The sequence below is a fragment of the Manis javanica genome, chromosome 13 (genome assembly GCF_040802235.1).
Source record: "Manis javanica isolate MJ-LG chromosome 13, MJ_LKY, whole genome shotgun sequence".
NCBI lineage: Eukaryota > Metazoa > Chordata > Mammalia > Pholidota > Manidae > Manis > Manis javanica.
The window spans coordinates 2898271-2968315 of record NC_133168.1 but is presented as its reverse complement, the minus strand read 5'-3'; the positions used below and the strand labels follow the sequence as shown (position 1 = coordinate 2968315).

The window sequence follows — 70045 nt, the reverse complement described above, 5'->3', positions numbered from 1 at the left end:
ACTTACCAGTCTGGGAGCTCCACTTCGTATCTCCCACCCTACTCTGCTGTCTACTTAGCAAGAAACTCAAGAACATTGCCTGAACCTTTTCTCGGGGTTATTTTTGTTTGTGATTCCTTCTCCTGTTCATTCTCCTCTTTTCCTGGTTTGCTATAGTTATTTGCTTTTCCCCTAGCCAATAATAGCTCGTGCTTCTAGACCAGATTGAGAATCGCACCAATTACCCTAGAATTTTTCCTAGGACATGTAGCCAATTTCCATGTTTATAGGAAAGTTATTTCATAGGATGATCTTGAAACTGACTGAATCCATAAATTGATGTACGTGTGAAAAGTCATAGCTTTTAAGTTTCAGTATTTTTTTCACAAGACAGCAAGCATATGACCCACCTTTTTTTAAGCTACTTCTCTTAATCAGTAAAATTAAGGGAGCAATACCCCCAGTTTCTAAAGACAGAACTGTGAGGAGTTACAGACCAGACTGACACACATTGGAGTGGACTCTGGATCGACCTGGACTTGAAGCCCGTCTATCGCTTTCTAACAGTGTGACTTTGGGCAAGCTTCCTAAGCTCCCCACACCTTGATATGCACCCCCTGGGAAATGCACTAACAGTGCCTCCCTCTCCAGGGTATGATCTTAACCAAGGTAATGTATGTTTTGCTGAGTGCCTGGCACATGGTAAGGACTCACTAAGCTACCATTTCTATTGCTGCAAGACATATTCATTACAGCGTGGCTTTTAACAATATTTTTTCCAAGCATCTCTCTGCATGTGGCATTTTATGTGTGGCCCTCTGAGATCAGTAAGGCAGAGAGAGGGCATTAGATTCGTTTTCATTTCGGAGACACAGAGAAGTTAAAGGACTTGCTCATGGCCACATAGCCGTTACGGTGTCTCACCTAAAGCTAGAATCGAGGTGTCCTACCCCCCGTCTCAGGTGTTCTGTGCTTGGCCAACAAGAGCCGAGGCCATGTCTTCTCCACCCCACAAGTCTGCACCTAGGGCTCAATCAGTATTTGCTGGTTGAATGGACCAATATTAAAGGGGCAGGTTAACTTGCTTTCTAAAGTAATATAATAAATCCTATTTCTAGGGGAATAGGAGATACTGTTTGACATTTTTAGCTCTTCTCAGCAAAATGGGTATAAAATATAATATTGATCCAATAAAGGTTATTCATCCTATGCTTTATAGCAAAACTGGTGACTGGAGTAATCAATTATTTCACTTAAATTTCTATTCTGCAATACGGTGCTGTTCTTATTTATGTCCACAATAGTTTTTCTCCTCATTCCATGCCTCCCTGAATTTGGCTGGCATTTAATACTTTAATTTATCTTGGTTTTCTAGCTAAGCTTTTTCTACCCTCAGGAACAACTCCAGCCAAGCACCAGGGACCCGTGAAGGCAACCCAGGGAATTAGCGTTTGTGACTGAATAGGTTGTTCCAGGCTGGGGTCTGTTCGTCTGCTGGTGGAGTCTCACCTGAGTCTCTGTGGGGACATGCTGCCCCCTGCCGGCCACAGGCCCCCTCCCCCCCCCCCCAGCGGTCATTGTCAAAAAACAAAATTAAAATTCTCCTTTGTGGTCACCGTGCCCGCCCTGAATTTTTGAAACCACAATGAGGGGCTTGGACTTTTCGTTTCTTTTTTCCCCTCTGGAGTCTCTCAAAGGAATTCTCTGAGACCTTCAGCTTCATCAGATGAGAAAACAAATGTAAAGTGAAGGAATTGTGACTATTTTCAGATGCAAATTGAGCCGCAGGAGGCCTACCTCTAAGCATCCTGGGGATTTTTTCCTTAAAGGAAATGAAAAATAAAAGGAGCAACTCTTAATCTCTTTGGCCAAAATTTAAATTCAGTGTGCCTCTATTATGTAGTCAAGGATGTGAGAACACAGGCCCTCTCCTCGGTACTGATGGGATTAGGGAAAGAAATTTCACTTCTGGCAGTATTTTAGAAATATGCCCCCCTGCACCTAGGATTTCTCATTTTAGAAATTTAGCCCACAGATATACTTGCAGAAATGCAAAAAATATATATATGTTCAAAAGCTTGTTGCTATGCTATGGCAGTAAAGAATCAGAAACACACTGGTTATCCACAGATAGACGGCCAGCTAAAGAAACGATTGCATGTCCAGATTATGAAATATACAAGTCATTAAAAAGAGCAAGAATATAATATTTTCTATAAAGAAAAATCTCCAAGATAAATTCTTAAGTGAAAAGTAAGGTACAAAACAGTTATACAGTGTGGCACTGTGTTTCAAAAAATAAAAAACTAGACAAAAAGAATATTTCCGAAGGAACCCAGAAGATTGATAGTTGTGCTTCCTGCTGAGGATGGGAAGAGGCTGGCCAGGGCACAGAAGAGAGACCCGTTTTTCACTACATCCTGGTGTATACTCTGAATTTTGTACATTATTCATTCACAAACATCAAATCATTGAAATAAATTCATGTCAATACATGCTGTGGCCTTCCCTCCTGGACTGGCACAAAGCCAGGGTGTGGAAAGCCGATTCCTCCAACCCCTGGGGCCTCGGGGCCGCTGTTCATCTCCTCGGGAGCCCTGCGTCCATCACTCCCCGGCTCTGGAACAGAAATCCCGGCTCGGTCTCAGTTCACCCGCCTCTGACAGCTGAGGCCAGTTTTCTCTGTCCGGAGGGCATACAAAAAAGCCTTGGGGAGAAACGAGGAAAATGATGAACCGAGCTAGAGGAAAAATAGTGAGAATGACCAGGCAAAGCCCCAGTTTTCCTCATTTTGTTCACCCTGCGGCATCTCGCGTCCCCGAGGCCGAGGAGGAAAGAAGAGCTCAGGGGGCACAGACGTGGCCCTGGCGGAGGGCCTGCACTGGGCGGCCTCCATCCCTTTGAGGAATCATCCCAGGATTCCCCCTCTGCTCCTGGCAGAAGGTGGCAGAGTCAAGGCCTAAAGAGGTCCTCAAATTCTGGTGTCAATGAATTCCCACTTCCACCTCACAGAAAAGTCTCCAGGCCCCAAGAATGCTACATCACTTGCCATTTGCATGTGGACCTTAAATGATCCTTTGCTTGGAAATTAGGAAATTGGAGGAGTGTGAAAATACATGTATTTTTTATATTTGTATACTTTTGAGTCTTATTTCCATGTCCCTTTCTTTTCCCAGGCCTTCCACTTTATATAAGGATTCAAGCCGAAGGTTCCTTATGCTACAAGAGATCAGTAAAATTTTGAGTGGCCAGGAAAATTGGCTTAAATATTTTTATAAAGCAATAGGATGTCATAACATGTAACAAGATGTATGTGTAATAAAATGTTACTCTGAGCCTGAGAGGAATCGCATTATCAGACTGTGAAATCCTTCCTAAATTCTATTAACACGGTTGTTTCAAGATTCCACAATATCTAAAGCAGATGCTGCTAACATCTTATCCAGGATAGTTTTAAGACGTCACTCTAAAGAAGATGCGTTCTGTGACACTCACCATTAACATGAGACCACGCGAATTCAGTTAGATAGGTTGAAGAGGGATTGCTCTATGGAGAGCCACAGATTTGTGTACAGACCTCTTAGGTTTTTATAAAAAGTTCTCCTCAATATTCTTTCACATCCTTTTCAGATTTTAAGAGTAATACATGTCCAATATAGGAAGATTTTGAAAATATAGAATAGTGAAGATTAAAATTACCCATAGCCCACAAACCAGAATTTATAACTGCTTAAATATTTTTTTGTTTACATACATCTATTTAGAGTTTGCTTGTTTATTGATTTTGCTGAATCAGGAGGAAATGTGCATAAAGTTTTCTGTCTTGCTTTTTTCATTCAATAGAAAAGGGTCAAAACATTTTATCAGAAATGGGAGGTCGCATTATTATAAAGGCCGTGGAGTAACTGGGATGACCTGGGATGCAGCCAGCCAGGATTTCTGCTAGGTCCAAACCCAGCCAGGGCCTGGCTTCAGTTTGGTGCACCTGGGGGCTTCTACCTGCTCCAGGTGTTGATGGGGATGATTCTGGGGTCATGCGCTGGCAGCAGCGGCAATTTCTGGAATGGAGCTAGAAGAGCACTAGGCAGACCTGCCACTTCCCTGCTTTCCAATAAGGGATGCGTGTTGCCCCCCTGCTCAGCCTCGTCCTCCCTCAAACTCTCCATCTCCTGGAAGATAAGGGCTGCCGTACACCCATGTTAGAGAAGAGGGGCTGCCGAGCATGAGGCCCCATCGTGCTGGATCTGAACTGGTGTTATCTCAGAAGAGTTCCGGTAGGTTTTGTTGTATTTTTCTTTTTGATTGCAGTCTTCCAGAACATTACTCATAATGATTGTACAATACTCTTTCTCCTTGGATATTTGTTCCTATTACAGATGACCTCATGAACACACGCAGATTCTGTTTTTTTTCATTCTGGTTATTTTCTTAACAATACATTCCTTAAAGTGGAAGTTCGGCTCTTGAAATAAACTGCCAGATTGTGCCTAGAAATGTGCACTCTCAACAGCCGTGTGTGAGACAGCCTGACTCACAGACCTTTGCTAAATGGGAGATCACAGTCTAAAATATTTTTTGATCTCACAGGAGAAAAAAGAAGACCTCATGTTTATTTGTATTTTCGCTCTCAGTGAGATTAAACTTTTTTTTCAGCTATTTAACACTAGCCATTGGGAATGGCCCTCTTATGGACTGTTCTTCGTAAAGACCGCCTTTCCGCACACATTAAGGGTTGTGCTCTGGGCGGGAAGAATCTGGACTCAGATATCACTTGGCTAGACAAACAGAGCCCACTCACTGAAAGCGTGCAGAAGTAAGGCGGGCGGTCAGGATGCAAAGCCCGGGTACAGTAGTTTCCAAGACAGAACACATTTCCAGGTCCTGAAATCCCTCTTGGGGGCACACGATGCAGATGACAAAATCTGGGTGATGCGGGTGAGATCAGACCTGGAAGCTTAATGGCTTTTCTCTCAAAACCCAGTCTTACATGCACAAGGCTAAAACAGTTCTGCACAAAAATTCCTCTGAACATACGCTAGAGGCCACCTTCTCTGGGCCTAGAGCACATTTCAATCCTGGAGTTACACTGTGCATATTATGATTACAGGATCTGGTAACCTGAGGCTGGGACTTGGTCCCCGTAACTACCTTCAGCCTCAGCAGAGCAACACATCCCGGTCCAAGTACACTTTTGAAGTTAGAATTTTTATGATAGGTGTTAGTTTTCCATATATCTTTGGACATTAAGCCAACAAGTTCTTTAACCAGCTAGAAGACTTCTCCTGTTTCATTTTGATTTATTATAAGAACTCTTTATATATTTAAAAAACATGCTATAGAGATCATTTCAGAGAGGCTCTTGTTTATGACCAACCAGAATGGAATTAAGGACAGCCAGTGCTGAGGGCACTAATCTACAAGGGACCCTTCAGCATCACTAAACGTACAATGAGGAAGCAAATATTTTCTCTAAAACCCTCTTCTGTGGAGAATCCTGTTTACAGTTTGAAGAGAGATTTGTTGCATGCTTAGGGAAGCACTTGAATGTAGGAATATCAAACCTGTTAACCTGTTTGGTTGCTGTTTTGTTTTGTTGGCTAATTTCTTCGAGATAAAAGAGACCATGTTGCATGTACTGCCACTGAGAGTCCCTCCATCTTCCTTAACTTCCTCAAACTCTCCTCTAAAGAAAGGTGTAAGCAGTTTAAAAATATTAATTTAAAGGCACAACAGCTAGTCACCCAAATGCCCTGCTTACCTTTTGGTCATTGACAGCACTTCTTTCTGCCGGGACACACTGGCAGATCGCAACAACCTGCATTAGCATGGACAGCTCTGGACAGCAGACGTTCCCTGGGAAGTTGTGGGACCACCTGTCCTGGGAAAATCAGATGCCTCACAGGGAAGTGGTTTGAAATAATTACCTAGAGTTCAGGGTCACTGCTGGTCCTGTCATTATAGCTTTATTAATTAGCAATAAAAGATGCAGCATACGTTGTGAAGCATTAATCAGTAAAAGGCACGCATAGGACACCACAAGTAAACAAATAATTCAAAATAATTAGCATTTATTCCCTGAATGTGTAGCTGCAGTTGCAAATAAGTTCAAAACAACAAGCTTAATTTGTGATTGTCTTTTCCCTGTAATTGCGTCTGCCACCTGCTGTTAATTTGAAACAAATTAAACCCTGAAGGCAGCATCTAAAAGAAGACTAAGGAGATACCACCTTTGGGCAAAAATTATACAACAGCTTCCCCCATCTTCAAAAAGGGTGGATCATTCTTGTCCAGAAGTGACAGACCATTTTCTGTTTCAGCAGCGTGTCCCGATCAGTGCCAGGGTGGTACTGACAATGTAACAGCCACCTCCCTCCAGCGTGCCGCACTGCATAAGCTACCCGACGTTCTTGACTCCTTGGAAGTTCTATGCCAGTGCTGTCCCATAGAAATATAATACCAGCCACATATTTTACGTTTTTGATCTCCAAGTAGCCACATTAAAAAGAGTAATAAAAGAAACAGGTCAAATTAATTTTGGTAAAATGTTCTATTGAACCCAGTGTATCCAAAATGTTATAATTTCAACATGTAACAATAGTAAACAATCATCAATGAGATAGTTCATCTTTTTTTTTGGCTCTGTAGCAGTTATCTATTGCAGTGTAATGAAGGTGACAAATTTGGTGGCTTACAAGAACACAGTTATTATCTCACAGTTTCTGTGGGTCAGGAACATGGGCACGACTCAGTTGGACCCCTAATTCAAGGTCTCCCACAAAGCTGCAGTCATGGTGTGAGCCAGGGCTGGGTCTCATCTGAGGCTCGACTAGGGAAGGATCTACTTCTGAGCTCACGTGGCTGTGGATGGGATCTTTGTAGGCCCAGACCAAAGGGCTCCCCTTGCTGCCAGCTGACGGCTGGGGGCTCCCCATAGTCCTTCCATATAATGGGTTACTTCATCAAAGCCAGCAAGGGAAACACAGTCAATAGAAAGAGTCTGCCAGCAAGATAGAAGTTAGGACCTAGTAATGTCATTGTGGACGTGACCTCCATCACCGACACCATATTCTATGGCTTGGAAGCAAGTCACAGGTCCCACCCACATCCAAACGGGAGGAAATGGTTCAAGGATGGGAGCCATCGTAGAATCCGTCCACACCTACTAAGCCTTTGAGATCCACTGTGTATTTTGTACTTGTACCTGAAGGATTAGGCCAGCCACATTTCAAGTGCTCCACAGCCACTGACTAGTGGCCACCCCATTAGTGCCCTTCTACAACAACCAAACCCAGAGATCTGGGTATTACAGGGAACCCAACTGCAGTGTAAGCAATCATGCATGTGTGTAGAGAATTCAAACTCAAAAGAATGGAAGCATAAAGATACAGAAGGTCAAAAACAGTGTGTTTTTTTTTATAGGTAGAGAATTTGCTACTGTCATTTAAAATCTGGACCCTCGGAGCAAGTGGAGGCTGGAAAATAGGTTTTGCGTTTGTTTTTTACAATTTTATCCTTTATACTTCCCCTGCCTTATCGGGCAAGTTCTGTAGACTGAGAGGATCCTGGGAGAATGAGCTAAACGAAGGCAATTTAGAGAAGGGTTAGGTGACCACACGATCAGAGGGCTCCCAGGAAGACAGCTTGATAAGAAATCTTCCGCTTTTCTACTAGGTTCCTGGCAGGACTACCCTAGCCAGTCGACGTAAAGTATGATATTTCACCAGAAACAGGGCTCAGAGAAAGGATGAAGATGGGGGTATTTTCCAAGCAGTTTGTGAAAAGGATCTGATCTGACCCCTGCCTGTTGAGCAGGAGGCTGTTGGACGGAGGTGGCCCTAGCGCCGCGGCAGCCTGCATAAGCACACCAAAGCCCGTAAACGTCTTAAGGTTATGAGTTGAAACATAAGGGCAACGAATCAGACACAGCCAAGTAGGCTTTCCCAGGTACAGCAACTACGGAGGCTCCGGCCAAACCATTTCCTTGCGTTGCGTCTGCATCGGCTCTTGAAGTCTTGCCCCCCCACCTCGGGCCAGTGGAGCTCTAACCACCTCCCACTTAGCATTGCCCAGTCGGGATGGATGTTGGCTCGAAGGAACTCTTCACAGTCTTAATGTGTCTTGGCTTATCCTGTAGGACCCCCGAGCCTGCGCAGGCGGTCTGCGACGGAGTCTGCAGGGTGACTGCTCTTTCACTAATGCCCGAGCATCCCGCCTCCAGCTCCTACCAGCTCTTGCTGTCCCACACAGCCCTCAATTCAAACATTAATGATCTATGCAAATGTGCATTTCCTTCCGTTATTCACACCTTCCCCCTTCACCTCTCCAAAGACAGTCCCAAACCCACCCCGACTTCTTGCTGGAATTCCCAGTCCCTCTTCCCCACCCGCCTCGCGGATGTTTCTGAATACTCCATCTTCGGGTCAGCACACCTAACTAAGAACACCATTAAATGCTGAATGCCCTGCCATGGGCAGTGAGCCTCGCAGGGGCTGGAGGTGCCCTGCAGCGCAGAAGCCGATGGCCTCGCAATCAGCGCAGGGCACTGCCAGGCCAGGGCCATTGCTGCAAAATAAGTGACCCCGTGAACCTGATCCTCTCAATGTACATAATCATATATGTAGGCATGAGTTACTCAGAGTTCTTTTCCTCTTCTGTTTCCCGAAACCCGCTTGACGGGAAGTACTCCCGCTCAGTGCTTCAGGGGCCCTGGGCAAGCCCTCCAGGGCCACCAGGGCTGTAGGGACACCCCAGTCTTGCAGAAGTGGAATAAGGAAACTCCCAAGGCATAGCTCCCCCACTAACCGTAACTAGAAGTATGAAAATCATCTCCTAAATCTTAAAAACCTAAAACCTGGGTCTTTAAAATTCATAAAATGTATAGTGGAGCCGGGGTAGAGAAATGATGGTGCGTAATCTGATTTTATGTGACAAGTAAGTCATGGGAAGGACATGTACTGACAAAAATGTCTTTGCTTGTTAAATTCTTGTCGTAGAAAGAGTAACCCCATTTTTAAAATAGCGTAACACAGACTATCATGATGGTATTGAGGCACAGAGCAGGGACAGGGGACAAGCATTGTGATCATTTTTTCCTGCCATGACAAAAAATGCTAAGATATAGACAGTGTAGTAAGAGCCGGAGGGACTGCGCCCTAAGGCCAAGGTTCCATTCTAAACCCAGGATGTTAGAAGCTAAGATTCCTAACATATTTTAGGTGATTAACCAACAACCGTCATTATCCTAAGGCAGGAACAGCAGGGGTAGAGATCTTCTCCACCGATAAGAGTCCCTGGTGATCTAGAGTCAACCTTCTCCTCCTGGGACAGAGAGGGAGGCACCCTTACAGAGGGAAATTTCTTTGTAAGTGTAAATTTCCCTTATAAAAGGCTAGCTTCTCTGTTTTCAGAGCTTCTGTGTCTGCTGATTCTCAAAATAATCCTGATGCCAAAGAGGCACAGTTTGGGGGGGCCCTTCTGCTCTCCTTCCGAATGTAGACACCAGGTCTCCACGGGATGGTATCTGGAGGTGGGCCTTCGAGGGGGGGGGGCGATGAGGTGACTGGGGATTAGTTTGCTTGGAAAAGAGCTTCCACAGAGTTCCCTCCCCGCCTCTGCCTTGTGAGGACACAGGGAGAGGACAGCCCTGGGGACCAAGGGCAGGCCACCCCAAGAGGTGCCCCTGGGACATGCAGAGTAGTTGGGAGCTGAGAACAAGCGAGGCCCCAAAGACTCAGGAACTTTGACCTCCCAGCCCCCAACTGCATAAAAAGAGTTTAGTTAGAGGATCTGCTCCTCAGGAGAGCTGTCGCCGTGGACAGCTGCAAGGCAAGGTAGGTATGGTAGACACGGAGGGACTGTGGCCAAGTCTGTTAGAATTCCTCTGTGTGCCTCCCACATTGTTTATCGTGGCCCCACAAACATTTGTCTATCAAATATTTACTTTTTTCATATTCCTGTGAATTGCTTCCCCTTTCTTTGAAGTCTCAGACCCCCACCGCCCCACTCCTGGGTTCAGGATGGCGTATATTCCTCATTGTCCTTGACCATCTTGGGAACGCTTGTCTACGGCTTCCCCTTACATATGTCATTAAACTTTTTTTCTCCTGCTTATCTGTCTCATGTCAATTTGATTCTTAAGACCAGCTTGAAGGGCCTCTAAGAGTGGAGGAAATTTCCTCCCCAGCACACCATGGATGGACCAGGAAGCAGTTATCAGATAACGAATCTGCTGTCGCCTAGATCTTGGCCTTCCAGCCACCAGAACCATGAGAAATAAATTCATTGTTTGTAAGCTACCCAGAATATTGCATTCTGTTTGTAGCAGCCCCAGTGGACTAAGGCCCAGGGTGCAGCACATCTAGGCCTGCCCTCAGATCCTGGTCGGGGGGCCCCTGGCCTGTGCCAGATCACCTGCACCACTGGCCTGCGTCCACCTGCCACGGCTCCTCTCCTTGTCCTCAAAAAACAAAAGAAAGGCGCTTGAATCCAAACGCACTGACAGCTGGTGGTTTGTGCCATTTTGCTTTGGGCTCTAGGAAGGATGTGAGTGGCTCAGATCCTTAGGTAAGAGGAAAACTGAGTGGATTAACTGCCTCCTTCCTCTGAGATAACGTGAACAAGTGGGTTCCTGCAGGACAGGCTCAATTTCCCAGGGAGCTGGAAGTCCGTTTTCTTGCTTCTCTTCATTCTACTTTGTAGCTCTGGAGGTTCTCGTGACTTTGGGGGGTATTCCACCCAATCCCCATGACTGCTGAGGAATCTCTTACAAAATGAAATGTGAACTTGCATACTCATGAATTTGCCATAACAGGCACGATTCAGATACCAGTTCTTTACACTGGAAACAAGATGAACAGCGAACATAAGAATTTAAAGTGCTTTATTTTTACTTAACTACTCAATAGCACTTAATTAAATTTTCAAGAAATAAATCTAAAATGTCATCTTCATTTAAAGAATTTGTATTAAAATGTTGATATTCATTAATAATTTGCTCTTTACTTTTTAATTTTAGTAGATAATTTTGAATGTTTTAGAAGAAAAATTTAATGTTTTTCAAAATGTTAATTTTTTAATTTTTATTTCAATGTACATTTTAGTGAAAACATATTCAAGCAACATTTGAATGCTATTATATTTTCTTTTTTAACCCTTTAGATTATTGCCAAAAATCTTGATAAAATAATTCGTGATTTTGCTGTAGTGAAAGTAAGAAAAATAAGTTTATGGGAACATTTATGGATTATGCATGTTTTTATGTCTCGCCCCAAAATCAGTAGCCCATCAACAGAACACTCAGACATGTGTAATGATAATTAGATTTAGTCATGTTAACCAACTTTAAACATAAGAACCATCTCTTTAAACGTTTTATTTTTGTCATTATGCAGCTTCCATAGGAGGATGAAGCAAATTTTACTTAACAGTTGTCAGCTTGATTTATGGCTTTTAAATACTTAACATGTGGAATGTGCCTCCGTTTGTATGCTTGCCCGGCATGATAGTGACCTGGGATGAATTGGGTGCCCATTATCAATCCATCGGAATTAAAAGCAACATCTGCCTGGCACCTTTATTCACAACTGAAGTCCCTGTGGTCATTCAGAAATAAGAAATGTCCTTTTAAGAATGAAGCTGTTCCTGCAAATGCTGTCTTCTGATAGGATATCGTGGACAGTAACAGAGAGACCAGAGACGTCCTTTATGACAGTATATACAGAAAGGCCATATATCAAGAAAGGGAACAGAAGAGCTTAGCAGAAGAAAGAAAGCAGATAAACTGAAGTAGGCATTTTAACCATTCTTTAAAGGACAGTACCAATGAGCCTGTAATAGGCTGTCAGACTTAATAACAGGGCAATGAGAAGGGACATCAATCATTCCTGAGACTGAGAAACACGGGAAGAGCAGGTAGAAGCCATCTGCTCAGAGAGAGGAGGGGCAAGGGGTGCAGGGGAAAAGGACAGGGCAGGAATCACCTATTCCAGGAATATCTGAGCTTGAGGTTCTGCAGACAGCAATAGCCTTGTTTCTGCATATGGCAGCTCAAACCGCCTGACAGTGAATAAGCGAATTTAGCTGGGTGCCTTGTGAGACTGACTCTTTCCGTTCTCCCTCCCACTCCCCAGAGCAGTCATTTTTCCCAGCTGTTTTGAAAGAAACAAAGCCTATTAAACAGCGTGCCAAGCCCTGATCTTCCCCTTTAGACTCAAGGCAAAGCAAAAGCTTATTTCCTGATCAGACTTGAATGGCTTATCAAAAGTTCAACATTAAGTTAGTTAGTAGCATGAACTTCTAAGGTTTATCAACAGATGACACAAGTACTTACGCTGGTTCTATAATTTTCTCCAATTTTTTTTGCCCTTAGCAGAAAAGAAAGTTTTTATAACCATGCAATAGGATTTGCTTCTGTTCAAGTTCTAATTACACAAGGTTGAGCCACATGAAATTGCTGTCTTTGTAGGTTAAAAATGGTCAAATATCAGCAATCTTCATGTGGTTCAATCTAATATAAATAAACATGATGTCTGTGCCATGGACAACATGAATGAATCTGGAGAACATTATATAAATGAAATAAGCCAGACACGGAAGAGAAAACTGCATGATCTCACTTACATGTGGAACCCAAAGAGTCAAATACATAGAAGCAGCAAGTATAATGCTGGTTACTAGGGGCAGGGAGAGGGGTTCATGGCCAGACGTGGGCCAGAGGGGACAAAGACGCAGTGACGGAGAATGAGCCAGTCTAGAGATCTAGTGCACAGCACCATGACTGTAGTTAAGAATATGGTATTGAATCCTGGACATTTCCCGAGAGAGATGTCATTACAGGTGAAATTCACATTACACATGCTCTCATCTACACACAAAAATAGTCACTGTGGGAGGAGATATGTTAATTACTTGACTGTAGTAATGGTTTCACCATGTGTATATGTATCAAATCATCATGTTGTAAATTTAAATACACACAATTTTTGTTGAAAGATACATGTAAGTTAGTGCAGTCCTCCTTCTTTCTTCCTGGTCACCGTAACAGTAACACCAGAAATATCTCTAAAGGTTCCTAGTTACGTGTGCAACATGCACCCAAATAGAAACCTTAGAAATTGTGGGATAGCAGGGGAGTATTTGTGGAAAATTAGAACAAATTTACATGTTCAAAGCTTGAACATGATTACATAAAATATGAAAATCTGCCCTTATGAATATTCCAAGCCGCATGGCTCAAAGAACTAACGATAATTCAGGCCAAAGAACTTTTCCTTTTTATTTAATAGGAAGCTATACTTTTTGGTTTGCTGTTAAGGCCAGGTAGAGAACAAATAAAAGCACATTTACTTTAAAAAAGAGCAAAACAGTCCTTTTCCCCAATGTAATTCTTGCTACCTAAGTATATTTTGGGGCACTGAGACCGTTTGTTTAATGTTTTGGGTCACTTGTTCCCTTGCTTCTTATTGGCCTGTCTTACCATCCCTGTTGACTATAAGATCCTTATAACAGGGAACATTATTAGGTTTGTACAACTATGAGGAAATGAGTCATAACTAAAACATGCAATAGATTCACATTATGTTGTGGGGAAAGGCATATTCTAAGGTGATAACTATAGTGACCTACTCAGCAGATTTAGTTTACCGGCCATAAATCAATCTAGACCAATTATCCCAACTGTGGTTCAAAGAATGTTATTGAAAATACTTGTGGAATGCAGTTAAAGCAGTCCTTAGAGGGAAACGCTTACCCCTAAATGCTTCTATTAGAAAAAAGAGAGGTTAAAAGGTATTGAGCTAAGCCTTTGCTAAGGAAATTAGAAAAATGCAATAAAATAAACCCAAAGAAAATTTTAAAAAAAGGAAATTAACTAGAAAACAGATACAATCAGGATTTCTTAAAAGGCAAGAGTTGGTCTTTAAAAACACTATCAAAATTTACAACCTCTGGCAAGATGGATGAACAAAAAGAAAAAATAAAGAAGGATATAGATAAATGTTAGAAATTTGAAAGATAAAAAAATACTATAAACAATTTTATGCCATTTAGTTGGGAAACACACAAATAATTTATGGGAAATTTAACTTAAAAATAATTCAAGCATAGGAAGCCTGGACAGTCGTTTATTATTTAAACAAAATAATCGAATCAATAGATTAAAATCTTCACACATACACTACATGCACCAAGATAAATGCAGATATAGTCTTCCCAATTTTAAAGTAATAAATACTTCCAGAGTGTAAAACAAAACAAAGCAAAACAAAACAAAAACAGGTAACATTCCCTTATCCATTCAATGAAGCTGAAATAATTGAGATTCTAAATCTATGCAAGAACACCATAAGAAACTATAAGAGTCTCATCTTGCCCATAAACATAGATACAAAACTCTAAACAAAATATTAGCAAACAATATTTACAAGAGTATCAGAGTGGACCAAAAAACGCAACCCAACTATGCTGTGTGTTTGCAAGAAATCCACTTTAAATATAAATCTCATAAGGGAATTTTAAGAAATGACTAAAGACTGGATTTAAAATTTAAAAACTAATTTATCATGTTAACATTAAAGGAGAAAAAACATGATTACCTCAATAAATGCAGAAGAGTTATTTGATAAAACTCCAAATTTATTCATGATTAAAAGCTATAAAATATTCTACAGCAAAATAGGTATGAAAAGGTGCTTCTTAACCTGAAAAAGATGTGCCAAAAACCTTTAGTAAATATCATTGTTTTTCTGCAAGATGTACTAAAATCTTTATTAACGAATATATCTCTTGACTTAACAAATTTTCCCCAGTTACCTTGATCAAATAAATACGGAAAGCTTGTTAGAAAGTGTTGGTCATATATCTATTACTTATTAACTAGTAACAAAATTAGTTTTGTTACTAATGATATAGCTTGTTAATTAGTTACAATATTAGTAACATCCACAAAGTCCAATAACTGGTAAACAAGGTTTGGCATGTTCATGTGAAATAACACTTGGTAAGCATGGAAATAATTACATAAATGTACACTTAGTTATATGAAACTATATTATTGGTATATTGTGGGTTTTCTAAATATTTTTAATTGATATATAGTTATATACAATATTATATTAGCTTCAAGTATACAACACATTCATTTGGCAGTTATTTACATTATTAAATGCTCACCCCAACTACTGTAGTTACTGCCAACATAGAAAGATGTTATGGAACTATTGACTATATTCTGTATGCTATACTTTCATCCCTGTGACTAATTTATATTTTTGAGATTTTGTGCCTTTTTATCCTCTTCACCTATTTCACCCGCCCACCCCAAATCCTCCCCCATGGTGACCACCAGTCACTTCTCAGAGTCTTTTACCATTTTGTTCTTTTTTTTGTTGCTTTGTTTTTAGATTCCGCATATAAGTGAAATCATATGATATTTGTCTTTCTCTGCCTGGCTTATTTCGCTGAGCATACTACCCTCTAGATCCACCCATGTTGTCACAAATGGCAGGATTTCTTTGTTTTTTATGGCTGACTAACATTCCATTGTGTAAATGTACCACCTCTTCCTTATCCATTCACCATTGATGGGCACTTTGGTTGTTTCCATATCTCAGCTATTGTAAATATTGTGGCAATAAACTTAGGGGTACACGTATCATTTTTAATCAGAGACTTTATTTTCATTGGGTAAATTCCTAGAAGTGGAATTGGAATTACTGGGTCAAATGGTATTTCTGTTTTTAGTTTTTTGAGGAACCTCCATACTGCTTTCCACAGTGGCTGCACCAATTGACATTCCCACCAACAGTGCAGGTGGGTTTCCTTTCTCCACATCCTCACCAACACTTGTCATTTCTAGTCTCTTGTATAGTGGCCATTCTAACTGGTGTGAGGCGGTATCTCAGTGTGGTTTTGATTTGCATTTCCCTGATGATTAGCGATGCGGAGCAGCTTTTCATGTGCTCATTAGCTACCTGTATTTCTTCTTGGAAGAAATGTCTGTTCAGGTCCTCTACCCATTTTTTTTTTTTTTTTGAGAGGGCATATCTCATATTTATTGATCAAATGGTTGTTAACAACAATAAAATTCTGTATAGGGGAGTCAATGCTCAATGCACAATCATTAATCCACCCCAAGCCTAGTTCTCATCAGTCTCCGATCTTCTGAAGCATAACGAACAAGTTCTTACATGGTGAACAGTACAAGGGCAGTCATATCACAGAAACTTCCGGTTTTGATCACGCATTATGAACTATGAACAATCAGGTCAAATATGAATATTCGTTTGATTTTTATACTTGATTTATATGTGAATCCCACATATCTCCCTTTATTATTATTATTATTATTTTTATTTTTAATAAAATGCTGAAGTGGTAGGTAGATGCAAGATAAAGGTAGAAAACATAGTTTAGTGTTGTAAGAGGGCAAATGTAGATGATCAGGTGTGTGCCTGTAGACTACGTGTTAATCCAAGCTAGACAAGGGCAACAAAACATCCATGGATGCAGATTTCTCTCAAAACGGGGGGCGGGGGGTGAGGTTCTAAGACTCACCTCTGTTGATCCCCAATTTCTCACCTGATGGCCCCCCTGCGACTGTGTCTGTCTTAGGTTCCTCTACCCATTTTTTAATCAGTTCATTTGTTTGTTTGTTTTTGGTGTGGAGGCATATAAGTTCTTTATATATTTTGGATGTTAACTCTTGATTGGATAAATAATTCACAAATATTCTCCCACAATACAGGCTGCCTTTTTGTTTTGTAGATGGTTTCCTTTGCTGCACAGATGCTTTTTACTTTGAGGTAGTCCCACTTGTTTACTTTTGCTTTTGTTTCCATGGTCCAGGGAGATATGTCCAGAAAAAATTATACTTATGTTCAAGAGACTTTTGCCTATGTTTTCTTCTAAGAGTTTTATGGTTTCATGTCTTATATTTAGATCTTCAATCCACTAGAAGGTTACTTTGGTGTATGGAGTTAGACATTAATCCATTTCATTCCCTTGCATGTAGCTGTCCAGTTTTCCCAACACCATTTATTGAAGAGGCTGTCTTTTCCCAGTTGTATATTCTTGCCTCCTTTGTCATATGTTAATTGACCACATGTACTTGGGTTTATATCTGGGCTATCTATTCTGTTCCACAGTTCTATGGGTCTGTTCTTGTGCCAGTACAATACTGTTTTGATTACTGCAGTTTTATAGTATAGCTTGCAGTCAGGGAGCATGATACCCCCAGTTTTATTCTTTTCTTAAATATTGCTTTGACCAGCAAACATCACTTTTAATGGTTTAAAAAAACAAAAGAAGCATTCCTTTTAGAATCAGGAAAAGTGATAGTACCGTTGCTTTTGTTCAGCAGTGTACCAGGGCCCCTAACTGACAGAGTGAGACCAGAAAAAGATTTAAGTACAAAGATTGGAAGAGACAAAACTGTTGTCATGGACAGATAATCTGACTGTCCACATAAAAAGTCCCAAACACTCCACAGAAATAGAAAAACAAAACCACCACTCTGTAATTAATGTCAGCACAGTAAGGTGGCTGGATAAGAATTAAATTCACTGAACTCAGTTGCGTTGCTATACACCAGAAGTGGTTAGGAAAAAATAACTGTAAGGACAGATGAATAGTGATAAGGGTCAGAGTAGTGATTATCTTTGGGGGTTGCTCACTGGGAGGGAGCACTATAGAGCCTTCTGGGTATTGGAAGGCTCTCATCGTCTTCTGTACGGTGATTATGGAGAGGAAATTGCATACGTACAAAGTCACTGAGCTTATACTTAAGCTTTGTGTGCTTTATTATGTATGTTAAAGTAAACATCAAAAATTGAAATTTTCAAAATGTAACCAAATTAAACCATTTGAAATGGCAACAAAAATGTATGGCACTTACAAATACAGCAGTCCTCACTTCTCCACGGTTTTGTTTTCCAAGGTTTCAGTTACCCACACCCAACTACCATCTGGGAGCAGATGATCCTCCTTCTGACTTAAAATCAGGTCAGGGGTAGCCCAGCACTATGCCACCATGCCCACATCACTCACCTCACTTTGTCTCATCATGTAGGTGTTTTATCATCTCCAAGCGTGCACTTGCTCTCTGTGTGAAATTGTGAGGAAAACAGTGGAAAGTATCGGAGCGGAGCTAGCGTGCAAGACCGTAAAGACAAGGGAAGATGCTCTGAAAACAAGAGAAACAAAAACAAAACAAAACAAAACCAAAAACCCTGTCTTTAACAGAACATGCAGCCCATGATGAGCATTAATGTGAACATGTATGAAACTCCATGAGACAGGTTGTCCCTTGAAAGTTCTTCCTTTAGTTTCTGGCTCATCTTTACATCACAAAAGGCCTGTTTCCACATGGTCCCTGGCAAAGCACTATTCAGAAGTTGTTGTTTTTTTTTGCCATTTAATCACTTATTGCATGACAGGTATGACTCAGTTTGGTCCTTTAATCACTTTATTCTCGAAAAGCTATTCTGAACTTCCCTGATAGGGTCAGTAAATTATGCCGGTTTATACATTTTTCTGGAGACAACGTTTATAACTCTCAAAAATGTTCAAAGGGGTTCGTGGCCACAGAGAAACCAACTGTTAGGCAGGAAAACAGATATGAGCCGGGTATGAAAAGAATAAGGCCAGTAAAGCCCACCAGAAGGGACTCAAAGAGTTAACCAGTTAAAAATAGAAAGCTCAAGGGCCAGGAGCAACTTGGCCTAGGAGTTTGAATGCTCCCCAGATGGAGAAAAGCATCTCAGCATAGCCTATGTTTTCACTGTGCCACTTAGAACATACCGTTCTAAGATTTCGTTTAGCACCTGCTCAAAGGCCCAGCTTATTCAGGAAGAATTCTATCTTAAAGCGAAGATTGCATTTTAATCAAACGGATGGTGGCTCAGCCCCCACTGGAGGCAAGGCACACGTCTTGATTGATTTGCTTACAGACAGAAGCTGATTACCCTGGAAAGGAATCAAAGCAGCATATTTCTTGTGTTAAGTTAAAAAAAGAAAGAAAGAAACAATGTCTTAACAAATATGAACATTCTGGGGCAATCTGGCTGTTCCGCACGTGGCCCTGTGTCGCATTCCTGAAAATCTGCAACCACCTAGCCTATAAACCCGAGACCCTAAAACCTTAGGTGCGCGCCTCTCTCTGAGGTCGCCTGCACTTTCCAAGTGTGTAGCCTCACAGCCCCCTTTCTCCAAGCGTGCACTTGCTCTTTTCAAATAAAACAAACTTTTCAGGGTGCCTCTCCTGTCTGAGATCGCCAGCACTTTTTCTCTTTAAGTAACTTTAAATAAAACTTCTCCTCTGCTTCACTACTGTCTCTGCCCTTCAACTCTTTGTTGCGGCGGGGACAAGGACCGAGGAGCAGACACCACGCTCCCGCAGCACAATGGCTAACGGGTTGAGACAAACTCCAGCCACGTGGGGGCACGTGGCGCGTCCTGGCCGCGCAGCTCCTGCCAGCCCCCCGGCCAGTCATCCGAGCCCCGATGTCCACCAGGGGTCGCTGCGCCGGCGCAGCCGCTCCCGAGCGCACCGCGAGTCCCTCTCTCGTCGCGCCGGCGCCAACGGAAGGGGCGGGGCCTGGAGGCCAGCGGGCGGCTCGCCGCGGGGAGGGGCGGGAGGAGCGGCCCCGACCTTCAGGTAACTGCGCCCCCGCCCGGCGCGCCGCGCCCCCGGCCCGCGCCCCCTCTGCGGCTTCACGCGCGCGCGCGCGCGTCTCGGCCCCGCCCGCGCTCCCGCCAGACCGCGCGCGTCCTCCGTGGCGTGCCCGGGCCGCGCCAGCCGCGGACGCCCGAGGTCCCGGGGGCTGCAGGGTCCGAGGGGGCCCGGTGGCCACGGCCGTCCTCCCCTGGGCCCGGCCGCCGCGCTGGCTGCGACGCGGAGGGAGCCCGCGGACGCGGGTGTCCAGTGTCCCTGACCTTGGGGGACCGGGAAGGTGCGCAGCTCGGGGGGTGGGGAGCGCCCGTGCAGCAGCAGCAGGGCGCCGAGGCCTCCCGGAGAAGGGCCGCCCGTCCCCGCAGCAGAGCTGAAGGCGCCCAGCCCGGGCCTCCCAGCGCAGCGCTGGACGCGCTCGGGCCCGGGGGCCGCTCCCAGTGTCGCAGGTCCGCGACGCCGGGGCTTCTGCCCGCACGTGGCCTCTCCCGCAGCCTCCGTTGGTTCACAGACCTCCTGAAGGTCTCACCCGGAGCCACCTCGGGGCCCCCTGCTGCGATCACCCCCCTGTTCACATCACTCCAAAGAACTCTGTCACTTCCCTGCCCGAGGACTTCCCACGGTTCAGGCCCGCTGGCTCAAGTCCAGACTTGGATAGGCACGGCCTTTGGATGCCCAGCCTTTTGCCTTTCAGTCCAGCGCCGTCTGTGTTCTTTGTGGGCTCGTTCTGGTGCTCCAGTTCTCCTGATCGGCCTTTCATTCCGCAGTATTTAAGCACCCCGTGTGCTGGGCACGATTCTAGGCGCTTGGGATTCCGCGGAGGAAAAGGTACAGGGGAGGCTGCATTGAGGTGACGTCTGAGCTGAGCTGAAGATGAGTTATATGCAGATGCCTGGGGTAAGAGTTCCAGCCTCAGAACAAAGGACCTACCCAGACGTGTGCCTGTTTCGTGAGGACCATCAAGAATGCACCGGAGTGGGCAAAGCGGAAGGTGGCAGGAGATGGGCGGGTCCGGTTGCGCAGAGCCTGCAGGCTACAGTGGGAACCTTGCCATTCTCAGTGTTTTTCTAGGAGTGACCCGGTAGAAACTACTTTTTGAAGGAATTGCTGCGTGCTCTGTGGAAAACAGACTGCCAGAGCCTCTGTCTAATTTGGTGGTAGATGATGATGGCCTGCGTAGCAGTGGAAGTTGTGAGAAGTGGTGGGGTGTGGGGCATGTTTTGAAGACACAGCCAACATGGTTTCCTGACATGATGGATATGGGTATGAGGGAAAGAGTCAGTGACTGGAAGCTTCTGGTCTCAGCAGCTAGAAGCGTGGAGTTACCATTTGTGGAGATTGGGAAGGCCACGGGTGGCACAGATTTGGCGTTGGGGCTGTATCAGGAGTTTATTTTTGGACCAGTAAGCCTGCAGGTGCCTGTTAAGCATCCAGACGGAGATGTCAAATAGGCAGTTGGGTATTGTGTGCGGGGGCCCCCAAGACCACCCCCGAGTTCATTGATTCCCTAGGAAGACTCAGCAGGACTCAGCTGAGGGGCATGGCTGTGATTCGCTACAGCAAAAAGATACAAAGGACAGTCAGCAAGGGGAGAAGATGCTTGAGATGAAGTCGGGAGGCCACGGGCGCTCCTCCAAGCGTCTCCTCCCAGTGGAGTCACACAGGACGTGCTTAAAGCTCCAGCAACGAACAGTGACAACTTATGTGCAGTGTTGTCTATCAGAAGGGCTCTTTAGAGACTCAGTGCCCCGGGCTTTTCTTGGGATTTAGTCGCATAGGCACCCTGTCTACCTAGAGCTACCGGAATTCCAGACTCCCAGAAGGAGCACATGTACTCAGCACCAATCAGGTGCATGTTCCATGCAGTGAGCAGCTCCTGTAGTGTGGGGAGCAGTGAGGCTTCAAATCCCCTTTGCCCAGTGTCAGACAGAGGCCAGCCGGGCACGCAGGCCTTCCTGAGGATAGCAGCTTAGGTCGGCCACGTGAACTCTTCTGCCAGACATTCACATCTGGGATCTGGGAGAAAGGGCTGGCATGGAGGTACAGATTAGGGAATAGCTGGCATATTGGTGGTATTTAAAGCCAGGGAAACGGTCCGTGTCTTGAGACAGAGGTGAGCCGGATGGGATGAATGTGGAGGAGAAGATGCCCAGGGACGGAGCCCTGCAGCACCCCCAGCATTATGACATCGGGGGAGGAGGAGAGGCAGCCAGTGAGGCGGGAGAAGGACTGAGACGGGGCTGACCCAGAAGCCAGGGGGCAGAGGCGAGCGGCCAGCTGTTGCAGGTGTTGGGAGAAGCCAGATGAGATGAGGACCAGCAGATGACCTTGTGGATTTAGGGAACAAGGGGCCTGGGGAGAGCATGTACTGCCCTTTTGAGGAGCTTTGTCCTAAAGAGGAGCAAGGAAAGCGGCAGTAGCTGTGTGGGAGCAGGGGCAGGAGGGGGCTTGCCGGGCAGCTCCCCAAAGCTGTGTCAGGCCACCTTTGCCATCAGCCTCTGCTCAGGGGTCCCTGCCCTGGGCTGCCACCTGTACTGGGTCCAGACTCCTCTGGACTTCAGCTTTCACTACATTCTCTGACAGCCAGTTTACCTGCCCACATTCCATTTAAATATCAGTTCCATGAAGGCAAGTACTGTGTTTTTTATACCTAAGCCTAGCTGGCCACGTGGCATATGAGGCTGAGTGAATAGGGGGAGTGTGGTAATAGGGTGCTCATTTCATTTCTGGGAAACGAATCTCCCGAGTATTCACTGGGTTTGTACATGCTGAGCAGACTGGGGGTGGGAGTGAAGGGTGGGCACAGTTCTGCCCAGTCCCTACCCTGAAAGTTTGGGAGATAAGAATAGTACAAAAGACATACTGAACTGGTGCAACATGAATTTGGAAAGGGGCAGGGAAGGAAAGAAGGGGAGGGTGGATCTTGTGTGGAGCTTGGAAGACGGAGAACCCCTGTTAAAAGCACAGAAACTTTTTTTTTTCCAGTAGTAGCATCCTTTTCTCAAATACGAGGAACCCAGGATTCAGCAGCACTGCCTCTGGCCGAGGAAGCCCTGGGACCTGTCAGACCCCTGGCAGCCCCGCTCTGCCCGGCTTCAAAGCTCTGAGGCAGAGCCCGGACCCTCAGACCCCACTCCTGTGGCCCTGGATGTCCCCTGCTAATATCTACAACTGGTCATCATCTCCAGCAAAAATTAGGTTAATTTATTTTCTCAATTTCATGTTCATAAATTTTGTCTAAACTTCCAGTATTTACCAACATTTGCCTACAGGAGAGTGAAGTGGGCCACAGAGGGAGTGAGTAGCTAAGAAATACAAAGGTGATGCTTGGCTTGACATTTTCGTTGTGTTTATTCAATTGGCATGTGAGTGTGATTTTAAGTAGTTATTTTGTGCCAGTAAGTTTCCCAGGGAAGGTCAAATATCTATCTGTGATGTACTCAGAGAGCAGCATCATACCCAGGCCTCCCTCACAGGCAGCACTAGGGGGGAAGGCAGGCCTTTTGGGGGGAGAAGGTGGGGTCCAGGAGCTCACAGAGACGGGACTGCCCCCTGCACGAGGTCTCCTGGCGGCATTTCTTCTAAGTAGGGGCAGCAGTTCTCCCCCGCCTAGTTCTGAAACTCTCCGTTCGCTCTCTACTGTTGCAGTCTGGAAGTTAGTTTTTGTTCAAGAGAAAAGGAGAAACGAAGTGTCATGGTAAAGCAGAAAGAGCAGCGGACCTGGAGTCGGAGGCTGGTGGGCAGTTCAATGTGGTGACAGGAGTCCAGCTCCGGATCCAGGGAGTCTGGGTTTGAACCCACTTAGTATCTGTGTGACCCTGAATGAGGTGGGCTTGCTGGGAGGAGTGAACGCTCACATGTAAAGCAGGGCCCAACACGTGGGAAACAGTAAGCGTCAAGCCTGTGTGGAGCCCTGGCCGACTCACTTGGTAGCTCTGTGACCGAGTGTGCTGTGCGTGTCCCAGGGCTCATCGGTGGCCTGTGCAGGTGCCCCTGAGGGCGTGAGTTGGGGTGGGATGTGCAGCCAGGTCCCAATACCCAAGGTGTGCTTACGGCCTCTGGCATTATACCTGATGGCAAAAAATAGGGGGCTGAAGTCACTTAGACCAGTGTTCTCAGCTCTTTAAATTGTTACCCACAGTGAATTTTACATGATGACCCAGTGTGCAGTTATAACAAAAGTTTCATAAAGCAGCGTTTACTCTTAGTATATGTGGTACACTGTAGTATTTTCTATACTTTTCTTCTCTAGTTCCTAAAAAGTAAAAATTTTAGTCATGGCTCATGACCCAGTTTGAGAGACACTGACCTAAGGTAGGCACGTCATCATCCTCTCCGTTCCGTGCCTGTCTTAGAAACCATTCTGAGCTGAGCGCAACAGCGGGTGCTGGTTTCAACCTGTGTCATTTCAGACATAATCTGGATAAATTATGGTACGTCTGGAATTTAGGCCCAACACAGAATTCATGAGGCTGAGGATTGAGAGCTCTGGCCATTATGGTCAACCTTCGTGTGTGTGGTGGGTGGGTGGGCTGGTATGAAAGGCTCTGCTTATGACTGCATTATTTTTCTTAAGATCTTTTTCATGGTGAGGAATACATGCAAGATGTTAACAGGTTGTTATCGAGTGGATTATGGGTAGTTTGAATTTTCTGTGTTTTTTCAAATTTTCTGTCATGAAAATGTACTTCCTAAATGATTATTGAAATTTTTCTTAAAAAAATATGGTAGTAATAATGGCAATTACTACTTTTAAACAATCCTTACTCGGCTAGCTAATGTCTCTTTACAGGGGGAAGGTGTAAAAGGAGGTAAAATGCAAGACTGCCAATTTGCTTATTCCAATCTCTGATTTGCTGGAGTTAGAGGTTGAAATAAAGTTTATACATTCACTCTGGTTTATGGAGTCATGACCTGATGTCCTTTCTTGGCAAAGTCAATTTGTAAGGATGTTAACATATGTCAGTAAACAGTCTTTCTCTCCATGAGATTTTCTTTTTTAAAATAAATCGTCAGGATCTGTTGTCAATATTGCTCAGTAGCAATCAGTGTCCGAGCTAATTCGGGGGGTGCAGAAGAGTAGAATCAGTGTTTTCTCACCTATTAGCATCCAGTTCAACCCTCATGACCACCTTGTGAGGTAAGCACATTTTTTACAACTAGAAGACACTCCATGGTACCGCATGTGGTGCTCGGCACATGCAGACAATATGGCCTTTTGTAGGGGATGTAAGCACAGTACTAGAGAGTGTGCATGGAATGTCTGCTTTCTGTTGTAGGAAAGCCAGGATGCTTCACTGTAAAATAAAACCGGGCTGCTGTCTGTTTCAGGCCCCGCGCACCATGGCCATGACTAGCGTCCGACTGCCTGCCGGTGTTCTAGGAAAGCCAGACGCCTGGACGGGGCTCTGGGCTCTGCTGCGAGGGATGCCTTCACCCAAGCTCGCCGTTTCCTGGAACCGATACTTATATTTTTCTAGTACCAAGTTAAATGCATCCAATTGTAAAGTACTTTTCCATAACATTTTCTCCCTGAGACTCCCAGGGCTTTTAATATCTCCAAAATATCTGTTCCCATTTTCCAAAAGACTCAAAAGTAATATAAGCTCTAAAAAATCCACTAAAAAGACTCTGCAGAAAGCTGAAGATGAAGAGGACTCCGATGAGGACAGGGACGGAGGTGAGGTGGGCCGGCAGGAGGGGGAGCTCCAGGAGGACCCCAGCGCCGCCAGGGACTATAAGGATCTGGAAACAGTAGTGCCGTCTTTCCGATATGACGTCGTCCTGAAGACAGGCCTTGCCGTTGGGAGGACGTAAGTAGACGTGTTGCAGTGCTGCTGAATCACTTGCCTTGTCGGTTGCTTTATGTGGCATTACCGGCCACGCAGCCCGTACCGTGGCAAAGAGCAGCCGCAGGTCAGGAGGGACCCTAGAGCTAACCTGTTTGGTTCTCCCCTAGAGATGAGAAAACTGTCTTCCAGAGATGCGACCGCCTGCAGATCCCATGTGCCCTGTTTGACCCTAAGGCGCGCTGACTAGGCTCTAAGTGAACTATTGACTTAGTAACAGTTTCTTCTGGGGAAAAAGAATCACCATGTTAGATGTACATAGCAAGCCCACCGGCCCCGTGGGTTTGTTGAATGTTCTCTAGCATCGCGCCGACTCGTCGGGGCTCCCCCGCTTCCTGAGTCATGGCTGCTTCTGTTATTGTTAAGCAGAGCCCTAGACGTCAGTCACCGAGAGGCCGAGCGTCTGGAGGAGAGGGCGCTGAGTCTGGTCTGCCCCCGCTGGACTGGACTGGACTTTCCCCAGCCTCAGTGCAGACAGACGGTTTCTTGGTGGCTTCGCCATATCGGCAGAGAGCAGGGGTGTGAGGGGAAAGGGGTGCACACTCACGTGGCCCACCGAGGGCAGCAGCCACTGCACAGGGTGCAGAAGGAGGACCTGGGCCCTGTCCTGAAGGGTCCGTCTGAGTGCTGCCCCCTCGGAGAGCCCCGTCAGGGTCCGGGTAACTTGCCCTCTAGCGCTGGCAAAGCTTTGCACAGTTCCTCTCTTCAGAAGTGCCCCCTGATCACCTGTTGTAGATATGTAAGGGAGCCCCTGACGTGCACTTCCCAGTACCCAGAGTGGAGGTTTTATGGGGAGGCTGGTCCCTGTCAGGATAAGCTTTAAAGGCAAGTGTTTTTCTCAAATGTGTGTAATTGTTTTGAATGTATTTCTGTTACAAAACATTCTGACTTTTTTTTTAAGCCAAGTGGAAGATGCATTCTACAAAGGTGAACTCAGGCTGAATGGGGAGAAATTATGGAAGAAAAGCAGAACGGTGAGATATTGTGACGTGTCTTTTGTCTGTTGCTCTGCCAGTACTCAGTTAACGCCACTCCAGTTTCCCATGGGGCTCAGTACCTGGGGGTCAGTGGCTCCTTGGGCACGTCTGTGTCACCCTCTCCGAGGTTTCCTGTGGGCCTGGTCAAGCCAGCGTCAGTCACACAGCCACTTGCTCTTTCATAGCCTTAATGACTTTGAAATGAAGCTTCTTTCTCTTTAAAAATTTAAGACAAGCCACTATCAGAATGGCAAAAATCTATTAATGAAACTTGCAGGTCATTAATGTTAGCCCCCATGAAATCATAATAATTAGGCCAAAAAGAAACTTGATCCATGTACGGGTTTCTTCAGCCTGCAGTTACCTGAGCAAGTGAGTATTTCTGCTCTGCTCAGCACCACGCCACCCAGCACGGGCTGGACGGCTGCTCTGCGTGCAGGGCGGCCACGCGAAAGGAGGCCCCACGTTTTCTGGCAGGTTCATGTCAGTGCTGTTGTTAAGTGAAAGAAGTCAGTTATAAGAAAATGTATTTCTTTTTCAATCCAATTAGAATGTAACAATCCAGGGTTGTTAAAATAATTCATATATATAAAATCTCTGTTAAAATTAAGTATTTTTGTAAAAATTAATAGCACACAAAATATTAATATTACTAGCATTTATCTTCAGGACATTATGAGTTACAGTTTCTTCATGCTTTTTATTTTCTGAATTTTTTACGGGCATGTATCACTTTCATAATTGGAAAAAACAAACCACAGTAAAAAAAGTGTATGACAGAGACCCTTAAAATGTTAGGGAGACACAGACAGACATGTGGACATCAGCAGACATACTCTGCCAACATAGAGAACTGGTGTCCAGGGAAGTAGGACACACTCTTGGGGGTTGTGTTTAAGCTGCTTTCATGACACCCCTGGGGCTGGAGGAGCTGAGCCGCATCCAGTCCCGGGACACAGGAGGGTGTGACCCGTCGGCCACGGGCCTGGGTAAGCTCTGAGGCTTTCCTGAGACCCGTGCCCCTGGGGTCCTGGAGCTTCTCGCAGCCATGTGTGTGGGGCGGGGGCTCCGCAGTGCTTCTCCCAGCCACCAGGGCGCAGGCCCCCAGCCCCCTCTGACAGCCCCTGACCCGGCGTGTCCAGCTGCAGCAGGCGGCCACTGCTGCCCGAGCTGCAGGGTCAGGCCCTCCAGCCAGGCATCTGGACACCAGGCCCTTCTGGGCCCTTAATTGCTTTTCCTGCTTGTAGCCCTGCCTGCCCCTCGTCCCCACAGAGCTGCAAAGACACCTGCCCAGGGGCCCGAGGTCTCTGTGCCAGAGCCTCAGTCATGAGCACTGCAGGTCTGCGCTCCTCCCCCTGCTTCGAGACACTCAACCACAGCCTAGTCGCTGCTGCTTCCTTCTGCCTGGGGTGTTCTGTTCTCTCGGCTGCCTTCCAGGTCTCTCCTGAGGGTCAGCAAAGGAGAAGGCCGGCACTAACGCGCCGCTGCCTAGTTACCAGGAGGCCCGGTAGCCATAGTAACCGCAGCTAAGGGGAGATGTGGGATGTAGATACTTGGAACAGCCCCTACTCCCAGCCAGCTTTGCTTTGTGTCTGCTGTGCCGTCTCCCACGTTAGAAGGGACAGGCTTTCCCAGGGAACAAAGGCAACCTCCCCTTCCGTGGCCCTCTGTGTACAGCCCGCGCCTGGCTGCCGGCCACGAGGGGCCAGGCACCTGTCCGATGTTGCCGTCACCTGGGCTGCCTACAGCCGAGCAGCGCTGTTGTCTGAGCTGCCCTGGGGCCCTGAGCACGGTAGGCGCTGGGCACCTGCTGGCTTACGCTGGTGTGGAGCCCAGGTACTGGGGACTGAAGCCTTCCTCACCTCCTCTCTCCGGGAGTGACAGGGTGAGGGAGAAATGTTCCATCTTCTGTCCCAGAAGTGAGTGGCCAGAGAGGCCTGTGCTCAGCTGCCGTCTGACAGCCTGCTCTTCTCAAAGGCCCGCATCACCTGCTCTGTCCGTGAAAGGGTACGCAAGGAGGCTCCCTTCTCTCGGGATCCTGGGGTACCTTTATATTATTTGCATAGGTCTTTAAATTAATTTTAATTCAATAAATTTTTTCCCAAAAACCATAAAGCAGAGTTCTCAAGCCTTATATTCCTGACCATTGATTTTAAGTGACCACATAGTTGGGCTGAGTGGTGGGTCATTTTTTTAAATTGAACCCAGCAGAACTGGGCCTTTCTGGAAGTAGCGGTGGGTGAGTTGGTGGCCCGTCACCCTGGCTTGTGCGCTGGTAGAAGCGGCATGTGGTGCTGGGCTGGCTTCGCTGCTTCCTGAGTCACTGGGCAGATCCCTGGGCTCCTGAGCTGCTGGGACCAGATTTCCTCCACGGGGCGCCTGAATCCTGGCCACACAGACATGATTACCTAGGCCGTGGGCCTGCTCTAGCTCAGCCCAGAGCGCCCATGTGGGCCAGAGTGGGTTTGAACCTCAGCCCTTTGAGGCCCGTGAGTCGGCACCCCCTACGCACTGCGTCTTTGTGCATCAAGTCCTGTCTCTCCTGACGATGAGGGCCGACTGGTGCCAGCAGAGCAGTTCTTCCCTGTGTCCAGGAGATGCCACCTGACTGTTGTTCCTCGGTGGCTCACTTCGTACAAGCTGCCTCTGCCCCAGTCAGGTAGCCCACCTGGGTGAAGTCAATGGGACACAGCCCTCTCAGGGCAGGTGACACACACCGCACACATGCTCTCTAAGGTCATGCCCACCTTCATCTTTCACCATTGTTGCCAAGGTAAATACCTCCATTCAGGAGTTTCCTGAGGTCGTGAGGTGGGGATGGGTGTTTGCGCCACGTTGCAGGGGCCTGGCCTCAGCTGCCCACGTCTCGGTCTGAGGGAAGGACACGGACTGGGTTCGAGGTGCCCTGGCTGAGGCCCCGTAACCGGGCACCCAGGTAAGTGCCTGCTCCCCAGGAACCGGGGCCTTTTCTCGTGATGCGTGCCCACTGATGACTCAGGCAGGGGTGTTTGCAGGGGCCTGTGTTCCCCAAAATGTAATAAAGCCCAAGTTTTCTTTTAATTTTCAGGTGAAAGTGGGAGACATGTTAGATCTTCTCCTTGGAGAGGAGAAGGAAGCAGAAACGGAGACAGTGATGCGGATTCTCCTAAAAAGCGTGTCTGAGGAGAAAACTGAAAGCGAGAAATACCGCGTGGTGTTACGACGGTGGAAAAAGTTAAAGTTGCCTAAAAAGAGTGTGTCTAAATAAATGGATTGCTGTAAAAATAAAAGCAGCTCAGCAGTAAAACTGCTTTCTCGTGGTGGGAGACGGGCTAGCTTAAAAAGAGAACATTTTTATTAAAGTTCTCTTACCATTGGTGGCACTGCGAGCTGTTCTGTGGGGATTGGGACCCACGTCGTGGGAGGCGCGGCCGCGGCCTGGACTGCCTTCCCGGGCTCCCGCCGTGCACACCTCGGGCTCCTGAGCGCCAGCGGGTGCCAATGCGCTCGGCCTGCGCGGGCTCTCGTGGCCGGCCTGCTGTTCTAATTTTCAGGTGGAAGTAGAAAATACACAGATTTCATCAGTTAAGAGAGTAAAGAATTAAAGAATTAGAGACCAAGTGTTAATTGTCCAGAAAGTCTTATAAAAGGGACAAAGCCCAAGAAGCGGAGTAGTGTTCCAAGGGCACACAGTGGTGTGCATCACCCAAGAAGAGGTGCCTGGGTGTCTGGGTCCTACTTGCTCTCCAGAAATTCCTGGGAATTCAGATTAACCAACTGAAGGGAAACTTGCGTAGCTCACAGCAGCGGGATTTGGGGCCCCTGTCTGGAAGTCTCTTACCAGCTCCAATTTCAGAAGATTAAGGAAAAATTATTTTTATTGGACAACTCAGATAAGCTCTCAGAAGAATGATATATATACTGTACAGTGTAACAGGGAATTTTTTTATTTAATTGGGCTTCAATGAGTCATCAGTAAAAATAGCATGTGTAATGACATGAGGAAGTGTGAACTGATACTGAGGAGATGATGTTAGTGTCCACACTCGTCTCCTTCACCTCCAGCTCTGTCCCTCCCCCTTTCTTCCTTCTCTCTGGGAGTGACAGAAAACCTAAGAGGCCCTGGGAGGTGCGGGGCAGCCTGGTCTAGGTGTGCCGGGGTCCCGGGCTGTGGTCTGGCCTCGACCTCTCTGAGCTTCGGCCTCCGCACTGGGCAGATGCGGATCAGGACACCGAGCGCCTTACCTGTTTGCGTCTTGAGAGGAGGAAGCAAATGAGAATGTGTCGTACACGTTAAGATGAGGTGAGGGTGGCTAGACAGCAGGAAGGGCTGTTTGAAAGGCTTTTGGAGCTTTTGGTAGCTGGTACCTCAGCTTAGCTGCTTGGCAGGGGTTGACCCTCTCCACACTTGTTTCCACGAATCAGTCTAAGAGAAGAACACCTGATAATGGAGACTGCAGGTTGGGTCAGACACGTGGCAGAAACTAATCTCCGCCAAAGTTGTCTCTACAGTGCGGGGAAGGGACTTGGCACGTGCCTGTGGAACGGAAGCAGAAACAAAAGTGATTCATGAGAAGGTACGGAGCTCTTGCAGGTCACTCGTTACTTGCCCCAGTTGACGGCTGCTTTTTAATGCCGTTCAGGCAAGGCTTCCTCTGTGAAAATGTGACCTACTTGATGGAAAGATTAAGGAAAAGATTCGTGTGTTTCTAATCAGTGGTTCTCAGCCGGGGTGATTTTGCCCTCCTGGGGACTTTTGACAATGTCTGGAGATATTTCGGGTTGTCACGACTAGGAAGGTGGTGTGGCTGTTGAGTGGGCAGGGACAGCGGGGCCGACGCACCTGCAGGGTGCAGAGCAGCCCCGCAGAGATCCCCACCCAGAAGCAGCCATGGTGAGGTTGACACCTGCGCTACTGGGTCACAAGGACTAGTTTTTTTTTAAGTTAGGGCAGAGGCCCGTCTGGCCCCTTTACCAGTAGTGATGGCTGATGCTTTCAAATAGCTTTCCTCTAGGAAACACGATTCTTCATGCACCCCTCTGCCAAATGGCCTTCACTCTCTTTGCTGGAGAAATACAGGCAGTGGTTTCACTATCCTTTTAGCCCCTGGAGGATAACGCACGCCCCGGTTTGTCAGCAGTGATCAGGGACACGCACAGGGACCGCCGTTTCCCAAGGGACTGGAAAGAAAGCAGATTCCAGTCGGGGTGGTGGTGTACATCCAGGAGCCTTCTTAGAGGCGGGCAGGGAACATCGGACTAGGGAAGTGCCAACTTAGCTTGGCCACGTGTATTCTGGCTTTCAGAACGTTCCCGTCAGAATTCCCAGTCAACGCGCCAATGATCTCAAGGGCGCAGAGAAGGAAATGACAACCTCCGCTGAGCAGCTGCAGCAGAGCACGGCGTGTGCAACAGCTCTCAACCACGCAGGCGGCGTGACACGAGCCACGGTGGGAGCATTCTCACCTCGGAAATCAGCGAACGCCAGGAATCAAGCTTATTTCCCCTCAGAGAGCCAGTTGTTCAAGATATGCCAACACGCCACTGGGTGTCCTGGGGACGCGCACTGCCCGCGCCTCTCACAGGGAACGCCCTGGCACCCGCCCCCAGCCTTAGTTATTTTTCTCCTCTTGTTCTCACCTATCTCTATGTGCCCCTCCCTCCGTCACCAGCCATCCTGGCCGCTCAGGGCGCATTCTGTGAGATGCGCCTGGCTGTTCTGTGCTCTTGTATTTTAAAGTTCATAAATGGCACTGCTATATGTTTCCTTTTGTGTCTTTTTTCACTCTGGGGGCCTTTAAGGTCTGCCCAGGGTGCTGTACGCACATCCAAGCTGCTGCTTCTCACTATTGCATAACGAACACCCCAGTGCACCCACCGCGTTCTGCTTATCGGCTCTGCTGGCGACCTTCAGCCAGGCTCCACCCGGCTCCGCTCAGCACAAGCAGCGCGGTGCTTGCCTACTGGCCAGAAATGCTGCCCCAGGCCCCTGGCATGACCCAGCTTTCTGATTTTTTGCTTGTCTAATACAGGTGTAAAGAGATGTAATCACTTCTAACATGCACTTTCTGAAACCCCTGGTCCTGCCCGCCCCCAGCCCTCACAGCCTGTTGCTCCCGCCTCATCTACTGCCTGGGGTTTCTGAGGGCTCTGCAGCTTTCTTCTCAAAGAGGCTTGCTGGCCCGCTTTTGTTTTAGGTTTTTTGTTCATCATCACATGGTTAACAGACCAGGTTTATCAAAAGCAGAATGGTGAAAATCTATCATTTGGCAAGGTCTTGAGGCCACGGGTTACTCACAAAGCACTTCTTGATTCCTTTGTAGAAAAAATGCCAGCTGCCCCCAGTGGTCCTTCTGATCTGGGACTTCATTCTCACAGCTGCTGAGGCCTTCCCCAAGGCAGACGAGGGAAGTCCAAAAACTGCAGTTAAGGAAGAAAAACAGCAAGTGTCTAAAACGGGCAATTTCTGTTTAGCAGTTTGGACTAGTAATGCCCATTTCCGAAGCCCCACTCAGGGGGCTTAGTAGATGTTCCCCGCAGAATGCAGAGAGAATTTCCTCTAGGACTGCGGCAGAAATCCCTGAACTCTTGATTCCGAGACAGATAAATCAAAGGTGAGGCTGAAATAGTAGCAGCCAATTCTTTGGATTCAAGCGCCACCATCAGTACCGAGCCTGAGGAGAAGGCACCCCTCGCATGGGCCACCCTGCCTGGAACTGGGCCTGTGCTTAGAGCTCAGCTCGTCAAAACCAAGGAGGACGTGGGTCAGAAACAGTAGGAACGGAACAGCAGAAAGACCAGGGCTGTTGCGTTCTGCAGCCGGCATTCACGGCTCCGTGGCGACCGCTTCAGTGTGTGAGAAACAGGAGAGCCGGGCACCTGCCAACGTGCAGGCGTATCTCCTGCCAGAGGCAGAGCCCAGCCCTGCTGGCCTGCAGTGCGGGGAGGAGCCGTGTTCTGGGTCTGCTTATCCGCACCGCATCTTGACATTCAGTTTCAGGCCAGAGATGTCTGATTTTGTGCTCTTTGCCACCAGAACCTTCTCTAAGCACAAAAGGTTTCTTCACCACCAACTAATAAGGTTGGGACTTGTCAGCATCGCGCAGCAGTGCCCAGGAGACAGCAGGCTTTGCAGATACTTTTGCTGCGTGGATGCACTTCCTTGAGAGACAGGTGATTCTTACTGGAGTCCTTGTTCCGCACCCTGTGGCACTGGAAGGCTTCCTGGGACACTCTCTCCCTGGGGTGGACTCGAAGCTCAGGGACTGTGGACTATAAAGCCCCAAATTAATGGCAGGAGACCACCAAGCCGAGACAGAGAAATCATTTCACATGGCTATGCAAGTGACGGAAGTCAAGAACACACGAGAGGCGGCCTGGCCACCACCAAAGGGCCCCTGCTCTGCCAGCCTGGTGACTTTGACTGTTACCCGACTCTGGGAAGCACCCCCATCTATAAAAGGCGGGGGAGAGCTAAAACTATCAGCCCCACAGGGGTTCTGTGAGGAGTAAACGATCACGTTTATCAGGTCCCTAGCATGTTCCTGACCCATTACAGGAGCCCAGAAAATAGGAGCTCTTCCAGAAAACAGAATTCCCTGCCCTTCAGGACACAGCTTCACGTTGCAGGAGCTTCTGGAGGAGGAGCTGGGCCTGTGCTCTCAACCGCTTCAAGGACGCCTTTCACCATCTGGACCACAAACTCTATTTAGAAGAACAAATGACGTCTTACTCGTTAAACTCAACAAACTCATTCCCTGTGCAGAAACGCTCCAGCAAAAGCCAGCGCACTTGGCAAGCACCCCTCAGCTCTGAGGCTGAAGCATCGACACCTGCTTCTTCCCTCTGACCAAAAGCTAAGATCCAGTTTACCACTAGTTAAGGAGCAGTCAGCTTTATTTGAACACAGCAGGAAACAACTATTTTAGCTCAGATCTGTTAACAGGGAGGTGCCAGGCCTCCAGTTTCTATGATACACTCGGGTACCATGTGCAGTTGCCCAGGGCAGTGACTTCTCAGTACCAGATTCAATGGGGGACTCATTAGACATGCGAACTCTCAGGCCCCCCAGACCTACTGGAGCAGACTGAGGGAGCAGAGACTCGGGGGGCTGGCCGGCGATCTGGTCTAAGATGCCCTCTGGGGTCCTACCCAGATCTGCTCTACCAGTGCGCCCACCCCGGAGCTGCTGAGGGCCAGCTAAGCGCTCCCTTTCGGAAGCACTGCGCTTGGCCAAGGGGGACCACCCTCCAGGGGACCTGTCCCCCTTCCCAGGGGAAAACCTCCATGACAACCAGGCCCTCTGCCTCCACCAGGCTAATTCTGCCAAACGATTCATATTCTAGGGCTTCCCAGCGGATGAGCGTGAAGCTGGCCAGTGGCAGAGACCACACGCTCGCCCGCGGAGTACCCCGGCCCTTCCTGCCTCCGCCACACCCCTTCTCCTGAGAGCAGGCTCTCAATCAGTCGCACAAGAACCCCAGTCCCAGGCTCTGCTCCTGGGGAATCTGATCTACAGCAGCTACTCCCACAATCTCAAAAAATTTGCTGTTAGGAAAACATCCTGTCCACAATTGCCAGTCATTTTACCCGGGGCAGCTCTAAAATGAGCACAGCCCTAAGATCACACCAACTAGCACTTAGAGGAGTGACGGATAAAGGACACCACTGACTTGCAAATGTTTTGGGATCTGAATCTTTGTGTATTGTGGCTCAGGGGGTGTTTCAGCTCCTGAGATGGTGCAGTACTGTGGGAAGAGCCAAATCCTGGCACTGCCCATTTGCCAGTGTGTGAACATGGGCAAAAATCCTTGTCTGCTTCCTTACCACCAAGTAGAGATGTATTAGTGCCTAAGACACTGAGTTTTTATCCGAATTAAATAAGATAGAATATACAACCTTCAGGGCCTTAGCTTTCTTGTCTTAACAGGTATAATTCTGGAACTTTCCTCACAGGACTTTATTACACGAGATGCAAGCACGGTCCTCACCAGTGTGCCTGGCACGTGGCATCTACTCAAGAATGTCAGGTGCCATTACAGCGAGCGGGGCAGTGAATGTTCAGTCCTTTCCCTCCACTTGGCCATGGGGTTTTAGATTTATCTAGAAGCTCCCTTAAAGAGCCCACTGCACCTCACCATCCCAGTGAGCATGCTAATTGATTGGTAAACTCACATATATTGAAATTCCCTGTGAGTTTTCTTTTTGGTCTAAAACATACCTATGGCCAGAAGGGGCTTTAAATAACTGAGTAGTCCTTCAATTCGTGCTGGAACTTGCTTGTGGATTTAGCACTTGGGGTTTCAGACCTGACCAGCCCTAACCTGCTGATGAGCCTTACGGCACAGAATTGTCACGACTCACAACTAGGCAAACACTGTGGAAAAGTGTTCCAATCACAAGCCACAACTCACTTTCTACCTTGTGACACTTGGAAGTCACAAGAAACAAAATAATGTTTTTCTTGAGAAACAAAGATAATGTTTCTCTGACAGCTTGAAATATGATTTCTACTATGAAATATTAAAGTTTATGATTTATAATGAGCCGAAGAGGTGAGGAAAAACATGCATCCTTTTGTTATCAGCTAATACGTCAACTTTGAGCAACTACATCCCATCTGATCCAAAGTGAAAAAAAAGGGCGCAGCAGGCTGGCCGGGCCCCTGGCGAGGGGAGGGGAGAGGAGGCCACACAGGCCCCCCGTGGCGGGGCCGGGGCGCAGCGTTCTCAGTCAGGTTCAGCCGTGGCCGACTCAGTCCTGCGAGCTGTACCCCAATACCCAGGGTGGGTGCCTGAGCGTTCACGGGGCAGGCAGGCCTCATGGAAGATCCCCTGGGCGGGCGGGGGTGGGGGGGGAGTGGGGGGCACACGGACGGACAGACAGAGACATGCTCTGACAGACCTATGTCGTGAGCAAATAAGACGTTACAAGACCATACATTTTTCTATTTTTATAACATTTTATGTAACTCATTAAACAGTGCTTGTATAAAAATTCACACAAAGTCGCTAGAGAGCACAGTTTCCAAAAATGTCCTGGGTTTTTGTTACATTCAGTTTTCTAAGGATGCACTCAGATCAATGGTAAAATACAGACATTACGTGGCATTTCATGATCTTTGGTACAACTATTCTCATTATTTTGTCTCCTCACAGTATTAAATCTGATACCCACTTTGTGCAGGGTCTGCTATCACCAGGATGTCAGAAAAACATTAAGGCTGGATCTACACAAGGCAAGTATTTCCAAATGGCCGTGAAGAGCCCCTTGGCCCCCGCCCCCACCTCTTAAGGTCTAGTAACACAGCCAGGCAGGGTGAGAGCTGTGACCTCCAATCAGGGGTCCCAGGCCCCCCTCGCAATCAAGCAGGAAGCAAACATTTGGGGGCAAAGGTGGAAATGGAGGCCATCTGGACAGGAACCCAAGCAGCCTGCCGCGGGGCGGGCAGGCCAGGGACCCCACCGTCCCAGCAGTCCCTCCTTCACCGCTACGTAGATCCCGTTGGCTGTTCATGATCGCTGCTGATGGGGTACCCCCTCCCCCCAAACTTAAAAAGAAAGGATGGTTTGGGGCCAACACTGAACGGGGAGGGCATGCTAGCGCCCTGGACATTAGACAAGACTTTAGACTTTATTCCCTGTCAAACATTGGCTGCCATGGAGACAGTCAAAGTGACCTGAAGCAGGCTCAGAACACCCAGCACACTCACGACCACCTCACTCATTCTTTCACACCCTGCTCACAGGGAAAATGGGGCCGTTACCACCTACGTGACTTGCTATTTTACTGAACATCAAAATGTGTCTGTGCTAATTCTTTAGTCCTCTGGATACCAGGCCCAAAAAAAAACAAAAACAAAACCCTACAAAAACAAACAAGGAGAAATCAAAGAATTTCCATCGAAAGGAGGAAGGGGTTTGCCCACACATTTAATGGAAAACGTTACATTTTGAAGAAAAAAAGAAGTATTTTGTATTTCTATTGCTTCATGTAAAAAACTGCCCCTGGAGCCCACCTGTATGGCTGGAGAACTGAGGACACCACACAGACAGCCCCGGACCCGCAGGCGTTTCCTGATGAGACAGGCAGAGGGGCAGGAAACAAACCCCAGAGTGTGACCCCCTCTCGTCACTGGAAGGGACTCTTAAGATTTGAGGGGGAGAAGCCCTGCACGGGAAAGGTACTAAGGAAACCACCAGAATATGGTTTCTAAAAGCTGAACATGCTCGAGGCTATAAGGAGACACATTTTATTCCTTGAACCTGATTTTCTCTAACATGGGTAGACAGGCTTTTTAAAATTATTATTAACAAATGATTGTGCTTCTGAACTCGCGGGGTCACATTCCACCCTCTAGAAAGCAGGGCAATTGTCACATGGCTTGGAATCCTCTTGGATACATCCTAGAAAACCAGAACAAACTCCACGGCACCCTCCAACCAGCAGGGCCGGTGGGCGAAAGCGCCTCCGCCATCTTTGGGAAGGGCATGTGCGCACGCACACATTGGAGAGACTAAGGCATAGTGAAAGGCCCGGGGTGTGGGTGTGGGGGGGGGCAGCCCTGGCTACTTCAGTCCCTTATTTTTTCCAGGCGCAAAGAGGATGAGCTTATTGTGCATGAAGGTCCCCTTCATCTCACTTAGGTGTTTTAGTAAGAAGAGTGTGTGTACATGGGTGGGTGGGTGTGGGTGTGAAAGTCCCTGTGCGTTTCTACATTTCAATAATTTAGGTCTGCAGTTTCAAGAGAAATAATCTGTAAATGACACTTAAAAGCAAATACTAAAGTTCAATCAGCAACTTTACGCTGCTCAAAATCCTGTCACATCAGAAAACTATGTCTGCTCGGTGCAGGCAAAATTATGTCTTACAGCCAGGGGAACGGAGGTCCTCATAAGCTGTATGAAGAAAATTCACAGATTGTTTCTATTCTTTCTGCATTTTAAGATGACAAAATATTAAGCCATTAGGTTATTCAGTCTGTAACTACCCTGTAGGATTCCATTTGTTTCCCAGGTTTCTGTCGTGATGCAGTTGGTGTGGGTTAGCTGTTTCCTTTCCCCCTTAGGCATGTAGACCCCAAAATCAGGTAAGTAAGAGTACTACTTTTCAGCATTGTACCTGGAGAATTTCCTGGCTGGAAGTCCTGGGGAGCAATGCCCCTGGCCTGAAGACATCTGACCTTCCCAACCAGTGCGGGAAGCAGAGCTGTCTCACCCGAGGCCAAGGGACTGGCCAGCGGTCCTTCCGGAGGACCTTAGGGGCAGCTCTGAGTGGACCCTCGGAGGGGACATGGCAGCCCCACCTGAGATGATCTGTGTCCTTCCAGGGCCAGGTACCCCCAGGAGGACCTTCGGCCTGGGCCCACACTGAGGAACAAGGTTGTGCTACAAATCGGGGGAGCTCACACTAGGGTGTGGTGAAGCCACCACGCAGCTCCAAGAACCCGGTGTTATATACAGACACACACACACGAGAAAGTGAACAGTTCTTGGTGAGCCCTAAGGGGCCCATCCTTAAACCAAACAAGAAGCCCAGTAGTCCCCTCCCCTACACAATGCTGTCCAAGGAACTGTGTCTGCGCCCCCAGCAGCGTCCTCGTGGGGAGGGGGCAGTGGGAGGACACAGCTCAAACGCAGACACTGTGCCCGTGCTTCTACGTTCTACCTACATTCGTGTCATCGTCATCCAGTGTTCTCGTGTGCAGAGCAAGCCCAACGTTCTGCCAGGCCAGCGCAGGTCTCCCAACCCGCCGGCTCCACAGGGGCGACGGGGCCACACACTCTCCCCGCCCCGTCGAAGGAGCTTCCTGACCTTCTGACCTTCCCATATCAGATGCAAAAGACAAGGTTAGTAAAATTGGTCTCTATGCCTCCCGAAGCTCCTGGCCTTCATGCACAAACCTGGCACTTATAAAGATTTCATAATTCTGAAACCATCTTAAAAAAAAAAAAAATCCCAGCAACTGACGTCATCTTACAGTACTTCATCTCAATTATTTAAAAGACTTTTTTTCCCTAAGTAAAATGGCCTCCAAAGGGCCCAGTGATTTTTTTTTAAAAGGGTTTCTTTATAATTAAAAAAGTTTTTGATAAAAAAGACTGGTAAGAATGGAAGATGTAAAAGGTGGGAGGAGGAACAAGGTAGTCGACTATGCCTTCCGCACTGCGCGGACGGACGGGACACGGCCAGGGGACCGGGCCCCACCCCGCGGCCCCACCCCGGGGCCCCACCCCGCGGCCGGCCTGCCCGCCTGCCTGCCTGCCTGCCGGCTCCGCGGGGCCCTGGTGGTCCAAGCAAGGCCGCTCCGCCCGCCCCCCTGCGCTGCACGTCCGCCCGCTGTGGGGGCCGCCGGCCGTCACTTCTCCACCTTCTTGGCCTTCTTGAGGATGTCGCACTTCTTCCTGTTGGGGCGGCGGCAGCGCTCGTCGATGCTGGGGATGCACTCGTAGTGCCACACCTCCTCCATCTTCTCCACCGGGTACACGGCCTCCACGTAGTGCCGGATGAGCCGCAGTCGCGTGGGGTCCAGCTGCTTCTTGTTGCAGGCCCCGGAGTGGTTGTACTGCAGCCGGAGGTTCTCGGCCGTGAAGAGCTCGGGGAAGAGGCGCACGAGCAGCCGGGCGGCGAAGTTGCCCACCGACAGGCTCTGCTGCACGATCTCGCGCACCTCCTTGTCCGACAGCAGGTGCTGCGCGGGCGCCGGGAAGTCGGGCGGCGGCACCACCAGCTCGTCCAGCGGGATCTTGCAGAAGTCCTTGCTGCTCCTCTCGGGCGGCAGCGGCGGCCCTTCGAATTCCTCCCGGAACCTCTCGGGATTGACTGGGTAGCTCGCCAGGTCCCTGCTCTCGGGGCCCGGGCCGTGGCCCCGGCGCTGCTGCTGGTAGGAGCGCCTCTGCTCGGTGTCGCGGCGCCTGCAGCGCTCGTCCAGTTTGCCCACGAACTCCAGTGTCCAGACGCGGTCGTTCTTGGCGCGGGGGTAGAGCAGCTGCACGTAGTGGCGGATGAGCTTGATGCGCGCGGGGTCCAGCTGCTTCTTGCCCAGCGAGCCGCTGCAGTTGTACTGTTTGCGCAGGTTCTCGTGCGTGAAGAGCTCGGGGAACAGATGCACCAGCAGGCGCGACGCGAAGTTGCCGATGGACAGGCTGCTCTCGTAGATGCCACGCAGCTGCTCCCTGCTGAGCAGGCAGTCGGCGCCTGGCACCTCGAAGTCGGGCTGCGGGATCTGCAGCTTGTCGAAGTCGATGGGCACCAGCCAGATCTTCTTGGACCGCCGGCCGGGCCGCTCGCCCTCCAGGCCGTCCTCCACCTTGACCACGGAGACGTCGTCGGGCAGGCTGGACGAGTCGTAGCAGTCGTCGCGTGGGGGCTCGCCCTCGCTGCCCGCGTCCGGCCCCAGGCCCTCCAGCTCGTCGTCGATGCGCTGCGCGCACTGCTGCAGCCAGGCCTCCTCCTCCTGCATGTCGGGGAAGTAGATCTCCGTGTAGTTGCGGATGATCTGCAGCCGCTGCGGGTCCAGCTCTTGCCGGCCGCCATCCCCGTAGCAGCTGAACTGCTCGCCCAGCTTCCGGCGGTCGAAGAGCTCGGGGAAGAGGCGGCGGAGCAGGAAGACGGCGAACTCGCCGGGCGAGGAGGCCTCGTCCAGGAACTCGGTGAGGTCGCGCGCGTCCACCGCGGGGTCGGAGGCGACGGTGCTGCTGCGGTCCAGGGACAGGGCCTCCTCCGGGTCCTTGCCATCCAGGAAGTGGGCGGCGTCCGCCGGCTCTGCCTCAAAGAAGCCGGCCCCCGGGCCGCCAGGCTGGCCGTCCTCCATCTCGCGCTGCGCCCAGAAGCGGCTGAAGAAGTCATTGAGCTGCGGCACGCACTCGGCCTGCCACACGGCCAGGTCCCGCACGGCGGGGTAGTACACCTCCACGTAGTCGCGCACGAGCTGCAGCTGCAGCGACTCCAGCCGCCGCTTGGCCGCGAAGCCGCAGGCGCTGCAGCCACGGGCGAAGTCCACGTCGCTGAAGAGCTCGGGGAAGAGCTGCACCAGCACGCGGCAGGCCAGGTCGCCGCCCGACAGGCTCTGGTCCGCGATCTGCTTGAGCTCGGCCGCCGTGAGCTGGTACTCGGGCGGGGGCTGGAACCTGGCCACCGTCTCGGCGGGGCTCACCTGCTTCTTGATGCGGCTCACCTCCAGCGAGAGCAGGTCCACCTTGCTGTGCAGCTGCGACATGTTGGAGGAGAGCGTGTTGAGCATGTAGAACATCTTCTGGATCAGGAAGTAGATGTTGGGGTCACCGTCAGCGGCAGCGGGGGCACTGCCGCAGTCCCGCTTCTGGGGCTCGTTCAGGAGCCGCAGCGGCGAGGGGCTGTGGCTGGGGATCGCCTTCTCCAGGGGCTCGTAGGTGCTCAGCACATCCCCGGAGGGAGGGTTCTTCTTCTCCAGGATCTTGTGCGAGATGCCGTACAGAGGCTTCTTGTAGGAGGGGGTGCTCACGTCGCTGCAGGGCCCCTCCTCCGCCGGCCACGCGGAGCCCAGGCCCCTGCCCCTGCCCGCCTGCTCCCCGTTGCCCTGGCAGGGCGAGCTGTTCTCCCGGTTCCGCATGCCTGCGAGGAGCGCCTGAAAGACAAAAGGCATGTTGGTGGGTGTATTGATGTACTGCGCTGGACATGGGTCTCTGTGTGTGTGTGTGTGTGTGTGTGTGTCTCTCTCTCACACACACACACACACACACACACACACACGGAGGGGCCAAGGTCAACCTCAGGATCATGGGAGCAGCAGCTTCCCTCACCCTAGAGCCACTCTCCAGAGCAGGAAGGCACCCGGGCGCCTATTTCCCGAGAGCCTCAGGCTGGACCCAGGAGGTCTCAACTTCCCGCCCACAGAGCCCGACAGGACACGGAGCACAGACGTCAGCAGGGTGGGCTAAGAACACTGCTGGGGGTGGGAGAGACCACAGGAGCTTCTGGACAGGCCCCGCCCCTGGCAGGTCACCTCACTGGCCCAGGCCTGCCCATGCCAGCTCCGGAAGGTGGTGAGGAGCCCTCGGGTCTGCAGCCTCTAGCAGAGCAGGGGTCTGCATGCTGGACAGCTCCTGAGAGGCACAGCGGGAAACAGAACCTGGGGACTAGACAGCAACAGCCTGGCTGAGCCTGCCGCAGCCCAGAGGCACTTCTCGTCTCGGGGGGCACCGGTGGGGGAAGCAACCCCGAACACCCCCCGAGCCCATGTGACTGTGGATTTCCTGAAGCGATGGGGCCGTCCACGTCTCTAAGTCTCGATCTCCTTCCTTACTGGTCCCGAAGCTCTTCCCAACCGGAATCCCAGGAGACAGTCAAGCCCGGCTCTCCTAAGCGCCCACTGTACAATAACAGGGCCCCTCCTGTGCACCAAAGAAGGGTGCTTGCTCTCTCTCATCCAGCCTTGCTCAACAGAGGGCCGCAAGGGAACTGCGCCCTACCAAAGTGACCCCAGCTCGCCCACGGATGGCACCTTCTTGCTGGACTCCCAGGGCAAGCTCAAGTTACTCTTCAGACACCCAAAAGCTTGAGCCCAAGTTCCTCCACTGGCCAGCTGTCGAGTCTCCTACTGCCAGGCACGGGCCATTTTAAGGGGCTTATTTGTCAAACCAAGTGATTTGACACAGGTTCAAAGGCAAATTCAGTGGAGAAAGGATTATCTTGTCAATAAAGGAGAAAGGATTATCTTTTCAACAATTGGATATACACATGCAAAAAAATAATAAAACTTTTATCCTACGTGTTAGCATATAAAAAACTCAAAATAGACTGTGGGTGTAAATGTAAAAGCTAACAAAGTTCTAACCCTTCTAGAAGAAAACGTTAGAGAAGTCCTCTAGGACCTTGGTTTAGGCAAGTACTTCTTAGATACAACACCACAAGCATGACCCATAAGGGAACAAATTAATATATTGGACTCCATCAAAATTTGAAACTTCTGCTTTTCAAAAGACACTGTTGAAAGAATGAAAAAGGAATTCAAATCCAGAATACATAAATAACCCTCAAACTCAATAATGACATATAACCTAATGATTTCAATAAACACTTCAAAGATGATACATAAATGTCAAGCCCATAGAGAGATGCTCATTAGTAACATGCCAATTCAAGCCACACTGAGATACCACATCACCTGCCTGGAACTGGGTATTACCAAGTGCTGAAGGTGATGTGTGGGGATTGGGGCTCTCAAACCCTGCTGGGGGGGACAAAATGGTATAAGCACTGTGGAAATGGTGGTTTCTAAACAAATTACACATGCACACACCATATGATCCTGGTATTCCATTCCTAGGTACTTATTTACCAAGCAAAGGAGAGCACATGGTCACAAAGACCTGTACGCAAATGTTCGAGGCAGCCGTATTTGTAAAGGCCTCCAAACTGGAAACACCTAAATTTTTATCAGCAAGTATGTAAACAAGCTGTGTTATGCTCATACAATGGAACACTACTCAGCAATAGGACTGATACACATGGTGCCAATGAGTCTCAAAATAATCATGCCATGTGAGAGAGTCAAAGAGCCTGCGCTCCATTCACATAAAATTTTACAGAAGGAAAGCAGGTCAGCAGCCACCTGGGGGAGGGAGGGCGCTGCAAGCCAGCGAGCCCCTGGGGACTTCACAGTAGGGACTGATGCCTGTGTCCACTGCCTTGACTGGGGGGACGGTTTCACCGGTAAATACATATGGCGGAACTTAATTAAATGGTATGTTTTCAATATGTGCCATTCATGGTATTTCAGTTCTAACTTAATAAAGCTGTTTTTAACAAACGTCAAATTTGTCCCCTAAACACTGGATTCTATTTTTGAGGGTTTAATTAAGTGGAAGAGCTACCTGGTGAGCCCTGGTGGGTGTGGAGGGAGCAGGGCTGAAGCACAGCGCGGGCTGCTGAGGGTAAGAGTGGGAGCCGGCAGCTGCGGAACAGCCACGCTCGATACTGCCGCACCCAGGAACCAGGCCGCCAGCCGGGCCCCGCCCAGTCCTTCCAGCACACCACATATGAATCCCCCGGGGACTGGCTCGACTGCACATTCTGACCTGGGATCCGCATTTCTAACGAGCTCCAGGGGCCGTTTGTCCTTGAATAGCCAGCCTGGAGGACAGCGTCTCATCTCAGTTGATCTCAGTTGATCTTATCCAGGCAGATGCAATGTCATTTGCAAGCTTTCAGATAACTAATGCCAGCACAAAACAGTACATGATGTGTTTTTCTCTTGTAACCTACAAAAATGTAGGCAAAGCAGATCTTAAGAGGCCACCAGCTTTATGAACGGCAGGTGAGCAGAATGTAGGCCCAGGGGGAAAACAGGCCATGAAGCCACATAAACATGTGAAACTTTTCTAACCTTCCCACATTACATTTCATTAAATTAATGGATTGCTTCCTGGACCCTCTCTTTTAGATGACAATCTGCCTCATATTAGAGAAAGCTATTTTATTCTCTCAGGGACCTGAAGATAAAGGAAATCTTGTGTTTTAGTTCTCCCATGGAGCTGGCCAATACTTTCTCCAGGGTTTGTCTGAAGGGTCAGAGGCACCGGCTCCCTACGCCCTCATTCCCAGCAACTCCCAAATACAGAGGACCAGGGGCGTGCCGGGGTCGGGGCAGCCTGCCACCTGTCCCCCTCCCTCCGGGGCTTCCTCCCCAAGCAGTGCCATTCTCATCACACGGCAGGGTGGTTCTGTGGCGGCACCACGTCACTCCCGAGTCTACTCCAGGACCTGGCCAAGTGCCTGGGACACAGAAGGGCTCAATGAATGTTTGTCGACCACCTGGAGGTAAAGTGGGGCAAGGTGCGGTGCAGCTCTCAGACATACGCCCGAGAAGAGCTGTTCAGATAGGCACTAGCTTCACGAGTGCCCTGTCTGTAGAGGTTACTGACGAGTGGGTCAAAGCTCAGCTCACGTTGTGCACGTTGTCCTCTGTGTGACCTTAGGCAATCACGGGATCTTCCCGTTTCAGCTCCCTTGTGTGACTCGGGGATGGATAAAGGCTCCTATCTCACAGGGTGGTTCTGAGGACTTAATGAGATAATGCACGTAAGGCGCTGAGCCCCGGCCTGATTCCTCATGATTAATAAATACTGTTACAATATGATTATTACCAGGCAATGCTGTTCCCAAGTCAGAGCAGAGGTAACAAATACAGTGGGCCTTTTATTAAGCTAGTTATCAGGACCACTCTCAGCCAGTGAACCAGAGGAGGCCTTTCCTACAGTCAGGGGACAAGCCACTCAGGGAAGGGCCTCCCTGGACAGCCGTTTGCCCCAAAGGCCGGGGCAGGGGCGGAGCACAGGGTAACTGAGCTGAAGGTGGAGGTCGCACTCCTCATAGCTCTTTTGTCCTGCCAGCAGGAAGAAAGCATAGGATTATGAAGGGGTGCAGGGGAAAGAAGGCTAGTGTCTGTACTCCAGTTCTGACTTAATAAAGCTGTTTTTGAATGTAACTCTGGGGAGAGGAAATCTCGGGGCAAAATACCTAGCTGAAACCGAAATCAGTCAAAGGGAGAAATAAAGTTTAAAACCCGGTTACTGCTTACAAACTGTGGTTGGGGAGCGGGGGGTGGGGGAGCACGTCATCCTCCTGCTCTGGCAGAAGAAAGCGAAAGCCTCCTCCCAACTCCTCGGGTTCATATAAGCCCTTGGTCGCCCAGGTAATTGCCCACTGATATGGAGATGCAGGACTTCTCTCCACCCCTTAGGAACTTGGGAACTAAAGCCAGGCGAGTGATTCTGGGATATTACAATTTTACCCCCTCTGACACACCCACACACACCCCAGAAACCCGGAGAAAAAAAGGATGGGCTGAAAATCTTCATCCACAAATGCAGTGTTTGGAACTGTGGGTCATGACCCTTTAGTAAATGATGGAGTTGATGTGGTGCATCGTGACCAGTGTGAGAAGAGGGATGGAGGGAGTAAAAAAGAAAAAAAAAAGGCTGCATGGAAGGAAGAAAATAGAAAATATCAGTGTGCACTGCCAACAGCAAGGAAACTGGGAAAGCTCTGCTTCATTCCTCTGTCTGTACGATCACACACAAACCCATGTCTGCGAGCCATGTTTGTCTGCAAGGCGGGCTTATGGGTCACTGCTGAAATGCACTGCCCCTACCTGCTAGTGCCTGTAGGCTGTAAACTGGACTTTCAGCAACTTACTCACCATTAAATTCTACTAAACCAAAATAGTTTTGGAGGTCCCAGGGGTCGTGAGAGGACCATGAGGTTTTACCAACAGAAATTTGAGTTGTAATGCCGATCATTAAAAAAAAAAGTCATAACTACCTTAGGAGTTAGTTTAGAGAAAGGGTCCTTTCTCTGCAACGTGACCCCACTGATACTCTTGAAATAAGGTTCCGTGCAGAGACACCAGAACTCATGCCACGTGACAAGCACCGGACAAGAGGGCGGTCTGTCCCTGACCCCAGGGAGCGTGTGAGCCCGGGGACCGCTCCTGGGTGACCCACCTCGATGCTAACACGCACAGAAGCCACCTGACTCCCCCACATTCCTGCAGCAGGCGGAAGGCCAGAGCGCATCAGAGCTGGAAAGCCCCTCTATCACTCTCAATATTCAGCCTCATTAATAAAAATATTTCAGTTTCTACCAAGCATGTTAGAAACACTGCCATATATAGAACCGTTTTTGGCTAACTTGCTTGAATAAAATATTAAGTTAGAGTCCCAGTAGAGGGCAACATTCCTCACTCCCAGAAACGCTGGCTACACAATTCAACACAAAACACAGCACAAGTGCCAACGAGAAAGTTCTTAGATGGTCTCACACTGGTGTCCCATTAGTGCGGTGCTCCAGTTACTGCCACAAATGCTGCCAAGGCGACGACGGGCTGGCGGCCTTTGCTGCTGCTGATCAATCTGCTCAGCTGTCTAAGAGCATCAAGAAATCCTTAAATCTGTGCTCCCTGGCACTGGGTGCCCGGCTGACACCATTCCCAAGGCTCCGAGGCTCACCCCCCAACCATCTGGGAAGTCTGCTGCCAGCTCAGGCTCAGTGGTGCCAGCACCCACCCTGGCTCTGCCCAGGGCACTTCCTCCTACCCCTCGCACCCTCACGCTCCAGAAGGGATGCCCAAAAGCTCTTGGCTGCAGAATCTGAAAAAAGTGGGTGATGTTGGCTTGCAAGGGAGGGCAGGAGACTATTTAGGGGAGTCCCCACCAGGGTCTGGGTCACCAAGGAGATGCTTCAAGAATTAAACCTCTTGCTCAGGACCCCAAATGCAAGCAACAGCAGTCACTGAATTCAGCTGGATGGGTGAGGAGTGGGCACAGTGCCCACAGAGTCAGCAAACTGGAACACCAAGAGAGCAGCAGGCCTGCAGAAGAGAAGGAGCAGAAAGCTAATGGGGCATCAGGTGCGGACCATGGGACACGGCTGCTGGGGCACCGGTGCCACCCCCACCACAAACAGTCAAGGCAGGGGTGATGCCTGCCTTTTTCATTTCCAACAAAATTTTTGTCTTCATCATCACCATCTTCATCATTAAATGACCAGATAGTCATCCGTGAGTCACGGAAGAGCTCTACCACACAGAGCCGATAAACTGGTACAGGTGACCCTTGAAAACCATGGGCTTGGAATGCACTAGCCACTTAAGTACATTTTTAAGTAAGTATATTAGAAACTTCTTTGGAGATTTGTGACAATCTGAAAAAACATTTTCTTTCCTCTAGCTCACTTTGTTGTAAAAACACAGTATATACTATATAATACGTGTAACATACAAAATGTTGGCTGACTGTTATCTTCAGGCTCCAGGTAGGCAGCAGGCTATTAGTTAAGTTTTGGGGGAGTCAAAAGTTATCCTTGGATTTTCAACTGCGTGGGGGGTAGACGCTCCTGACCCTCACGTTGTACTACTGAGCGCCCAGCATCTGGCCGGCACTGTGCGAGGCCCTGGGGCCCCAGGGAGCAAGCCCGATACAGTCTCTGCTGTGGCGACTTTCACCCTGTGGGCGTCCGTACTGCGGGCAGTGCGCGGGGAGGGTGGAGCTGCTGTGAGGCCTGAAGAAATAGGCATCCGGGGAGGTAGAGCAACTGCAAGAGAGAGAAGAGGAAGCCCAGAGGGGACGGCAAAATGCCAGGGCAGGACATCCTCAAAGGACCTCTCAGCTCCGTGCAAACACCCCACAGCCCTTCAGGCCACCGCATGGTGTTTAACGTCCCGGTGCCAAATCTAGCCGGCTGGGCAGTGCTAATAACCTACACCTCATCAAAACAGGAGCAGCCAGAGCACCTGTCTGCTGTGGGGGCGGGGGACCATCATGCACCCCCCGCTGGCACCACAGCGCCTGACTCTTGGGAGGCCAGCACCTCTGTCCTGATGGATGGGACGGCACTTCTGTTCTCCAGTTAAAAACAACCCATGATGACACTTCAGGATGAAAAACAAAGAAACAAAAAAGCGCCAGAACAGAGCTGCCCTCGGCCCGCATGAAGCTCCCGACCATTGCTCCCACTTCCGTGACCAAAGACATGATCCCCAATAAAACGTCAGCTACTAGCCCCCTGCAGCTGCGGTACCTGGCTGGGAAGCCTTTTCCAGTGGAGGCGTCAAGTCTTTCTACAGCCTTTTGTTCGGTTTTTTGAGGGAGGTTTTATTTTGCTAAGTGCTATTCTAAATGACATCCACGGCGAGTCACCGGTGATGGCGGAGCTCACTGGGGGCCCCTCAGCCCTCCCGTCCCCCACTTCCCTTGGTGCTGGGGGGAGAAGACGGAAGGGGGTCTACATTCTGGCTTGGACGGTGTTCAGAAGCAAGGGCACTCAGGCCTGCGGTCCCCAGAGGGCGTCAGATGGCTTCCCTTGGCAATTCCACACCATTTTGGTTTGGATAAATGGGGAGGGAGGCAGCTAGATACTGACTACAAGGGCCGGGAGTCAGAGATGGAGCCTGCGCGGTAGTACATAAACACTTCTGGAAGCTGACAAGGGGCAGGCCCTGTGCTGAGCCCCCTATATGGGCCCCCTCAGCGATGCCCACAAGAAATCAGGAAGGCGAGCAGGCCTGCCCCTCCTCACAGCCGGACCTGAGAAGCAGGGAGGTCCTGTAACTGGCAGAGGGCCCCGTAGAGCATGCCCCCCCCACATCTGGGTCATGTCTCTGCTCGTTCTGACATTCACTATTGCCTCCGGGCTACATCACAGAAGGGGGAGGCTCACCTCCCAGGACAGGGAGCAGGGAGCTGAGTGTTCCAGTCACTGCGGGAGGAAGGCTGCCCCACCAGCACCCTGGCACTCACCATCCGTGCCCAAGTCTGCTCATTGATCTGGGGGGGGTATTAGCACTTGCATCACTGGTGTGTGGTTCAGACTAAATGGGGTAAGACAGGGAACGGGCTGCACCGTGAGCCAGTGACTCAACGCGCTTCCTCGCTGCTTCCAGGATGACTGCCGGCTCCTCCCGTCTCCCTCGGGTGAGATGCTGAAGCTCCCACATATGAGGAAGGGTCAGAGAAAACTCAGGGGGAAGGAGAAAGGGCTGCGCACTCTGAGTCAGGACTAGTCCTGTTTTGAGACATCAACATACACTATCATGTCATAGAACTGATGGGTTTGCTAAGTCCCCACGGTTCTGAGGCTATTGATTTACTGACACATCAACTTGAACAAACTTATAAAAGGAAATACTGCCTGAGTTCACATGACACCTTTCTACAAGGAGCTCAAGAATGTCAAAAGGTTCGTATTCATGTACATTTTTTTATAGAACAGGAAGGGGTGACAGGTACCAATCTTATTTTTTAAGAAGTAATGAAAATGAACGAAGCTAGTAAAACACCCAAAATTAAACCCAGGACTAAACATGTCTTTTCCACTCCCAGATCGAATGTGTTGGAACTGCCTGCTGCACCCAGTTCACTGAAAAGTAAACATATGTGATCGATGAGAATATGCACAAATATTCACATACACTCTGAATCCCTTTCTCTCCCAACATGTCAGACTTCCTGGACGATGCTACAAGCTCTGGCCAGACAAAACTTGCTGTGTGACCACATCAGGAAGATCCCCGCGGCCCTCGCGTCAGTGGTGTGACGGGCTGGGAGAGGGACTCCGACGGAGCTTGAGCGGGTGCCGGGTTATTTCCTGACTCGCTTCACAGAAAGATGGGCGCGACTAACACAAATCCTACGAGCCTCCTTCCCTTTCTGCTCCCGAGAATACGAAGATGCCTCTTCCCCATGAGGCCATGACGACAAAAATGTGTCCCATGAAGGGATAAGAGTGGCAGCACCTTTGCAGTGAGGCACTGGAGCCACCTCGGGCTGTCCACGGAGGCCACAACCAACTGCCGCCTGGTCCCCCTTTCTTCCTGCTGTGAGCTTGTCGCTCCTCGCCATGCTGAACTGCCCCCCATCTGTGTGCGCGAGCGTCTCTGCAAGGTGACTTTGCCGCTCCTGCCATGAAGGATGGAGTCTACGTCCGACACGCGACCTGCTTTGCCCAGGCAGACGTCAGCAAGCGTGAGGTGAGCAGAGGCGTGAGAAGCCGGTCCTCTGCAGCTCTCCCAGCCCTGGGGACAAGCCTGCGCGGGCCTCTCGGGAGGTGAGAAGGTGCGTAGAGGGGTGCAGCAGTCATCCCAGCAGCCCGGGGAGGCCCGAGAGAGGGCGGTGAGGTCAGCCCAGGTCACCTGGCCCCACTGTCAGGCCGGATCAGAGAGGCCGCCAGATGACCCACGGAACCGTGAGCAACTACAACAGTGGTTGTTTTAAGGGGCTAAGTTTGGGGGTGGTTTGTCGCACAGCAAAGGCGAACCGGTACACTCAACTCTGTGCTTCATTTTTGAACTCTGGCTTTCCTTGCTAACTTGAAGGAGTTTGCAGAACTGATCATAAGCAGAAATGTGACACACAGAATACGTTTTTATGAGTTCCTTGAAGAGCATAGTGCTTCTCCAACTTCTCGACACTTTCAGAGCAATAACCTCTGGGAATCTGACCCCCCACACATGCACAGGAGAGCAGCCAGTTTATGCAGATGGATGGCCCCTGTGACACTGATTATGGTCACACAAGAGGGGAAACACCTGTATACCAATCATTAAGGGAACAGATAATACAGTATGGTTTAAAGTAGAACGGAAGAAAAGGCAAATGGTTAAATGTGTTTTAAACAAGCTATTCTGCTGACCACCTTGTAGCTTTCACTTGCCACAGCAGAACAAAACCCAAATTTTAATCTGCAGCCATTACTTTCTGCCCTGGAAACTGCCATCCACACATGAAACTTGCCCCAGAGTCACAAGGTACACAGCAGCAAGTGGCTGGTTTTGGAAGCCAGAGGCAAGGGCAGATATTTCTAAATTTATCATTTAAAATGCTCACATAGGTATTAAATAATTCAATTCCCCCACACCCCCTCCCCGGGCATTACAGGTTTCTTCAAATGTATTGCTTAAGTATTATTCATGATGGTCAAAAATGGAGACAACCCAGGTGCCCATCAGCTGATGAACACATAAACAGAAGGTGGTCTACCCACGTGACGGAACGCTGTTTGGCCATAGGAACGAAGATCCGACACGTGCTACAACACAAATGGAACTTGGAAACACTATGTCAAGTAAAAGAAGCTAGACACAAAGGCCACATATTCTATGATACCACTTATATAAAATGTCCAGAATAAGCAAATCCCCAGAGAGAGAACTAGATGAGTGGCTGCTGGGAGCTACGGGTTAGGGAAATGTGGAGTGACTGCCAGCGGGTGTAGGATTTCTTTGTGGGGCGATGAAAATGGTCTAAAACCCATTGTAGTAATTGTCACAGAACTCCAGGACTACACAAAGAACACTAGATTGCACAATTTAAATTGGTGAATTATATAGTATGTGAATTACATCTCAACAAAGCTGGAGATAAAACCCAAATAAAAAAATGAACATATCAATGTTCTATGATGTAGAATATAGATTGGTCCTCGTTATAATGTAACGTAAACATGTACATTTAAATCTGGTGAAAATCTTTATCTCATCATTTTGCTACTGTGTGTGTATGTGTGTGTGTTTGGGATGGAGAGCTTGGGAAAACATTTTCTAAAAGTTTAAGGTGTGACCTGCTGGCCCATGGGGAGGCAGCCCAGGACGGACACCCCATCTCCAAAAGCTGCCCCTCACTCCTCAGTCTTAACTATTTTGCGTGCATGTCTTACCTCCCATCAGGACTGCAGGCTGTGAGGGGACCACCATGCCCAGTTCCATGTCACCCTCTCAGTATTTAGCGAAGTTCAGTACCAACAGGTGATTAAGAAATAAAGCAAACTCATAAAATAGGTAGGTTTAGAGAAACAGGCCTATAAAAGAATTCTCCTGTATAAAGATTCACTGAACAAGCTCCCCTCATAGATATAAAAGATGAATCAGATTTAGGAAAGATCTGCCAACCCTCAACTTTTCCGGATATCGGCGTAAAGTGTGTACTATGTAAAATGTGGTAGGTGTTTACCACGAGTCCCTGCTATCAACAAGCTCTCGCCTTCCCTGTGAAGCAAAGCAAAATGAAAGCTAAAAGCGGCTGCAGCGTGAAGACTTCCCTCCCCCAACAACGGATCCAACACAAGTAGAAATTGCCCTTAGAACCTTCGAGAAAGTGAAGTCAGAGATGGGTCGGCAGAAATGAATGCCTGCTCATGCCCAAGGGCCCAACAACCGCCTGGCTGCCCCCAGGCAGAGACTGGGCATCTCATTGGGGGTCAGCGCGGAAGCCAACTGTGGGGAGGGCTGCGACCTCACCTCGGGAATCAGCCGCCGCCTCTTCACGCTGGGGACGGAGTCAGGCTGGCCGTCGCCACCCGGCTTTCGCTTCCCGACGTCCTGCAGGGCAGTGAAGACGCTGTCCAGGGGGTGATTCTCAGAGGCCCTGGAATTCACCGAGCAGTCAAGGGCAGCATCTTCGACCTCGGCCTCCACCTTCACAGGGTTGTTTTTTAGAACTATGACAGAGAAGAGACAGGGCTCAGCAGAAAGACCGCCGGGCGGCTGGCAGTTCTCTGGGGGGCAGTGGGCTGCCCTTTGACCTTACCACTTAGACAAGTGTCTGGGCACAGGAAAACTGCACTTGCCAACCACATAATTTTTTATCTCACCACATTAGTGCTATACAATAAATTCGTGCTCAGAACATTTTGTTCAAAACTGGATTTAAAGTCTTTTTGGAGGAGGGAGAGAAACAAATACTACCTTTTAAATGATGCTTTTAAGAAAGTAACTCTGGAATAAGATACTTGCATGGGTGGTGGGAGGGGACTTCATGGATTTTTCATTATGTATCTCTGTATTTTTGAACCATGTGAATATATGACCTAATAAAAAATATCGAGTTATATTTTTAAAGAGTTTTTTTTACCTTCCTCTACATCTTCACTGAATTCAGTTGCGTTCATCTTCTATTCCACTAAATGAAAAGACAAAGACAAAGTCTTGACTTACTGATTCATTTCTTCCTCTTCCCTGCCCACGAGAAGACCCCGACCCTCCCGGGCGCAGCGCCGGGGAGGAGAGGACCAGGCCCGTGCCGCCCTGCGCCCTCCCAGAGAACCACGGCCTCTCACTGCCGCCCGCCGATGCCCAGGGGCAGCCAGACTGTCTGTCTGCCTGGAAGTGCTTCTCCAAGACTTCAGGTGGGCAGAACGGGCCTTAAAGCACCGACTAAGGGCCACTTACAGAGCTAGTGAACATTATTCGAGAGAACCAGGTCTTCTGTAAAGGTTCCGGTTTGTATGATGTCCAGTTGGTTTGATTTACAAATTCCAGCCACACAATGAAAAGGCTGCCTAAGGACGGACGCTCGGACCCCGTGGACCTGAGCTGAGGCCTTAGGACTCCAGGTGGCCCGAGGAGACCCGCGCGGTCCAGGAGGGCAGCCGCTAGTCACGTGCTACCGACGACCAGGGACAGGGCCAGTCCAAACGGAGACACGCCGCGCGTGTAAGACACACACCGGATTTCAAAGACAGCAAAGCAAAAAGAATGCTAAATTATCTCAATTTTTTATATTGATTGCCTGCTGAAATGATATTTTGGATTTATTGGGCTAAAGGTTTTTAAAGCTCTTGAGCTCCACACAGGCCCAAACCCTTTCTACTGATAGGGGAACCGGGAGGAAGGGGCTGGTGGTGTCCTGCAGGGGCTGGCGCCTGGCTCCTACTGCCCCGGCAGGAACAGAGCAGACGCCGTCACTAAGAGCACCGCTCAGTCTTTGGGGCTCCCCAAATTACAGAGCAGTGTGCCAACAGACGGTACAAGGTATAAATGATGTAGGAACACTAGGGAAAAAATACACAGGGCAGCCTTTCCTGCCGACACGGGAGCCGTATTCCCACAGCCGATGAAGCTGACTGTGAGCGCTGAGTTCTGAGTTCCAATTCTGGTTACAGATCGGAGGAGAGCAGGGCTGAGGAGCGCCTCCTAGGAAATTCCTATAAGGAAGAGGGAGGCCATGTGCCAAGTTCAGTAGCGCATTCAAGGCATGGTCCTGCTCCAGCCGGCTGAATGGGGGGGTTCGGGGGGCCCGGGAGCCAGAGTCCACGGATCTGTGCTGCCAACTCCGACAACTTCAGAAGCACTAATAACGTAACACTTACAGGGGGTGTGACACACTGTTCTCAGTGTGTCACAACTTTTTGACAAGCACAATTCTTGTCATGCCTGTCATTACTGATTTCCGGAGGCATGAATGGGAAATGTAAGATTTCTCTGAAAGTAATATTGCACGGAAGGCAATTCCCACCTACCAAGCTATGTCTTATCTGAAAAACATATCACAGGAGGTGCTTTTGGGGGAAAGCAAACAGCAAGTGAAATTCAAGAGTCCAGGAACTATTCGACCAGAGGCAAAGCATTGGCAAGTGGGTGAGCTTCGGTCCCTGTTCAGACCAGGGAGCGACTCAGGGCTCATCCTCCCAGACCAGGCTGGGGGCCTCTTAAGGAGAGGCACTGCAGGCCTCCCCCAAAGGCCCGGTGCCTGCCGGCTGCCCTTGAAAGCCCTGCCACGTGGTCCCAGGACCCACTCCCTCAAATTGGGGCAGAAGGGCTAAGCAGCAGCCCAGGAGGAACGAGGAAGGGGCCGAGAGGGTACAGCGCCCAACACATATGACATTCTGGGGAGAAAAGAGACAAGGAGGAGATGGCGATGATTTATCTGGGAGGGAAAAGGGTCAAGGTGAAAGGAAAAGCACAGAGACTCTTGCTCAGAAAGCATTAAAAGGAAGAACAAATCCTAGAAGGAAAGAAAGCAGGGTCAGTGAGAAAACACAGCAGACACAACGCCACGCGCTGGGCAAGGGTGCGGGCCGGCTCACACACACCACACCCGTCCAGACAACTCCTCTGCCTGCAGTGTGGTACGGAGGCGGCTGCACACAGCTGGGGCTGGAATTGTGAGCAGGAAGGCTGTTTTCTGAGCAACCACCATGCGACACTCCAGCAGTCAGTTTAGTACCTGAATTCTGAGCCCCCATGAGTGGTGAGCCACCTGCGGTGGGGGTCACAGGGCTGTGGGGGAGGCGCAGCCTGCTTCCCGGCCATTCAGGAGGCCCAGAGCGCATCTGCTTTGGAAAACATTTCCGTGGCCATTTATAGACCAGGGACAGATGCTAGATTAGCACAGAAGGAGCCCAGAGCGCAGTACAGGGGGCCCCTTCCCTCCCAGCCTGCAAAGCAGCCATGCTCCCCAGGGAGCTGGGGTACTGCTCACCTGCAAGGCCTGGGCCCCACCGCACCTGGCTGCGGGGAGGGCAGTGAGGCAAAGGTCCTCATGAACACCCGCCGCCCAGACCCCAGGCACCTGTACCTCACCCTGAGCCACCTTAACCCCAATGTGACCAATAAACCTAGGGCACATGTCTTCAATATACACAACTTTTACCTGCCAGCCACATCTCAGTGACGCTGGAGAAAACTACCTGCATATCATTTTCACAAAATAAAACATTTGACTACTGGAAGCAGAAGAGGGAACGGAGGGCAGGCAGCTTGTTCGAGGGCCCCACAGCAGCTAAGAGGGTTCAAGCCAAGTCTGTGAGCCTCTCCTGCCTGGGAGAGGAGAGAACAGAATCCTCATTCTTCCGACGAACGCAGGGGCCGGTTTTCAGCCCTGGATCTACCTGCCCAACAGCAGCCCGAGCACCCACATCCCGTTCAACTCCGCACAGCTACTTGCAAAGCCTGTCTGCTCTGTGCTTGGACTCCACCCGATACAATGCAGAACTGCTTCCGGAAGAGGGCTGCGTGGGTCACTCCCCACACCCCAAGCAGACATTGTGATGGCACCCCAACACACCACAGTGGGGAGGAAGAGGTGGGCACCACGCAGCCACTTCCACTTCCCAGTCACCTGCCCAGGTGAGGGGCACAAGGGCACATCCTGGGTGGGCGCCGGGCACGCCGTGTACACAGCTGTGGCCGCGACAGCACCACGTGCCCAGGCTGCTGAGACTGCAACCTGTGCCCACCCAACTTATGGAATTTCTCACTTTTAACCTCTCTCCCTTTTAAAACCTTCTTATTCCTCTCACCACTCATCTCACACTGTCAGTCTAACTATGCAGCTCCATGTCCCGGAAAATCCACTCTTTCTCTCCAAAAGGTGGCTGTTGACATCCCTCAGAAACCCCTGACCAAGCCCAGAGGAACATTTAACTGAGGGAGACATGCTGCTGCTTCTGGTTAAAATACCCCAGGTTCTAACACATCCATGACCTATCCGAGAGTAGCTTTCAAACACAACCAGTCTTCAGTGGTTAATTTAGTAAGTGAAAATGCTTGCTTTTGGTAATGTTGCAGGGCATGAGGGCGTATATATAATTCATTAAAGTGCCTCAGTCTCTGTCCTTTTGCAGAGATGGACACGGGGGAGATCAGAATGTTATCTGACAGTTTAGACCAAGTGCAAAGGGTAAGGTGCTTCAACCGGCTGCGTAAAGGCCGTAACTGCCAGGGCTCTACCTCTGCGCCTCGTGCGGAGCCACGGCCGATCTGGATCCTGAGTATCGGCCAGCGCTTGGCTCAGGGCAGGAAGAGGTCAAGGGGGAGACAGGGACGTGAGAACCATTCACTGGTGCTCAGGAAGAGCCAATTCCTGGATGACACAAAGGAATGGAAAAGCTTTAAAGATTTACAAATTATAGCTCAATTTCTATTTTTAGAGTTCGTTTTTAAAAAAGGAAAATGCTTAGTCTTTTTTTTTTCCTGACAAGGTCATATATATGCACGTGAAACAAAATTCCGAAGGTACAGAAGGGCATTTGGATGAAAAGTCACTGCCTCATCAGGCTGCCCTCCGAGGAGGCTATCGCGTCCGTTTTCCTGCGCATCCTCCCAGCGATATTTGGAGCCAGAGGTTCTCAAAGTGAGCTTTGTATGCAGCGGCCGCCACGGCCGGCTTACACTGCTCGCACACATCTCTGCTCGCCACAACGCCGCTGCTAATGGAGTCAAGTTGGTAGCTTGAAACTGACTGTGGTGGGAGTTTTTTTCTTTTTGGAGAGCCAGTTTACCAGACATTCAAGACCTTTCCAGGAGGCCCATGAGATCAGAATTATTTTCATCATTGACACTGAGATGTTATTGCAGGAGTTTTCCAGAGGCTACACGATGTTATTTTGCAAAAGACTGAATACAGAGGCAGATGCACACATTCCTGTCTTCTAGGCAGTGCAGCACAGAGAAGACAAGTAGTGACTCTGTGGCATCTCACTACACTGATGGGCAGTGACGGCAATGGGGTGTGGGGGAACTTGGTAATACGAGTGTACATCAATGATACCTTAATAAAAAAACACAAATCCCGTCTTCTATAAAGTCAGATATTAAAGAGATCTGCAAAAATAAGAATAGTGCCACTCTTTTCACTACTTTTTTTTTGGGAAATAGTTATATTTCATAAAAAATGTTATGGCATTCACTTGCATTGGATTTATTATGGCTATTTTTAGATGAATTAATAAACATGTACGCATTTTTTGTTTTAACTTCTAACAGTGAATACTGACAGCTATAACCCACATACACAAGCTTTGGGGGTCCTCAGTGATTTTTAAGAGCATAAAGGGATTCAGAGAAGTAAGATCCTGCTCCTTGCTTTTTTCACTTGGTACATCATGGAAATTTCTGTATCACCTCTTTTTTTTAGTTTGAGCTTCCTGAGCAGCAGACTGGGAGACAAGGGTTGGGAGGGAGTAGTTTTGGAGTAGTTTCTTCAGAAAGAGACCAAGAAGGGCTGAGAGGAGCGTGTTTATGGCTTCACAGGGGGAGCCCCTGGCTACAGGCAGGCTGAGGTTAGCAGTGGGGGCGTCCACAGGCTCCTGGACCGCAGAAACCCCGCTGCGCCCTTCCCGCCCGGCTCCCCCCAGCACTGCCCAGCACTCCGCACCCTCAATGGAGACTCAATGCAAACACCAGCCCACGCTGCGCTACGAGCTTTCAGCAAACTTACTTAAGCTAACAAGCCTATGAGGCAGAAACTCTTGTTAGTCTCGCTTTACAGTGAGGAAACTGAGGCCCAGTTTTAGAGCCAAAGGGACCTCAGTGAGCCACTCGCTTTACAGGTGTGGGACCAGAGGCTCCAAAGGTCAGGGCCATGCTCCAGAACACGCCATCAGGAGAGGCCCACGGCGCTCTGGGGACTGCACGCCCCACTGTGGGCCGGGGAGCTGCCCTCTGTGCAGGGGTCTCACCCCCTGCACAGCTTATTTACCAGGATTGTAGCCAACACAGGTAGGGATGGGGAACCTGGGGGATGAAGAGGGGGCTCTGGGAACGTGTGTGGGAAGGGATACAAAGTAACAGAAGATAAAAGTAACAGAAAGGAAAGAGCAGTCAGACCCCCAAAGTTGGACGTATTATATGAGGGTTTCCATGACAACCATGACTCCTATCTAGTAAACACAGGCCGCATGTCACAGCTGTGTGAAAGACCACCGATGTGTACAATTTTGTGATCTGGATACAATTTTAAATTCTAACACATTCCTAGAGACTTCTTTCCATTGGTGGGAGAAATAATGCTTATCGAGACAACTTCTAGGGGTACAACCTACTTCAGAAAGAACTTCGTCAATGTTTAAACAGGCCTATCTTGATCTTCTTTTATCACTTTCAGCTCACAAAGACCTATAACCCCATCCTTCAGTCACTTACAGAGCTTCACACACCTTGACCATGGTGATACACAGTTCCTGTAATAAGCAAAGGCCAGGAGAACAAAGACCCTGGGCTAACAGATCTTTTACTTGACGGCTGATTTTAGATGAAGCGCAGGCGGCAATCCCAGGCCTGACTGAGGATGGGAATCCTGGTAGGAGCGGACCTTGCATTGCCATGAGCTGTTATTAAGGACTGCTACATTGCACAAGAGGCTGCAGAGAAAATGAGAGACACCCTGAATGTGACCTGGACTGGGATCACCGTTGATCACTATTGTTATTTTCATTACACCTGCCTAGGAAGTCAGCTGTTATACATTTTTCTCAACACATGACTTCAAAACCTCTACTGACAGAAGGAGCCAAGCATTAAAGTATGTGCAAAGATTCAAAATCAACTGCTCATTACAGGGCTACCCAGTCAATAACAACATACTTGGAGGTTCACTGGGGATATCTCAACTACGTAATTCAAAAATGCCATAAAGCAGCTGGAAGAAAATATGCCGAAATGTTAATGACCTCTAATGAGGAGGCTTGTGGATTATTTTTTTCTCAGTATTTTCCTCCACTTTCCAAACACTCAACAGTGAGCATGCAATTCTTCAAAAATAAAAAATAAAAATTTTTAAACAGAAAAATGGAAAGTATTAGCAAATCCTTACTTCCTGGCCAGGCCATAGTCTAAACTATGTCTACAAACAGCAACAAGCTAAGAATGTAAAGTCATATCCCGTAACTTCTAAACTTTTAAAATAAAATGTTCTAAGAAACACTTTAACAACGGACACATTAAGTGAAGATCTTTCATTGCCCAGCTGACCCTGAATGACGCGGCCCAGGAGGGGTACAATGCTCCTCGGGGATGGGGAAAGTCTTGGCTCACAAGGAGCGTAAAAAAGGTGAGAGACCAACTTTGAACCCTAAGGAAATGTCATTTCCTAGTGGGCGCATTACAGCTCAACAGGTGCATCTGCCTGACTCTTGGAAGTATTTTTCAAAATAAGCTAAATTTGGTGGGAGGAAAATAAAAAAAATCCAGACTGTCCTCTGGGTGAGGGACCCAAGCTGAGCACCAAGGCAGGTCATTCAGAGGGTTTGTGATGGGAGAGCAGTTCAGGGACCCGTCAGGGCCGAGATGCCTACCTCGCTGGGCTTCTGCGTTCCAGCAGACAGATGACTGAGAATGAGGTCCTTTCTTTGGGGTTCTCTTGTGTCTGAACAGCCCGGGAGATGTTCTGACTGGCACCCGGACCCTCTTCCCCCAACTCCTCAAAGCTGGACCAAGCTGGGCAGCCGGAGTCCAGGGCAGGAGGCAGTATGGAGGGCAGGCAGTGAGGTGGTGTGGGGGGCTGAGGAGAGGCCAGCCTCCAGAAGAGGAGTGTTGTGAGGTCCCGGTCAGAAATGGGTAGTAGGGGGGTCACACAAGAATCTGACTCGGGGGGAGTTAATGTGAGCAGGGGGCACCTGGTGTGGTGATTCCTCGGCAAAGTGCTTTCCCCTCCGGGGACCACTGGTGTCTTCCGGAATGTCCCCGGGCTTTCAAAGGAAAAACTTTCTCTAGTGTGGCCCCTTGGGGTCTGGGAGGGGCCCAGGGGCCTCTCCATCAGGTCCTTTAGGAGGACTGGTGCTCCAGAGAGAGCGGCCAGCTAGGCCTCTCCAGAGGGCAGCTGAGGCAAATCAGAGGCACCACAGGCGACGAGCAGCAGGCCCAGAAATGGGAAGTACTTGGGCTTCCTGAAACCTCAGGCTCAAATCCCAGCCAGCTGACTCAGGATTCTCCTCCGCTAAGTGGGAACCTAGGACTCGCCGCTGCGCTGAGGTTCGCCAGGAAGCCCAGGCCCTGACCTCAGGCCGCCCATGGGCAAACCCTCCCCACTTCCCAAGACCTGTTTCCAGGTGCAAAATGAAGCAAACGCTCATCACCGGTCGACTTGAGCACGTGAGCCCCAGAAGCAACGCGATCAGAAGCGGAGGCCCTGGGGACCGTGGGGCACAGAAGGTAAAGCAGAGAGCACACCGTTTTAAAGGTGTTGATAGCAGAACAGGCTCAAGGACTTTAAAAGTTGAAGACCTAAGTCGTCCCTTCCACCCCTGCCTCACCACGTGACTGGACTCAGCGATGCCTCTCTACCACAGTCACACAGAGTTCTAGAAACTGCAGAGAGGAAAGGACAGCAGCCAACCCCAGGTAGCACCGGCCCCACAGCTCCCCACGCAATCCTACGAGCTCTTACTATGGAGGTGCAGAGCCAGTAGGGCCAGTAGTGCGCTTCACTCAGGGCGGGAGCGCTGCCTACAGCAGCCAGAGGGACAGGACTGGGGGCACCCGAGGGGGCGGCCCCACTCCAGCCTTCTGAGAGGAGCTGGGACCGAATGCAACACGGCCGTCCTGGGCCTTGCTTCCTCCCCTCCTGAGCATCCATCGGTAGGCGCAGCTCTGGCCAGATGGGCCCTGGGACGGCCCAGGCGGGGACTAGGGCATCTGATCTCAGAGAAAATGGAATTCCCCACTGAACTCTAGGGTCAGGTGCACCTGGGTTAGAAGCTGGGCTCCACTAAGTTTAGCTTCTGAGACTGAGGCTGCTGACCTGATTCTCCCTCCTGTGAAACGGCACTGAACACCTACCGCACCTCGAGTGTTTGTGAAAACTACAGAGGAGAAAGGGCCTGGCACCTTAGCACTCAGTAAATGTTACCTATTATAAAGCCTTTTTTTTGAAATGCATTTTAATAGTGAATAATTTTTTTAAACTGCAAAATTAAATAAAATGGCTTAAAGCTTTTAAAGAAGTTTAGTAACTTTTCTTTTAAATGAAACAAAGAAACACACTGGAAGTGGGTGAAATCAAATCAAATGCTCTCTCTCCCTGAGGACAGGAAGAATGTTCCCATGCCATCCACTCTCGCGGGCCCCCTCTGGGTTCACAGGCACATGGGCTGGGAGTGCGGGGCTCTCAGAAGTGGCATCCTGCCCGTGGGACTTGCAGGACATGTTTGCAATTTGTTTTTATTTTTAGACACATGTGCAAATGCAGTCTGAAAAATACCAGTCCTCTCAAAACCAGGGCAATTTCCCTGAGGTTTTCTGAAGCTGTCATTGTCGCGGCCTTCCCTGTTCCACCAGAGCACCAGCTCATCTTCTAGCATGGCCCAGAGGACAGCCGCACAGCCCTGCCTACCTGCAACCCGGCATCTGACACTTCAGACCCTGAATTCTCGGAACATGACGGAATGGGACGTCTCCCTCGGCGAGGAGGCCCTACTCCGAAGCCGTCCCTGGCCTCATTATGGGTTACCTCCTCAGACATCCGCATCAGGAGGCCCCAGACTCTGCTTGTAACTCCAACCTCGGCATGCAGACGCCGGGTCTCAAGGCGGGAAGGAGGGCCAGCGCATGGCAGCTGCCACCCACTGGACAGCAGTGACTCATTCTCCTAGGAGGTAAAGCTGCATTTCCTCTGTACTTCCCACTTTTTCAAGTGTGTGTAGTCTTGTGACCACATGAGCTAATTAGAGTTGGAATGGAGTCTGGTGTCAACTAGCCCCCACACACCCTGAACCTCCATCCTTCCATTACTAGCTCCACGCTCAAACCAAGAGCCCCTTCTGCACAGAAGGCCAACAAGTGGTTTATTCAACTGAGCAACCCAAGGCTCTTGCAGTCATGCAACTGCATTTGCCTGGCCAGTGGTAACTGAAAATCAGACAAGAGGACAGGTGGCCCCTGGTAAAGAACAAAAAAACTAGGTCACCTCAACAAACACAAAGCAAATAATCCAATTAAAAAATGGGCAGAGGAGCTGAACAGACACTTCTCCAAAGAAGAAATTCAGATGGCCAACAGACACATGAAAAGATGCTCCACATCGCTAGTCATAAGAGAAATGCAAATTAAAACCACAATGAGATAGTACCTCACACCAGTAAGGATGGCCACCATCCAAAAGATAAACAACAACAAAAGTTGGTGAGGTTGTGGAGAAAGGGGAACCCTCCTACACTGCCGGTGGCAATGTAAATTAGTTCAACCATTGCGGAAAAGCAGTATGGAGGTTCCTCAAAAAGCTCAAAATAGAAATACCATTTGACCCAGGAATTCCACTTCTAGGAAATTACCCTAAGAATACAGCAGCCCAGTTTGAAAAAGACAGATGCACCCTTATGTTTATTGCAGCACTGTTTACAATAGCCAAGAAATGTAAGCAACCTAAGTGTCCATCAGTAGATGAATGGATAAAGAAGATGTGGTACATATACAATGGAATGTTATTCAGCCATAAGAAGAAAACAAATCCTACCATTTGCAACAACATGGATGGAGCTGGAGGGTATTATGCTCAGTGAAATAAGCCAGGCAGAGAAAGACAAGTACCAAACGATTTCACTCATCTGTGGAGTATAAGAACAAAGAAAAAACTGAAGGAACAAAACAGCAGCAGAATCACAGAACCCAAGAATGGACTCAGTTACCAAAGGGAAAGGGACTGGGGAGGATGGATGGGTAGGGAGGGATAAGGGGGGAGGAGAAAGGGGGTATTATGATTAGCATGTATAATATGGGGGGGGGGGCCTGGGGAGGGCTGTGCAACACAGAGAAGACAAGTCATGATGCTACAGCATCTTACTATGCTGATGGACAGTGACTGTAATGGGGTTTGTGGGGGGCACTTTGTGAAGGGGGTAGCCTAGTAAACATAATGTTCCTCATGTAATTGTAGATTAATGATATCAAAAGAAAAAAAAAGAAAAAGAACAAAAAAACCGAGGTTGACTTTAAGTACATGCATTTTAAGTTGGATTAAAAACAGAGGGAAGGGCATCTTACCAGGTGAGCTGCTGAGAAAAACTCAGCTCTCAAACAACTGTTTGTAAAAAAAAAAAAAAAAACTGATCATTCCATAACTACTATGCCAGGCATTAATTAACCACCAGTCCAGTGAAACAGCACCTATTGTGTCTGACACACTGAAGGCCTGATGCCAGCACAGAGAGCTCTCAGCTTGGCATGTGCGGGTCACGTGTGGCAGCTACTTCTAGAAAGCACAGGAGCTCTGTGCTGGAACAGTGTTGGGACAGGCACAGGAGCACCACAAGGCAGAGAAGAGCAACTGTCTGATCTGGGGGAGGACTTTCACGGCGAGAGCAAGGCCATGCTCGCAAAGCACATGAGAAACTTTTCTTGGTTCATGTATTCTTTTGTGACCTTAAATTTCATTATTTTTTTAATTACCATACAGTAAGATTTACTCTGGGGTTATACAGGTCTATGAAAGAAACACACACAGTCATTCCTGTAACCACCATCAAGAAGATAGAGCCTAATTCTACAAATAATTCCTCCAAACTTAGGTTAGCCAGTGATGGGCACAATGGACAGTAAGGGTAACAGACACCTTACTAATGGGTGCCAGAAAAAACCGCTACACCCCAACCTTCCATGCAGGACACTGGATTATTTTTGCTGGTTGCTAGCAACGTTCACCTGTAGGTTATGAAATCTGAGGTATTTAAAAGATGTCCTTAAATTTTCCATCAGGATCAACACAATTCCTAAGAGCACGCTGCTCCCTCAGTGGTTCAGGGTCTTTCTAGACGACCCCAGGAAGTGGCAGGTGGGGCATTCCCGCAGGGGCTTTTGAATCCCCCTCTTCCTAATTACTGGACACTCTGCTATTCCTCCGGTCGTGGGAGGGATGCTCAGGGGCCCAGGAGGTACAAAGGGAGTGACCAGACACAGTGAGCGGAAGATGTGCTGGCGTGGAACTGGGACGCAGCCCGCCTCCGAGGTGCCAAGTGGTCTCTTCTGGCTGTCACTAGTACTTCCCATGTGCAGGGAAGGGACGACAGGAACCTTCTGCTAAACGATTCCAACGAGGAGGTTGTCTCGGGAAGAGCCCGCGTTCAGGAGCGGAGGTTTTATGTGGCAGAACTTTAAAGGCTCTGCTTTTACTCGTGAGTTTCATTTCAAATTCTTCACGCGGACACACCTGAGCAGTCGAACCCTTTTACCTCCGTACAAAACGCCTTGTAGCAAAACATCCGTGTCGGCACGCAAGGCCCTCCCAGGCGTTGCAACACGACTCCCCGATAAGGCGGGGGCGAAGTCCGCGTGGGAAGCGGCCTCACCACGCACAGGGGCCGGGAGGCCCCGGGTCGGGCGCCCGGCCCGCCGTCCGCTCGGGCCGCGGGAACTGCGAACGCGCCGTGGACGCCCAGGGAGGGGGCGCCGCGCCCCCTGGCGGCGGGGCCCGAACCCGGCGGCTCCCGGCCGCCGCCGCCGCCGCCGCCGCGGGCCTGCCTCGCTCCATTTGCAGACTCGGGAGCGGCGCCCCTCCGCGCGGCGGCTCCCCCGGCCTCCCGCTCCCGGCGCGGCGGCCCCCTCCAGTCTCCGCCCCCTGCTTCGGGCCCGACGCCCCTTTCTCCGCGCCGAGCCGGCCCCGCCGGGCGCGAGCGCCCCGCCCGCCGCGGGCTCCGCCGAGCCTCCCGCCGCCCGAGTCGCTGCGCCGCGGCGCCCGGCGGGCCCGAGCTGGAGGACGCGGCCGGCCCCACTCCGCGCTCTCCCGCCGCGTGCGGGCCCCCGGGGCCGCCATGCGGGCGCGGTGCTCCGCGCGGGCACAAAGGGGCGCGCGGCACGATGGGCGCGGGAGCCCGTGGGCGCCCGCCGGCGGCCCGGCCCAGCGCGGGGTGGGCGCTTCTCCAGCGGCGCCCGGCGCAGCGCCCCCCACGCAACCTCCCCCCCCCCCCCCGCGCCCGCCCCGCCCGGCGCGGCCGCCCTCCCGCCGCCGCCACCGCCGCCGCGCGCTTACCTGCGGCCCGAGTTCCGCACTTGGCCGGGCGGCCCGCGCCGGGTCCGGGCGCCACGTGGGGGGGAGCGCGGGCGGGGAGGGGGGCCGCGCGGCCCGGCCGGGGCGTCGCTGGGGCGGCGGCGGGCGCCGGCTCTCCCCCTTTGTGTGTGGCCGTGCGCTGCGCTCTCGCGTGACGTGACGGGAGCCCGTGTGTCATTTCCGCACAAGGACACAGGCGCCCCCGCCGCGGGGGAACCGGCGGCCCTCCGCCCCACCCGCCGCCCCTCCCCCTCAGCGGGGCACACGCGGGACGGCGGCGGCGGCAGGGCGGGAGCGCCGCGGCGGGGAGCGGGGCGCGCGCCCCGGGGGCCCAGGGGCCCGGCGCGCCCGCCCGGCGCCGCCGCACGTGGGCCCGGCCGGCGGGCGCGCGGGGAAGGCAGCCGCGCACCCACGGCGCCGCGTCCCCCCCGCGGGGCATTCCCGGCGGCGGGGTTGCTCCGACCCGCGGAGTTGGACCTGAAAAGCCTCTTTTTCGACTTTGTTTCCTGCGCGGGACGGCGGCCGTGCGGGGCGCCTCCTGCCCTCGCGCCGCCGCCGCCGCCGAGCTCGCGGCCCCCGGGCTCCCGCGCCGCGGTCGGCACAAAGGCTTCGGGCGCGGGGCCTGCAGCGCCGGGCCGCGGGGAGGCCGCCCGGCGCTGGAAGCGCTGCCCTGGCCACTCCCCCAGCGGCGTGGCCGCCCCGTGAGGCCAGCGGCTGAGATCGGCCTCCACTCGCCACCCGAAGTTTTGAGGTTTGAGGCGGCGGAGCGAGCGACTCAGCCGTGCGCGCGCCCCGGACCCACGTGCCGGGCGGACCCGCGGCAGGTCTGCGCCCAGCTCTTAAAATAGAAAAGCCCGAGTCCCCGGCTCCGCAGAGGCTGATTCTTCCTACTCCGGACTCCCGGACGGCGGATTCCGAGCTGATAGATAAATACGAACACTACCCCTGGGGTAATTTCTGGACTGTCGGCATTTGCAGGGCTGTGTTGTGGGGGTCAGGGAAGCCCAGTCCAACAGTTAAACACCTTTATGTTTTAGGCAGACAATGGGAATAACATTTGAAAAAGTCAACTTTAATTTGCCCGTTCAAGAAAGTGTAAAAGACAAAATGCAAATGCTCCCATCTGCTGGCCACAGCTGACTGGCTGCGGAGTGGACCATGTGGCCCAGCCCCCGCGGTCAGTGAGCAGTGGAATGGGTTTTAAAGGGAGGCGTACGCTGGGCTCCCTCGCTGCCCGGGCACCGGGCTTGGGGTCACCGTATTCTCCAGACGACGCCAACTGGGCACTTGGTAGTCATGCAGATTTCTCCCCTTCGGGTTTGAAATGAAAAGGCATGGGGTTATCGCAGATCTTTGAGGAACTACGGGGGAACTTTCTCGAACTGCGTTTAAAGAGCCCTTTTTCAGAAGCCAGTACTAATTGCTATGCAAAATGAGCAAGCAGCCGGGAGCACCAAGCCCTGCTTCCAGGGGGTGCTTCTATAAAAGAAGCCATACGTGCTCAGTGTCATTCAAAACAGGATGATGAAGAGAATGGGGCTGAGATAGCAGCCCTTCAAATTCAAAAGACTTGAGTCGCCCTATCTACATGTAAAATAGGGCGGAGGGAGGAAGGGAGGGGGACCGCTTGAGGGAAGAATGGTTAATTTATACCTTCCCAGAACGATTCTGCCGGGAATTTGACTTTTGTACTCTCGCATTAAGTAAATACGACGTACATATATGTACAGTACGTCGTTTGGCTTAGTTAACAGATACGGCAGTTTTAGTTTCACCTCCAACTTAATGTGACAGCTGTAATTGGAATTATAGTAGTATAAATTGCACTTCATTAGTTCAGTTTTCTAGGATTTCCCAGCACAAGAGTTAGGAAGAGATAGGAGCAGCATTTAAGCTCATTTTGCACTTTTAAGCCATTTTACAGAAGTGATTTAAAAATGTATATTGAACTTGTTACGTTTTTGCAAAGGGGAGTAGATGTAATGTGCATTGTGAAGGACTATGTTTAGCTAGTCTTTCACGGTATCAACTCAGGTATTTAAGGACAAATTATATAATAAAACAAATTGAATAGAAATTAAAGTTTCTTTGTTCAAGGTTTTTTTTTAAAGCAAAGATCCTGTCAAATAACAATTTCATTAGTAAATAGCGTCTTAAGGTAAACAACATGCTTAACTGTCATAGCTGACTTTCCAAAACATACCTCTTAGGAAACTACAAAGTGACCTTGAGTATTATTGTAAAATATGCATCTTAATTTGCATAACTGGATCAATCTTAAAGTAAGCTGTTTGTTTCAAATAAGTTATTAACAGAAATGGAAGTCATTACTCTCAAAAGGAAATAACCTACCTTGAAATGTTTGTGTATGTTCTTTTTTTTTAAGGAAGAAGGGAAAATAATACAGGTGAAATCAACTGCATTGAGATAGTGTTCTAGGTGTATTTTGGAGCCTTTAAAAAATGGTACTTCTGAAAGTGCTATTGGATAAAAGCATTGTGTTCTGAAAAAAATGTGATTAAAGATGGAGGAAGATGGGGAGAGAATGAGGTATAAAAGACACTGTCCAGAACACAACCTTGAGAAGTCAGTAGGAGTGACATTTCACAGTTCCTAAGGGTGCGTACAAAAGACCCAGAAAAAGACAACAAGCTGTTTTATAGATCTCCTTGATTGGAAATGCATTTTTCAATATATCAAATTAGAGCTGCTGCAGCAATTGGTCTAATGAACTCATTCCCAATTTTACCTGAGAAAAATGCAGCAGAGGGGGAAATGGGCTACTTGGCCATATAAAAGACTCCTTCCTAACACAGTAACTGTAAAAGCCCAAATGGAAGACTGCACAGCACTAAATAAAGAGTGGGGTATCTGTGTGTGTGTGTGTGTGTGTAAAGTATATGTAAGTAAGAGTGGCAGACAGACATTAGGTCTCAGATATCTTTTAACTGTAATTCTATGGGTTTCTATCATCACTAAAGTATATTTATACTTGCCAGCACAATATTTAGTAGGGCTTTTTTCCCAGCAGTTAAATCCTGAAACAATGCGACAGATTTCACTGCTGCTCGTGAGGCGCTTCCGCTTTACTTCTTGCCTGGTGGATGTGCAATTTTGCCAAGTCTTCAACTTCAAACAGAAGCAGCTGGCAGATCCCGATTCCATGAATACTCAGAGCAGAAAAGAGGGAAAAAGAGGAGGGGCAGGGAGCATGAATTAACTTTAGGAAATAGAATTTATGGAAAGACACATCCTGCTATGTAACTTGCCAAACCGACTTTATGCTGGGAAGTTAGGCTCAGGAGGTTGGGTTTAACCTGCTGTGTGCAGGGGTGGGATGAGGGTGGGAGAATTACCTTTAGTGGAATCAGAAGCCAGCAAATGACACAACATGACCCAGTGTGGGGCGAGGGGGTGGGGCCGAGGGGTGATGAAGTCCTGAATGAAAAGCTGCAGAGAATTGTGGTGTTTTCCTTATGTGTAGAAGAACTATTTAATAATTTATGGCAGTTTGAGATTGTAAGCACCCAACACATACATTAGGACCTGATTTTAGTTGACTATCTGGATTTTGCAAAAAGAAATCTTCGG

At 49.6% G+C, this 70045-nt stretch overlaps 2 protein-coding genes across 11 annotated transcripts; one reads left to right on the top strand and one right to left on the bottom strand.

Moving 5' to 3' along the window:
• Positions 1-19529: 19529 nt before the first annotated feature.
• Positions 19530-29823, top strand: MTRES1 (mitochondrial transcription rescue factor 1). 7 transcript variants are annotated; one of them, XM_037012218.2, is made up of 5 exons: positions 19556-19630; positions 20410-20539; positions 24974-25455; positions 26393-26465; positions 29536-29823. In XM_037012218.2, exons 2-5 carry the CDS (start codon positions 20516-20518, stop codon positions 29713-29715), a joined length of 759 nt encoding a protein of 252 aa, XP_036868113.2. In that variant the 5' UTR covers positions 19556-19630; positions 20410-20515; the 3' UTR covers positions 29716-29823. The 7 variants fall into 7 exon arrangements, with proteins under 7 accessions (XP_036868116.2, XP_036868113.2, XP_036868114.2 ...); XM_037012219.2 differs by lacking the exon at positions 19556-19630 and adding an exon at positions 19741-19925; XM_037012223.2 differs by lacking the exons at positions 19556-19630; positions 20410-20539 and adding exons at positions 19742-19925; positions 22628-22840.
• A 6561-nt stretch (positions 29824-36384) lies between these two features.
• On the bottom strand, positions 36385-68233 carry BEND3 (BEN domain containing 3). Of its 4 annotated transcripts, none has more exons than XM_073220839.1 (4): positions 66932-68233; positions 53831-53878; positions 53218-53417; positions 36385-42051 (listed from the first exon to the last, which is right to left on the bottom strand). In XM_073220839.1, the coding sequence occupies exons 2-4, from the start codon at positions 53865-53867 to the stop codon at positions 39805-39807; spliced, it is 2484 nt and encodes an 827-aa protein (XP_073076940.1). In that variant the 5' UTR covers positions 53868-53878; positions 66932-68233; the 3' UTR covers positions 36385-39804. The 4 variants fall into 4 exon arrangements, with proteins under 4 accessions (XP_073076940.1, XP_073076939.1, XP_017495659.3 ...); XM_073220838.1 differs by lacking the exon at positions 66932-68233 and adding an exon at positions 66437-66876; XM_017640170.3 differs by lacking the exon at positions 66932-68233 and adding an exon at positions 57430-66349.
• Between the last annotated feature and the right edge of the window lie 1812 nt (positions 68234-70045).

Bases quoted from the DNA above. Each gene is read 5' to 3' on its own strand.
- BEND3 (XM_073220839.1), bottom strand. From the start codon at position 53,867: ATGAACGCAACTGAATTCAGTGAAGATGTAGAGGAAG. The intron at 53,418-53,830 runs GTAAAAAAAACT...TCTCTGTCATAG, and splicing joins CAGTGAAGATGTAGAGGAAG to TTCTAAAAAACAACCCTGTG. The intron at 42,052-53,217 runs GTGAGGTCGCAG...TTTGTCTTTCAG, and splicing joins GGCGGCGGCTGATTCCCGAG to GCGCTCCTCGCAGGCATGCG.
- MTRES1 (XM_037012218.2), top strand. From the start codon at position 20,516: ATGAGTTATATGCAGATGCCTGGG. The intron at 20,540-24,973 runs GTAAGAGTTCCA...TGTCTGTTTCAG, and splicing joins GTTATATGCAGATGCCTGGG to GCCCCGCGCACCATGGCCAT. The intron at 25,456-26,392 runs GTAAGTAGACGT...TTTTTTTTTAAG, and splicing joins GGCCTTGCCGTTGGGAGGAC to CCAAGTGGAAGATGCATTCT.